This window comes from Crassostrea angulata, chromosome 2 (assembly GCF_025612915.1).
Source record: "Crassostrea angulata isolate pt1a10 chromosome 2, ASM2561291v2, whole genome shotgun sequence".
Lineage (NCBI taxonomy): Eukaryota > Metazoa > Mollusca > Bivalvia > Ostreida > Ostreidae > Magallana > Magallana angulata.
Window position 1 is genome coordinate 12945684 of NC_069112.1, and position 72089 is coordinate 13017772.

General features: G+C 33.8%; 3 protein-coding genes across 4 annotated transcripts; 1 reads left to right on the forward strand and 2 right to left on the reverse strand.

Moving 5' to 3' along the window:
• The first annotated feature begins 203 nt into the window (after positions 1-203).
• LOC128173913 (uncharacterized) lies at positions 204-2927 on the forward strand. The gene is made up of 3 exons (XM_052839580.1): positions 204-419; positions 2581-2791; positions 2885-2927. The coding sequence occupies exons 1-3, from the start codon at positions 251-253 to the stop codon at positions 2925-2927; spliced, it is 423 nt and encodes a 140-aa protein (XP_052695540.1). The 5' UTR covers positions 204-250.
• A 525-nt stretch (positions 2928-3452) lies between these two features.
• LOC128173914 (putative nuclease HARBI1) lies at positions 3453-4699 on the reverse strand. The gene is made up of 4 exons (XM_052839581.1): positions 4687-4699; positions 4269-4448; positions 3746-4069; positions 3453-3610 (listed from the first exon to the last, which is right to left on the reverse strand). The coding sequence occupies exons 1-4, from the start codon at positions 4697-4699 to the stop codon at positions 3453-3455; spliced, it is 675 nt and encodes a 224-aa protein (XP_052695541.1).
• A 9126-nt stretch (positions 4700-13825) lies between these two features.
• LOC128170781 (chitin synthase chs-2-like) lies at positions 13826-41277 on the reverse strand. 2 transcript variants are annotated; one of them, XM_052836551.1, is made up of 23 exons: positions 41010-41277; positions 38371-38820; positions 26996-27985; positions 26457-26609; positions 26197-26368; positions 25863-25981; positions 25690-25786; positions 25099-25295; positions 24573-24740; positions 23702-23957; positions 23447-23562; positions 21740-21902; positions 21244-21441; positions 20851-20938; positions 20211-20353; positions 19988-20056; positions 19303-19397; positions 16740-16907; positions 15998-16148; positions 15406-15459; positions 15141-15299; positions 14885-15010; positions 13826-14739 (listed from the first exon to the last, which is right to left on the reverse strand). In XM_052836551.1, the coding sequence occupies exons 1-23, from the start codon at positions 41028-41030 to the stop codon at positions 14345-14347; spliced, it is 4548 nt and encodes a 1515-aa protein (XP_052692511.1). In that variant the 5' UTR covers positions 41031-41277; the 3' UTR covers positions 13826-14344. The 2 variants fall into 2 exon arrangements, with proteins under 2 accessions (XP_052692511.1, XP_052692512.1); XM_052836552.1 differs by lacking the exon at positions 41010-41277 and having other exon boundaries at positions 26996-27405; positions 38371-38511.
• Positions 41278-72089: the final 30812 nt, after the last annotated feature.

Sequence of the window (72089 nt, forward strand, 5' to 3'; positions counted from 1 at the left end):
TCTAGCAAGATGACAGACGCCGACGTCCAAACAAACTTAAGTAGAAACATGGGGGGGGGGGGGATTTTGACACTAGCGAAATACAGCTACTGACTTGGTTGAAAAAAATATCGACACAATTAACAGCAAGTTTACGAATACGAACACTAACGAAAAGAAGAAGAAAGTATGGGAAAATATCACGTCACAGGTTAATGCTTTAGGAATTTCAAATCGATCGATTAAAGAAATAAAAACAAAGTGGACAAATATGCACCAGACTGCAAAAAAAGAATTCAGTAGCCACAAACTGTCCCAGAGAAAGACGGGTGGTGGCCCTTGCGCCAAACCACTATCGGTAGTGAGTGAGAAGATCGTTGATCTCTACAAAGACTCGCCTACATTTAATGGGTTGTCTGGGTTTGAAACGCAGTCCACTGGTAAGTAAAACCAGACTCATTATTGAAATAAAATTTAAATGAATATTGTTTTTCTTTTTCCAAGCGCATTAACAAAGTCGTAACTACCACTATATAGATAACGTTATTGTATTTTGTGTATATATATGTGTATCTCATTAAAGCAGTAAAATTAAGCAGCTATGGATGGTATTTTCATCACTAACAATACAGTACATGTAACTGCGTAAACACATACATTCTTAATTACTATAAATGAAAATGACTCAAATATCATACATCAGATTTTTGTTTGATATCATTGAATTCAAATGAAAAACGAGTTTTCTCCCTTTGTTTAAAATTTGTTTACAGCAGTAGACGCCACAATGATATAGTTCCATGTCACCTGTATGTTGAATGATAATCACTTACCCCGTCAAAATCATTTAAGTATCCTCCACAAGTCACTGTGTATCCTTATTCAACCATTAATATCCATTCATTCAATAATCAATCCACATCCGATCCGAACATGTTGAACTACATTCATTCATGCAATCACAAAATGACGTCACGTATGACAGTGCCACCTTGTGTTTAAAAGTAATTGTGGTGGATATCAAGGAGCGGATTTTAACAAGATTTTAATGAAATATAAACATATGAAAGAAGGTGTTGCAAAACAATGGGACTATTCCCTAACGTGATAAGCGCCTTTAAATATCCGTATCGCTTGAGAGTCGCATCTAAATATAGACACATTACGTAGACGACTATATTTGCATAGCGGGTATGTTCCCTACGGAGGCAAAATAAACAAACATTTTACGCGCATTTCTATCGAACACGGCAGCCACCAAATACAGTTAGAAAGATAACCATATACATGTTTTCTGTATTCAAATGTTAACATATCTCAATTTGATATCTACTGTCCAGAGTGTTTAAAATAGCATTCTTGAGATACATGAATAAATCTTATTCTGGCTCTTCAAAACCGTCAAAGTTGTAATTATAATCATCCTACATGTATGTTTTTATAGCATCTAAATAAACGCTAAGTCTAGTAAAAAAAAAGTACAAATTTTCCAAACAAATTTTCAGTAATCTATTGCTTCATCGCCGATTCAAACTTTCTAAACTGATGATTTTGTTTGCTTTAAACAACCTGTGAATGTATAACTTTGAAATCAGCATATCCGTTTATTTCATAAAAAGGGTGAAAAATCAACTTTCTACATTGATGCATACTAAGTACAAATGCACATTGTTTTAAAATCTTTTGTTCAGAAGAAAATGTTTTTCAAGTTTATAACGCGGAAGATAAGCAGGCATGCAAAATATTACATTAACAAGAGTTTAAATAACTTAATTCTGACATTCTTAAATTATCTCTACACATTACCTTTCCATGCGATTAAAAGAAATAAAATTTAAAAATAAATTCCAACTTTTTCGGGATTCGAACCCAGTCAAAAATATAAGACACAGTTTTAATCTATCCTAACTGCGTTACCACTCGACTATCCTAGATATGACTGAAGTAGGGAAAATTTAATACGTAGTTTTTAGATTTCAAAGGTATTCATGATTTTTTCCAAAAGTCAGATTAATTAAAAATATGCCTCGTTGAAACAAAAATCGGAAATGGCAGTTTTCAAGAAATTGTCTTACTCCAAACGTTTAGATTAAATTAACTTTGTTTCAAGGAGGCATTTTTTCACAATAATGAGGATTCCCCTTTCATATAGCGTGAAATCTGCCACATTTGTCTGTGTAACCATTTTCAAATTTATTTCATGGTCTTAAATAAGTTAGTTCAAACTTTCCAAATAAAATTCTACACTGCTTTATGTACAACGTTGCATGAAAAAAAGATTTACATCGAATTCTGTAACTTTGATTTTTCTATTTTGTCTGCAACTCCTTTAGGGAAAATTAGCATAGGAATTGCAACACATTCTTTAAGAGCAAATGGGTTAAATAACCCATGGCCGAAATTTTTGAAATGAGAAAAAAAAAATCATTTGATGCATTCAGGTTAAGTTAGTAAAAGTGCTTTTCTATTTAGTTTAAAAGACATTTTTAGCCTTAAATTTAGTTGTAGTTTTGAACCTCATTATGATGTATTTTTTTTTAAATATGCAAAAAACAACAACCATTTGAAAAAACAATAATAATAAATTCATTAACATTACAGACGAAAGCAACATAGAGGTGATTGACTCCCCCACTACTGTGTCAATTTTGACGGAATTGCTGATTCCAAGTGTTCAAGAAAGTGGAGACCAGGTCACCGAAGAAATTTGTGAGCAGGCGCAAAACGACGAGAGTCTTACCACTACCGAAGCAACAGAAAAACCTACTTCAAGTACAGTCACAACTGCGACGACTTGTATGGAGTCAAGCATGTAATTATAATAATTTTCGACATTATACTTTGTCTCCATCTACATGATTTTGTGTATACACTTTTCAAAAATAAACATTTATATGCATTATAGGTCAAGAAATGTAGGAAATAGTGGTCGGCGTAAGAGGATTTGACCTGAAGATGTGACACAAATGCAGTACGCCGTATTGGTAGAGCAACAACGGAAACTACGGGAACAAACGACGTTCTACATGCTTATGAACAAGAAGCTACGACAAGAGTTGTAAATGCCTTCCGAGGACTAGTAAACGAAATAAAAATGATCAACAATTAATAAACTAATATAAAAATAGAAAGTGTCTTTATATTTTTTTTCTTTTTGTTCATATTATTGTGATTAAAAAAAACCCTCTTGGTAATTGTTTAAAATTTTGATCAAAAAATAATTCTCTGATTGTTAGAAAAACACAACAATGTAAAAGATTATTCTGACATTTAATTTCATAAATAAGAACTTAGATCTGCTAACTGCTGTGCTCCATATAATTTTACCGACCGATGTAACCCGCATATTGACACAATTTCGATATTTATAAATCATATAAATACCCATACAATATACGAAAAAATCGGAATAACTTTGGGTAGCATTCAAACTTCACACACCCATCTACAGCAAAAGGGGAAAATGTGGTTTCTTAAAAATAATGCAATGTGATATAATTTCTGATGTTCTTCCCATCTTCGGGTCCATTGTACTGTCCTTGGATATCCCCATCGATGTCCACGTCTTGGCCGTCATCTACAACTGGTTCCCGAAATAGAATAGCCAGGTTATGAAGTACTGCGCACGCTCCTACAAGTACACAAAAGATACGTTCATTCTATCTATACTTAAAAACTTGAAAATGCAGATCAATTTGGGAAATACAAATTAACTTGTTCCCAAGTCCATCAATACATGTACATTGCCTTTAGAGTTGTACGGTACCTATGACTGTACAGACTCTCTCCGGTGTCATCCGAATTTCAGCATGGAGAACTTGAAATCGTCTCTTCCACCAACCAAAGGCACGTTCTATAGTTACCCTGGTTCTTGAGTGGGCCGAGTTAAACCGTTCATGGGCCGGAGTCGATGGTCTTAGATACGGAGTCATTAGGTAAGGTTTACACGCGTAGCCGCTGTCACCAAGAACAACCCCGTCGTTAATCGAGTGAAAATTCTCCTCAATTGTTTGTCGAATGCCTGACATACGAAATACATGACTGTCATGTGTACTTCCGGGCCATCTAGCAACAATGTTGGTGAATCTGCCTACAAAAGAAAATACACTTTCAAGAAAGTTAAATGTCATGCAAAGTAAAAATGATGAACGTAGATTTCAATATCTCTCTCTCTCTCTCTCTCTCTCTCTCTCTCTCTCTCTCTCTCTCTCTCTCTCTCTCACACACACACACACACACACACACACACACACACACACACACACACACACACACACACCCACACCCACCTGTATAATCACAGATGGCTTGTACATTTATTGAGTGGAAGCCTTTTCTGTTTACAAATGCAGGTTCATTTTGAGATGGCGCTTGAATTCGTACGTGGGTGCCATCTATGCACCCTATAACACCAGGGAAGCCAGCTAGTTTGTAGAATTCGCTTTTGATGATGGGAAGTTCGTCATCAGCTATATATTTCGAAAAAGGAGCATACCTCCGAATATCATAAAAATACCATGAAAGCAATCAGAGCCGCCATAAACAGGCATTTATCCGACATCGGTCGAAATATAGACATTATAAACGATAAAGCATTCAAAACTGCAAATAAAAGTTTGACCGGTCTCCTGAAGCATAGAGTGGTCACTGGAACTTCTCGCCCTACAACTCATTCACAAATCAGATTTACAGAAAATTTCTGCTTACCTGGAGAGTGCATATTCTTCTCCAGTCAATCTGCGACTTGCAATGTGGTACATCATCGCGATACATTTTGTGTCTCGTGGTCTTGAATTCCATCATCAGCTTCGGGTAGATTCCTTCGATTTCAAAGTTGACGAAGAAGGCTTCGGGCTTTATTTGATTTGACCACGCCCCGACCGAAATTATCACCTCATAATACTCAAAGAATGATTCCTTATTCCTTATATAAATAATAAGGAATCATTCTTTGAATATTATGAGGTGATAATTTCGGTCAGGGTGTGATTAAACTCTAATAATTCGGTGTCACTTTTTTTTGCAAAAAAAATCAAAGTGTAAACAAAATCAAAGCGTAAATTGATAAAGACAAGTAGGAATATTTGAAAAAAAATGCACAGTTCCACTTTTTGTGTGACAAGTTAAATCAATATTCTTCAGTATCAGCTAAAAAATTTCTAGGATCCGCCACCAAAATGACGACATATGTGACGTAATCAAGTTAAACAAATGGGAGCTAGCCCTTATTGTTGCTTGACAGAGGCCATTGACAAACAGTATATGCAGAGGCTTATGGTAAAGTAAGTCTTATTTGTCAGTGGTGTGCCTGTAACTCTGTAGAGAGAGCTTGTGATCTCTTCGTTTTGGGGCCGATGATTGGGTCAATCATATCCTCAATTTGCTTTATGGATTCCTTACTGAAGCGATATCTCCTCCGAATTTCCTCGTCACACATATTGTCAATAGAAAAACGTTCGCGAAAAATTCTGTCGGCTCTTCTTCGCCCTAATTGATGAAACATCACGTTGGCCGCCATTGTTACTTAGCGTTATTAAGCGTTAATGAAGCCCTATTGGCATCATTAAAATGTGAAAATTTAATGAAGTTTTAATGAACCGATTCGTTCATTAAAACTTTGATACAACGGAAATTAATGACTCAATAAATATATGGAGTTTAATAATGCTTTAATAAACAATTAAATATTGATACAACCGGATCATGTTTGCTAATAACCAATTTAATTCTATTAAAGCACAAATAAATCGAGTCCACATTTAAATTTTAAAAAAAAATCCTTCCCCGTGTCATTGGGCTCATATGGCCGGTGAATATCGCCCGTTTCTCTGGTTTTAAGCGGATAAGAGTCATTACCTCCAACTGGATGGGACGCCAGACCATCGTAGGTTAACTCCCAGTATAAGCCGTTAAACGGTTTCAGCTGGGTGGACTGAGACAATGTAGATAAAGTGCCTTGTTTAGGGGCACAACGCACAACATGAACGGACCACAGCGGGGTTTGAACCAGCTATCTTTCGGGAAATTTGCCTTACGCCTATGACCACTGAGCCTTGTGCTCCATATTATATGATAATATGCTGCAGAGTATTTCATTTATTATTATAAACAAACGTTACATCTCTATACATAGTTGTACATATGCAAACTCGGGTTTTCTTGTCATTTCTCCTAGATGCGTCGTTGTTGTATTTTTCTACTTCTATTTCTTATTAAGAAACATCCATTGTTCAAGCATCACACTATTATAGGTCGGATACCAGAAAAGCTGAAAGATGTAAAAATTTAAAACAAACAACAGCAACAAAAACAACAACAAAACTTACAAAGCTAGTCATACAGGTAGAGAAAATTGACAACAAAATAAAATTGGCGGAGGTTAATTTCATAAATTAGAGATTTAACGGGAAAAAAATCCAGAACTTTAATAGTGTAATGCAATTAGAACATTTCTATGGGGAAAATGATTGGTTATGAATTTGGCAATAAAATAAAAGTGATTTTTTCCTTAGTTTCTTTGAGTAAAACCTGTCTTTTCAGACACCAGAAAAGTCTTCCATTAACCAACGCTTAATAACGCTAAGTAACAATGGCGGCCAACGTGATGTTTCATCAATTAGGGCGAAGAAGAGCCGACAGAATTTTTCGCGAACGTTTTTCTATTGACAATATGTGTGACGAGGAAATTCGGAGGAGATATCGCTTCAGTAAGGAATCCATAAAGCAAATTGAGGATATGATTGACCCAATCGACAATGTGACAAACACCATTGACACACAAACACTGTACTCAACGTTTACGCTGTTTGCACAAAACATTGAAGGTTAGTTGAGAATAGTCTCAAGCCATTTACAAGAGCGGGATAACACCAGCAGAATATAGACCACAGGAGATGAGAATAGAAGGGGCATCAAAAACGCTCCTCGATCTATACATGTACGACACGCAAAGACAGCGGTGACGTATGCAACTAAACTCGTTGCAATGTGGGCAATGACTAAACGGCATGTTTTGTCACTAGTCCTCCATTCCACCCCAAGTCCCATGCATCTTGAAAATTCATCTTTTTCATCGCAAACAGTATAAAAATCGCGCTTATAATCATAACGATTTTGAAAAAAGCAGAACTCAGTACAACTTTCCAAGCACTGGCATTATCAGGGGGTGTATTGTTTCCGTCTGGTGTAATGTTCTTTATTCCAGTCATGTTACTACTAGAGCTTGAGTGAAAGGTATGATAGCTTATAGTCGACGACGAACCTTGCATCAAGGGTTCCGACGAATCAGAGCCGTCGTGATTGATTGATCCTGACTAAAATACAACAACAACGCCAACCAAAGCCCATGCTTCACTTCTCGATTCCTTAATGTAAATAAATATTATCAATCCTGAACCTGCGAGCATGATGATTATCGACAAAAATGATAAGGGTCGAAAAACTCTATTTCCTTTAATGGTGTAGAATATTATTGGAATGATGAACCCGAATTGCATTGCGCTTACACCTGCAAATGGCCCCATCCAGTTATGTTCCAGAGCGATCTCAAAAGAGAGATTATGTATGGTGTCAATAGTGGGACAAAACACATACAATACGTCTGGTAATTGAGAACTGTAGCATCCTTTTCAGCCTTCAAGCCGTTAACAAGACCAAACAGAGTAAGTTTGCTCATAACAAGGTTTGCTAAGAAGATCCCAGCAAATATTAAGGTAATGACCCATTTAAGAAAAACAGCTATCTTCGAAGGTCTCTGATTTGATGTACTCCGATCTTTAAATTCTTGCTTCACAGTCAAATAAGAGAGATCCTGCTGTTGATCCTCAGTTTAAGATTCCACCCCTGGCGTTGCCATTCTGTTCTTTTTTCATGCAACACAACCCGTTTACATACTGAAAAAATGAATTATCAAATTAAGGATAAAACAAATCATGGAATGGAATAAAAATATGAAACAATTGCGTTGTATTAGTTAGGCTTCTTCTGATATTGCTCATTTGTTAATATGCACTAAAAACCTCTTATGCTGTTTAAAAAAAATGATTTTGCCAATGGGAAATAGATTTAGCTCAAATGATATCAATTAAGATTTCCTCATGATCCCGTCACCACGTTAACTACCATCTTTGTAAACAAATGAATCTTTACTTAGAGGAAAATATATCTTTTAAAAAAAAATGACATTGCTCTATCATAAAAAAAAAGTTTATAAAAGTTCTTTTTGCGAGCGTTTATCTTATCAATTATTATGAATGTCTGAATAAAGGTTCAGCAGGTACAAATTGTTACATAACAGTTGTATCTATCACACATCTTATCTGTATATGTCTGGTTTTGTGAATTCCTGTTATCTTAAACTATATTTTAGCTTTGTCCAATGAAACTTAATGATTTATTAACAGACAACTGACTGGATTCTGACCAAGACCAATGTCCCACAAACACAGATGATTTCATATACGGAATTTTAAATCAAATCTGTGATTATTGATATTTGAACCATATAATCGATAAAATGGAAGTCAGATTGCGTCATTGATATGTTTTCCATTATTTTTATCATTTGACCACCACAATGGCTGCTGACGTAACCAATTGTTTTATGCAAACATGTATGTTTGCTTAAATACCGATAATGTAAGATAAATTTGAATGGTAACTATAAAATATTGTATACAATTTTCCTGGAATATCAGTTAATAAAAGATAGCTAGCTTTCTTTAAGCAAATTTTTTTCAAAGGGACTATCATCTTCAGACAATCCTTTAAAAATGTGTCTTCTGATATGGGTGTATTTTATTTTGAAGCGTATTTTGATTGTACGAAAGAAGGATACAGGATATAATGACATATGTGAAAAACGGGAAAAACTTAAAACCGCTACGCATTTGCTAAACATGTTTTCTTTTTTGTTTCAAATTCAATCAATGACAAAGCAAATATTGTTACCGGTAACGACACATTTATTCAGTATTTGAAACCAGAAAAAAATAAAAGTGCTAAAGTACTGACATGAAATAATTTTATCGATTAATATATATTCAAAAATAAACGATATGTACTTTCGCACGGTAAGTAGTTTCTCAGCTGAGTTTGAATAATTATGCACATTTTTTTCTTATATGAATTTTTGAGCTTTTCTGAGGATGATATCGAGCTATAGACGAAGTAATATTAATGATAAAAATGACGCCATCAAACTACGATGCAGTAAGTATCATTATTCGAAATATTTTTAAAAATTGAATTCAATTGTAGCCATTTTTTACAAACACATATTAATAATGTTTATTTTGCCTTTGATTCCAAACGCTATGGCTGTTGAAATGGCACTTTAATAATACATCTTATTGAACTCTTGCGTAAAAAAACATGCAAACACAAAAATACCTTAATTAATCGTGCCGTTTAAAATCTGACTATTTTCAAAGCATTTATAAATAAGTTTCCTTGCAAAGCAATGCTTCTAGATACATTACATTGAATTTATCGACAATTTTCAAAAACTGAGTCTTGTCAGCAGTAATGATTTGTGCTTGGGTCCAAACACTATTTCACTTTCGTTTTGCCAGAGTAACTGCAAGGTGAGATAATTATAATCAACTACTAAAAACTGTAAACAAAGTTTGGTTATCAGAACACGGCAAAAGGCCTGTAGTTGCCAAATAAACAAACACAAGAACAAAGAAATTTTATTTAAGGCGTCGCCGATCGGTTTTACCAGAAAAGCTCAAGAAATTATATAAACGACACCCAGTGTCAGGATTTTGGCATGTTCTCATACTTCATAGTAATCCGCCAACACATGAACCCAAGCTTGTGAAGTACTTTTTGAAGTCGGAGAAGGTTACCGTTTTGCCACAACCTCTCCAGATCTAGCCACCTGCGACTTTTTTTTCTTTTTTGCAGTTGTATCTGGTCTCGACAATCCCTTGGCTCGGTCATCATTCAGTTCATCAGCGGTCAACATATATCAACGTCCCGTGAAGCATTTCAGAAATGGATTCAAAGATTGAAATCATGAATATCAAACCGCGGAGAAAACTTTGAAGGGATGTAATGTTTATTTGATTTGAATGCTTTTTGAGATATCTTACAATACACATTACAAATCAAACAACCCTTGTATCCATATATTCATCCTAAATGATACATTGATGATATATATAACGGTTGCTTGAATATATAGTACATGGCCCCAAAAAAATAAGCATTAATAAATCCTACATTTACCTTATGTGCGTCAGTATGGATATACGCCTATAAATATATGTATTTATTTCTTAGACGTGTAGTTTTATACTTTAACATATGTTATCCACTTCTAACGATAAGATGTATCTATGACCAATGAAATTAATTATATTTTTTAAAGATACCCAACAACTGATAACAACGAGGAAGTGAATTGAAACTATTGAGCTTTTCAATACCTCCAAAGTACATTTTTTTGGCGGCAAATTGCTGTTATAATGAATAAATGAAAATAGCATTCACATCCACATCACGCTCTTTTGTTTAACAACACCAACAGAATGATATAAATATTTTTTATTCAGCTTGTTAGTATTTTTATTGAAAATCATTATAACTTTCATCTGGTTCGCGTAGATTTCATTACCCCCGCAGGGGCGGATACAGGATTTGTAGTTGGGGGGGGGGGGCGTGGATAAAACTATTGAGACAGGGGGTCTGGGGCCCGCCTTGAGGCCCCCCGTGGGTCCAGGGCAAAGCCCTGGTGGGGGCGAAGATCCCGGAAGCTCCTGGGTTTTCGTGTATTTTGAAGGTAAAACCAGGTTCAAAATAGTGGTATTTTTTTAGTTATGTACGCTTAACACAAAAGCCTATAGCATGTATATAACAATTTAACACATATTGTTACTTATACCTAATACATGTATTAGATTAAAAACAAAATATTTTAGGCATTTATGAACTCCCAAAATTAACCAGGTTATCAAAGTTACAACATTCTAATAACGTTACGGTAACCCCCTATTAGCTGTTAGAAATATCTGATGCATCAAATCTTCAATATTCTTATATTGAAATAATCTATTTACCTAGAAGAAATTTCAAAAAATATACAGTTATTCGGAAACTTCTGCTTGCATCGCATTAGGGAAATAACAGCGCAGTCGCCCCAAGTTCAGGGTCCTTGTGAATTTGATGCAGCCACCATAATGGAAAGACCAACACTGCTTGTCTTAAACACAGTTTAATTGGTTTGTAATCAGAACCTGTGAACATGCATTAGGATCAGATGTTTATAGATGTTTATAGAGCAGCAGAATTACAGTCAGCATAACACAGCTAGTGTATCAATGAGGTGTAACATTGAGTCAGACATAATTATAAATAAAGTGAAACACAAAATGCTAACTTTTCTATGTAAAATTTATCAAATCATCTAGAGTAATGCATACTTTGAAAATTTTAGGGGGGGGGGGGCGTGCGCACTCCACGCCCCCCCCCCTCTTAAATCCGCCAGTGCCCCGGTTCTTTTATGTGCAATAATATGTTCACTATAAAAGGACATTTAACAACGAACTCGATAAAGTGCTTATCGCAAAAACTTACTGGCTATAAAACATAAAAAAATGTTATACATTTTAAAACTGTCCCAGGCAACCAATTCGTGTTTCATGCCCTATACGTGTTATGGTAATACAAGTATATATAGGATCTCTCATTATTTGCGATTGTATATGATTTTTATCCAACATGTTGTGTGATTGCTATCCTCGAGCCTTGGCGAGGGGATATAAATCATATACCATCGCAAAGCATTAGAAATTCTTGTTAGAAGTTTTTCAACATATTTTGTTATCTCAATTTTTTTTTTGAAAAAAAAAAGTAATTGTGAGCCGCACAACACATTACTGCAAGACACCAACGACTTTACGCAAGGAAAAGAAGTGTCTTGAAGTTTTACACATGAACATTTCATATCGAACAATTTTTTATGAATTCATGAAATATAAACAAAACAAATCAACATTTTTAAAGCCATATACGCTGTTATTTATTTGATTTTTTAAGAAATACTGAATAAGTGCTAGAATGGTATAATTCTACAAAATATACAACTTGTTATACTGTTTTAAAAGATTTTTAAGGCCTGTGTACAAAGACAAACTTTTCTAATTAGCGTGGAGATATGCAGGTGACCTGGGTTCAACAAATCGGAGATTGAATAGCGCATGCTCAGTGGAGACAAATATGTTGGAAAAGCGAGGCAGAAAATCGGATATGCTAACGGACTCTGCACGAAAGCGGCACAAAAAAGAGGCAAACGCTAAATTGAATAAAAACAAATTCTACATTGGTGACCAATTTGACAGAGGAACGGACTTCCGAAAAAAAAAATTGACGATAAAATCCAACATCGAACTGGCCAAGATTCTGTTAGAAGGTAAGTCCAAGTGCTGTGCATTTCTAAATATCGTGATTTTGGAAGATCTTTAGACTAATACTTAATTATTTACTTTTTCATTCTACGTTAATCAACCTCCTAAACCTACTTAATGTTTAATTATGACGTCACGTGGCGTAAGAACACACAGTGTAATATTAAAAATTTAACCTATGAGTGATATCCACCGTTTATTCAGATAAACATGTGATAAATTATATTTATAAATACAAATATCAATTCCGTCAACAAATTGTCTTATATATATATATATATATATATATATATATATATATATATATATATATATATATATATATATGTTTTCCCTTGGACTGAAATGTCACATTTTCATTGATTTAAACATAGCATGTGATTGCCTCATATATCCCTATATTTATTCTGTGAGAAATAATATTAGGCAATATGGCCGTCATTGGTCGACGCTTCGCTCACTCATTTCGACATTTCATAGTATTTCATACATAAACTGCATGCCGTAAGTTCTTAAAGTATTTGAAGTAGTTGCCCTTTGAAATTCTTTAAAATTAGAGTAGTTGCCCTTAGAATATTGACGTCACATTGTTTTGTCTGGAGTAGAACAAAATGGCAGCGTCGAAATTTGCTCAAATCTCTGCAGAGGAAGGGAGAAAACATTTAAAATTGAATACCAACAAAACATTGTAAGTAAACATGGGTGAAGCAAAGATTTTGAAAGAGTATTTGCAAGGTGAGATTGAACATTTTGAAGAGTTTAAATGAGTTAAATTGGACGAGATGTAAGGCATCTTATACATGGGTTTGCGTAGATCACCGCTATTTGTGAATAAATATGTCGCTTGATAGTCCTGGAGAAAACAAAACACTTATCAGGTTAGTTACTGACTCACTACGGAAATATATTGGGTTGATCAATCTCATAGACAGCTCAGCTTCGCCTCGCCATCTATGAGATTGATCAACACACATATTTCCGTAGTGAGTCAGTAACTAACCTAATAAGTAATATATATATATATATATATATATATATATATATATATATATATATATATATATATATATATATATATATATATATAATATATATGCATTGCTACTTTAATATAAGACAACATTTAATCAAATGTTTCCTTTTTACTTGACTACGATGTTCCAACCAAAAATTAAAAAATAACCAACACCAAAGATTTAAAATAAAATTAAATAAGCGTAAAATTGTCTCTGTGTACTGTTTCTGTTCTCTATAACATCACTTTTTTTTATTAATTTGGGAAAAAAATACATATACAGCTTTGTCTAATGTTTTTACCAACATCATTCTAGGAAACTTCATTCCATTTTTAAGAGACGTCGACCATCGTTGTATTTCTATTTGATTAAACACAAAACAGTTTAAAATATCCCAACAATTAATATCTGAAAAAAAAATTGTTTCAAAATGCCCCTTATTGATAATTTTTTATCAAAATCTTTTTTGCACAAAAAAGTTTGTTCATAAAAGCATATGAGATTAATTTCGCCAAAAATGTAAACAAGTCCTCAATCAGAAAGGATACTGTTTTGATTAGTATTAACCATGACATCCCATATTAAGCCTTAAAACTAAAAAAAATATCGCTCGAGTGAATGACCTGTTCTTGAGTTCCTGACCATGTTTTCTTATTAAATTAGCATATTTTCATTTCAATCAATTTACTTTATAGTGTCTGAGGATTCTCTATTCCGACATCAGATATATTGATAACAATGCTACGTGCTCTTCGACAACAAAGTCATATCCATATCAATATTTCTATACTGCGCTAATGATAATTGAGATAGAGTTCCGAGTTTGTATAAAAGCATACAATAAAACAAAGTTACGTAACTAATTAACATTTAAACACATACATTTGGTTTTAAATAGTGACTGTCACCAAAACAAAAGTTCATTAAAATTGGCACAAATTAAACTTTTCTGATATATTGTCCTCTTTCAGCCAGCATATTTTCTTCATAAGTCTCCTTGACTGGAGGTCCCGTATAAATGTCGTTACCATTGTAATTAGCAATCAGCGGTGCTGTTTCTGAGGATTTACTATTGCTTTTCTTTCGTTTGCCTTGTTTTTGTTGGTTCCTGATTCTTTTGAGAAATTGAGGCTCTAAATTTCTAACCTCCCTTGTTAAGAGTTCTTCCTCTGAGTCAACATCACGTGACAAGAAAGAAACAGAACTACGGTAATTTTGTCCAAATTTGTACGGCGCACGCGCGATAAAATGCGATAAAGTTGTGAATCTGTGGACAAGCATGCAAGAGAACTGTAGAACGAAAAGGAATCCAAAGACGATCAGAAATAGTAAACCTTCAACGAAAAAAGGTCAAATGTTAGATCAATGTTATTTTGTATCAATATTTCGTAAGTTAAACATATTTTGAAAATTATGTATCCTTGTAATTTTGCAATGAAAGCATTATTGTATAAATAAAACGTAGATAATGTGACGTACTAAGTGGGTTGGTCCCTGCAATTTGCAGATCTATACTGCTGCTAAGAGTCATGATAATGACGATCCAGAGACAGTTGACAATTCCAGAGACCATCAGCCACTCGTTCCTAAGGTTCTGGAGTTTACCTGGAAAGAGGTTTTTAGTAAGTGTTTATTGGGTGTGTTTTTAAAGAACAGCAAATAACGCCCCAAATTCCAACCAAAATTTTAGCAAATAAAACATTAGCTTTGAGAAAGTGTATAAGTATATTGGTACCTTTTAAGATCTCCTCAAATCCGAATGCGTCAGAAGCTGGTTCCAGACATGCCCGGATGAGGTCCTTCCAGAATTTGTTCTCCTCCTGGTTAACACTCCTAAGATCATGTAAGAAAGCCTGACTGATTTCTTCCTTAAATTTGGTGATCACTCTCTCGTCTGAAAAGTAAAATATTCAAAACATGTAATAAAATTCAAATCAAGAAAGAAACATGTACTATAATATGTGTCATTCTTTTTTTTATTTACACCATTTTTGTTTTACCGTGTGTAGGATTTCGGAGTCGTTTGATGGCGTCCTGAAGTCTTCGAACATGACCTAAAAAGTCATTAACAATATGCTTAACTTTGTAAAAAAAATCTGTCATTTTATACAATATTTTTGAACATATATTGGCTCTCCTCAGTCAAATGTGTTTGTACAGATACGGTTGCAATTTGAATGTAATGAAGACAACTTATTTTCAAACTTTAGCATCAAAATAGAGGGCTAATTTCCCATACTAAAACACGTTAAAATTACTTTCATTGTAAATGTTTGACTATTGTACATTTTACTTTTGCAGTATTGATACTTGTTGCAATGATGTCGGGCTGACTATACGAATTAAAGTAAATACTACTTGCGTTTCTTTTTTCAATTATTCAACAAACTAATCAAGCCAATTTCAATCGTTTTGTAATATATGTTTACATTAATTCAGCCAAATATCTTTTTTCATAAAGTTTATCAACATTAAAAATAAACAATACAGTTTTATAAGTAGACATTTGCCGTTTAATTTATATTTTAAGATTGTTCTACCATCTTACTGTTGACATACATATTACCGCCGTAGCCTGTAAGTGATATTTACCCGGTTTTGTTATGTTGAGGTCCTCATTGATCTCCTTTATAGTAAACGACTTCAGGGCCTCCATGTCCCGCACGGTCTTAACTTGATTTCTCCGGAAGTTTGGTTTGTACTCCTCTAGTCCGATCTGATGTAACCAAGAACTAAGGTCTTTCTACAAAAAGCAAAAGGTTTATAAACATCAAAGTTGACGAAGAACATATTTTGTTGGATTCACCCTTAAAGTTAATAGGAGTCATACATTGATATACACGTGATTGTACTTTAGAGGAATTCTTATTTTTTTATTTTTCAGAACTAATTATTTTAAAGGTGGTATGGGACACTTCCATATTGTGACGTATTTCCGATCGAAATCAATAATTAACGTACAATTTTATAAATGTTTTTACCCCCGAAATTATTAACTAACAATGTCGCGCAATTGGTTAGAGCGTTAACCACGAATCTGTAACTTCTGAGTGCTAATCCCGCTGGGACTTTTACAATTTTTACCTTTCAAACTATTTTTAAAACAAATTTTTTGTCAAATTTTGTAAAATTTTAAAATTCTATACCGTTCAGAGTATTTTGATTTAATGTACTTTTATCCACGTTAATATCGACATGTGTTCCATGTCACCTAAGTGTAAAAGGTTACTTTTTTATAAATCTAGTCTCTGTTTTATAGGATATTTTGGGCGATTTAAGTTGAAATTATATACATTGCAAACTTTAGAAAAAAAACCAACAAAATGCTACTAACCGGAACATCTACGGGTATCGTGAATTCCGGTATGTTTTGTATTTTACGATACAAGTTTCGCCTCTGTGCTACCTTCTTTATTCCAAGTCTCTTTAAATCGACGTCAGTCAGCATGCTTAGAAAATTTGTGTTTTCATAGCCGTTGTCTTTAAAAAGTTTAGCATACTCCTGGAAAAGAGTTAAAAAGAGTAAAATAAAAAATATATGCTTTGTATTAACTTATGTGGAAGAAATGTTTACATATATATCATTTTTAAACTCACTAGGATGAGTTTATTCTCAAATGGGCATTATTTTTTCTATTTATTGAAAAATCATTCCTATATTTTATTAATAGATTTTTTTCATTATATATGTAATGAGTATTTTTCATTGTATATTCTCTCTATATTCTTCTATTTTCTCTGTCTGTCTGTCTGTCTGTCTCTCTCTCTCTCACTCTCTCTCTCTCTCTCTCTGTGCAAGCTAAAACGTACAGTTCAGTTCTTTATTAACTTTAAGCTATACAGCTCATCAGTACAATAAATATAAACAATATACACGTACAGGTAGGTTAACAGGAGAATGTGGCAGAAGTGTACATACTATGATATCAACATCTAATTTGCATTAAGTACTAGTAAATCTTTTCTTAATTTCAAACCAAAGTGAATAAATTTACCCAGATTACATAGTTCCTTTACATTTTCAACATTAAAAAGTTGCAGAAGTTTACACATTGAAGGTTTTTTCCAGTAATAAGGCTTAATGTATTTTTGCGATAGCCTTCGTATATGGGACATATTAAAATAAAATGAAATTCATCTTCAATAGAATTTGAACATAAAAAACAGTTTCTATTGTGTCTTTCAATATTATAAAATCGACCTGTTTCTATCGACAATTGATGTGAAAACAACCTGAATCTGGAAATACACTTTTGATATTTGTTTGGAATAGGTTTCCCTAAATAAAATTGTAATTATAGGTTGCAATTAGGTATTTGAAAAAAGAGCATTTACTAGAAATATCTAGTTGGGAAAAAAAATGCTGTGTAGCTTGGTCAAAAATACGTTACTTAACAACAAAGAGATCTGCAGCTGTTATTTTTTGTTTTTCCCACAAATCAAACATACCCAGATTGCATAAAAATCTTTAACATGATACAACCAGTTTTTTTGCATTATGTTTTTTGACACAGTCATATAGTGTATAATAGCAATGTTGAATAATACAATTATTATGGTACAGTATTTTTTCCAGAACTTAACTATGTTGAACATTCTTTGGTGCAGCAGAGGACAGCGTCCTAATTCAGAATAAACTGCTACATTACAAGTTGACCTTTTAACTCCCAAGATATGTTTACAAAAATCAAGATGAAGTTTCTCAATATTAGGTGCTTTGAGTGAACCCCATACCTCAGAAGCATAGTTAATGACACTGCCAACAAAGCATTCAAACAATGATAGCAAAGTATTATGATTAAAAAACATTGTTCTAATATTTTTTTTCAATACAAATAATGCCTTCCTGCCTTGCTCAGCAAGTTGTTTCTCAGCTTTAGAAAATTTATTATTGTAGTAAAAAATAATGCCAAGATAAGCAAACTGATCTACAATGTCAAGTGGTTTACCATAAATATACCATTTTTCGTTTTCTTTGACCCTTCCACCTTTTCTAAAAACACCAATCTTTGACTTATCAACATTAATGTGTAATTTCCATGTGCTACAATAATATGTTAATTCATCCAAAAGTGATTGAAGACCAGCAATTGTTTCTGAAAAAATCACCATGTCATCAGCATTCATAAGAAGGAAAAGATTCAGTGATGAAATTTCAAATGGTACACATTTAGAATTTAAAAAATTGATTTCAAAATCATTTACATACAAATTAAATAAAATGGGTGAAAGTACTTCACCTTGCATTAAACCAAGATTGCTGTTAAAGAAATCACTCAAGTGTCCATTAGAAGTCACACATGCTTTGACATTTTTATATAACCCTTTTATAACACGTAGAAGTTTTCCTTGGATACCAATTTTTGACAATTTCATACAAAGTTTAGACCTTTCAACAGAGTCAAATGCTTTTTTGAAATCAATAAAGGCACAGTAAAGTTTTTTATTATTAGCCAACGATGAAGTAATTAAAGTATGTAGAGCAAAGATTGCATAACTTGTACCACATTTAGATTTAAAACCAAATTGTGCATCAGTTATGACATTATTTTCATCTGACCATGTTATAAGTCTGTTGTTCAATACGGAAGTAAAAAGTTTACACATGTTGCTAACAAGGCTGATTCCTCTATAATTATTGGGATAAGATTTATCTCCCTTTTTAAAAATAGGCACAATAATAGAAGAAGACCATTATTCAGGAAAGAAACCTGTTTGTAGTATACAATTAAAAAGTCTATGTAGGATAGGCAACAAATATTCTTCAAATTCAATAAAAATAGTCATTAAGTAAACAGTAGTCACCATGTGATTTACCTTTTTTTAATTTCTTAATAACTACGTACAGACATACTAACCTACACTGTCTCACTCACTTACATCTATCCTTTACATACCTTCATGTCTTTGGGAAGCCAATCCTCTACAGCAGTTGGATCTAGCTCATCGTATAACTCCTCTTCCTCATCACTGTAGGACTCCTCTTCAACATCTACAAGTGATGTTATGCACCTATCAGCATTGTTAATACTAATTTGAAGTTTGATTAATCAATAAACTTTTTCTCAGATTAATGACTGACAATGCGTATATATTGATGAAACATAGGAAAAGTGTTAGGCATACATCTTAAAATGTGAAAAAGCAGAGGGGAGGTCCAGATAGTTTATTCATTAAATGTATAGGACTAATGGGACCAAAGCTATGCAGAACATACGAATGTAATAACTGTATGTGTTTCGTTTTGCAAAATATAATAAGAAAGATAAATAAAACTCGACAGAACCTTTTTTATTATGAACATTTGGTTTAAATTTGAAAACAAGGTTTATGTTAAGACTCGTACACAACTTTAGCATACTTCCTACATCTTAGACAGTCTTTTTGTTAAGCCAGTTTTTTAATTACTTGTATAAAACTACTACTTGACCTCTTTGATTACTACACTGAGGCATTAAGCACCATATTCTTACCTCCTAGACCTACTTAATATATAGGTTTTTACCCTTCTGGAGTATAATATACGATACATTTGGTGACTAACTGATAATTACGTAACTTTAAGTACATTAAGATGTTTACCTTCGTCCTTCTCTTCGTTTACCTGTTCCATCCGCTGCTCAACACTTTGAGATCTAGACAAACTTTTACCTGTTACAATAATTAAACAAGATATTCTAACTAAATTAAACATTACATATGACCAAGACCAGGAACAAATTTATTCTAATAAAACGTTCGTAGAATTTTTTGTTTATTTTTTTTAAATATAACATGAAGCGATAGATCATGAGCAGCTATTTACCGCCAAATTTTAACCCAGGGCCCAGGCTTTTGGAGAGGTTTTGTGGTTGACCTGAATCGGATTCTGATCTTCTCCGCTTTGACTTTTCATCTTGCATGTCCACATTTGACGGGTTCCCTTGTGTTTCCTTTTTATCAAAGCAGCTACAAATATTGGCCATTAAATAATAATAAATAAGGTGCGATGTAAAAACACGCCATCACAGAAAAACAAAATAAGGTGTCGGTAAGGGCAAAAATGCTGTTAGGTGCTACATGATATTTCTCAAAACAAATGTTGATCGTATTATTCCCATTTTTTTTTATACATATGAGGTCATTCAAGACAATTAACAAATAATTTAAAATTATGATTTTTAACAATATATGATTTATATAAGATTGATCAAATTCAAAGGCGTCACTTACAATAATAAATGTAACACAGAAGAAAAAAATTATGCGTCGGTAATGGCAGTATGGGAGTTACTTGTGTAAAGAAATGCAATCAATAAATCAAGATCAAGAACAAATGTTAAATGTATCATTTTATTTTCTTTATCTCGTTGATGTCATTCAGGACAACCAACTGGTAAAGCTTACAACATACATGTATCTTAGGGTATTTTTTAAATATTATCAAATTGGAAGGCGTCACTTACAAGAATATTTTCCTCATCACTGTTTCCAGACCATCGTACCAGGGCTTCGTCTTCTTGACACTGTTGTGATCCTTCTCTTCTCGTGTCCCTATATTGATTAAGAAGATTATCAATTTTCTGATTAAATGCCAATGAAGAAGACAGACATTAAAATTATCATTAAGCCATGTGCATTTGAATATGAAATTCATTGTCCAACTTAAAGCAGACAACCAAAGGCGCTAACGTTTGTAATGTGCCATAATATTTCGTTTTACAGTTTTCTGTTTGGATACCAATGAATAAGACAAACATTTAAACATTATCATTTAGCCATTAACATAAGAATAAGACACTCATTTTCTTATCAAATTAAAAATACTGATCAAAGAGGATACTTTAAGGTAGACTTACCCCAGGATCTATCGGTTATATTGACCACGCTGTATATATTGAGCACTAGGTACCCGGATGGCAGACAGAGGAGGTAGGTTATGCCGTTGAGCAGACAGCTAAACTCTGACGGGTGAAGCATCCCTGTGAGGAGGAACACGGCGATCAGGAGACCGAGGTACAGCGTGACGAACGACACGGGGAAATCGTCGCTAATGGCTGGAATACATTAAAAAGGGTATAAAGTAATTCAGACTAATTCATGTTTAAAGATACATTTAGATTAAAGATTTAAGAAGTCTCGAGGAAATGACTAAAACACTAAGTTTTGAACGGGAAATCTTAGCATCTTTCTTTTTTTAGAAATCTTATATACAAAGCAAATGCGACATTGCGCAAAAAATCCATATATATATTTGGAATTTGATATTATCATAACATCGCAAGTAGAAAATATGGGAAAGAAGGTATACTTTGTGACAGAAGAAATATAGTTCATTGGTCAGAAAAGAATTACCTCCCGCTGGTAATTCGGTTGTTATAGTAACAGTAATGTTATTCTTTGTTTCTGTCTTAATGTCTGGACTAAAAGCAATCAGATCCTCCGCTACCTGTTCAGCAATTCCAACCACGACTGCTGTCATCACAATGGCGTACAGGAACGTGATGATTTTGCCGGACTAGTAAAAAAAAAAAGGCATGGTTGACCAAAAAATTGACCGATTTTTTGGGGGGCGCATATTATTTAGTGTTTTTGTTTGAATTAAAATTATAGCCTGATTTTTCTACAAGTACAACGGTACATTTAATGTTATCGTGCCCAAGATAAACCGCCGATGGCATGGAATTCACACACAAGGAGGTGTATATGATAAACGTACATAAGAACAAGATACATACAGGATACAGTAAGATTGATACATGATAGGAGAGGATTAATGATACGTCAATAAAAATATTTGACCGATGTCCACGAAATATCTGGTAAAAGTAAGTTATGATGATCAAAACCCTCAAAACAGTTGCATAATGAACAGTATCATTACATTAATATTACACGTCTTCGAACGATTTGATGTATCCGACATTCAAGTTAAATTATAAGTTACTCCCATTGATTTCATTTTTATGCATATAGCTTGCACCCCCATTCCTTCACATTGCTCTGAAAAATTCAAATTTAGTATATTTGTTACATTAAAAGTTTAAAATTTATCAATTTAAACTTAACTATAAAGGGGGGTAAACTGTTATAGTTAAGTTTAAATTGATAAATTTTAAACTTTTAATGTAACAGTTATAAGTAACATGAATCAGCAATTCATGATATTTCACTGTTCAATTAATTGAAAAATGTTGTTATTTGAAATAGAAATTCGTGCATTTATGACCTTTAATTACGTATCAAAATTTAATAATTGAAATTAGTTTAACTAATTTATTTTGTTTAGTGCGATGAAATATCTTATACATTCTTTTAACCTAAAATGGTATTCTTACATAAATCTTATTTAGACTAATTTTCACTCCCAAGGTTTACTAGCACATCTTATGTAACACATAGAATGTCATTTTACATTAAAGAATTTTTGACAGGCTGTTAGGTAGTAATGTAAACATTTCGTTTTTCGGTTTCTTTGGAAATAAATTCTTTGGCGCATTAGCTTGACACTTCGAAATTCCACGTAGATAAACTTATTTATTTTGTTTCGGCTTCAAGTTAATCCTGTCTTTGTTACAGGTCTTCTTTGCAGAAATGCGAGTAATTGTTGTAACACCTTTTTGGCTTAGTTAACAGTGTCAAGCATCAAAGAAATTTTGCCGAAATTGGGCGTTAACCTTTTTAAAATGAGTTACCTGATTGGTCAATTTCAAGTCCGTAGAGTGACCGCGTTGGTAAGTGATTTTTACGAAATCACTTTCCAATTGCGGCTCATCGAAATAAACATCTTTTAATTAATTTCTACGGATTTTGATTTTGATTCCTCAGGTATTGTGAACGTGAGTTCCTCACATAGCCACAAATCTGCTGAGCTATTCCCCAAACATCACGACGGTGAAAACCAGAGTGTGATATATTTACATTTTGTAAAATTAGAACCCCCCCCCCCCAAAAAAAATCATTGCGTATGAATGAACCATTATAACTTTCAAGATAAGTTTGGTTCGTATTTGTTCTACAACTCATTATTCAAGATGTACAGGGGTATAACAAATATGTCACCTGCATTTGCCATGTTTCGTTCATGAAGAGACATATTCCGGCATAGATCACACAGACAATGATCTGTAGAACTACCGCCCACACAACGTTTATATCCCAGGCATAATTCAGACCACCTACAAAAATAGATACATAAAAAATAATTAAAAATCAAAATAACTAAAGTGAATAAAGAAGCTTCTATCGAAAGCGATCATGATAATGATGCATTTTATGGCGACGAAAAAAGGGTTTAACAGAGAAAACAGTACTTGCCTGCGACAATGATGATGACCGTACTGGGGCCTATAAAAGTAGAGGTCAGGAGAAATATCTGATAGATACAGAACAGGTAGGACACCCGGTGGTTCAGGGTACGAATCAAGCTCCACTCCTTGATCAGAGATATAATGTTAGCCAGAGTGGAGGCGATCCAGCGGCGTCTTTGTTTGTAGAATTCCTCAAATTCCTCGGGGCAGTATGTCTCGTTTTCGGAGGCGGCACAGTACTCAATTCGCCACCCGCTCTGTACCTGTAAGAAATAAACAATTGCAACATGCCATAAAATCATGTATAATTATGCAAGAATTAAAAAAAGAGATAAGAAGAGTACGATCCGCTGCCCGTCCCAGACCTGTAAATTTAAAACAGCATGCTGTCAAAATCATCAAAAATAACCAAGAATTAAACAATTTGATCTGCATCTCACTCTGTGCATGGTTTAAAACAAAAAGACGCTAAGATATCCTGATAAAAAGAAAGAATAAAAAATTAATCAAGAAGTCGCAAAAGTCAATATGATATACAAATCGAACAGAATGAAAAAACAACTCGATCAGCTTCACCGTGTTTGTGTGTATTACATGTACAACAAGCCGCCTGAATCTTTGAAATATAACTATTTTTTATTAACAAAGCGCTTAGTACCTGTAAGTTACAGAAAACTTGCCACTATATTAGTTATAGCTGAAATGAAATTAAATCTCGATTTGTCACACCTTATTTTCCTGTAAGCGTGAACGAAAACTCAAAATCGTGCCGCTGGAAAGGACAAAAATATTAGGACTGATCACTAAATAAATTGAAGTTATAAAAAAGGTAAGTCTTATATGTTATTGATAGTAATCATTGCTGGCCAAATACTGACCATGAGTGTGCAGAGCCATCTGTCCTCGCCCATATCTTTGATTAGAAATTCAAACGCCCTTTCAACACTGGAAGCGTACGTTGGTATGATATCTTTCAGGGCTGAACACCTGTACACACTAAAACATCCAGGGGCGCACAAAACCGACCCCAGGACGTGTTCCGCAGCCTGGAATACACCATTTTAAAAATTAACATGCATCATTTCCATCATCATTTTAAAAACCGTCGTCGCCATTGTAATATCTAACCAGTATTCTCGTTTTAATAGCTAGCTGCAGAACTGTAGCTTCACAGGAGGTTCGGGTTGACGGACCATGGAGCTAGAGGTCCAATCATATAAAAACGGTATGTTTTAGGCACAAGTATTTGCGCTTAGTTCTGGAGTAATTAACCTAAATAAGGTTAATAAGTCCACGGTCTTTCAATCCGAATTTCTAGTAGAGCTACATTTCAGCAGCTATTGTAAAGGTAGATACATTTCTTGAAATGCAAAAAAGAAAATGCAAGATAACTAATGTCCAAACCTTTTGAAACCAATGTCCGATCGCGTATTCGAATTTCTGATACCACACAAGTGGGCCTTCTCCGAGTGGATAGGTGCGTGCGCATACAGCTCCAACGGAGGTGTCTCTCTTCATCAGATCAAGCAGAGCCTCTACTGACTCGGGGGTGAATTTAACGTCGGCATCCGTCGTCAAGATGAAACAGTCGGAGTCTTTTACTGTTTAAACATTCACTATTCTCTTTTAAATCCTCATTTCATGTAATGACCAGTTAAATATCATTTTGAAACTCTTTAACCTTTTTTTTTGTTTTACACTACTTACAAATTAAAATTGAAGTAAGTACATGATATATATACTGTAAACATGACAATAATAGCTCCCGTTTTATTTTCGTCCTTTTTACCCTTGTTATCAGCGGACAAATTTAAGACGTAGCGAATTCCAACGTCCTCATTAAATTAAATCTCTTTAAAATCAACTGCGTGACTTGGCGAGACTGTTTTCAAAAATAACACAGGGCGAAAATAACCCTGAATACAATACATAATTTAGTTAGCTTGCGCCATCAGTGGTAGCATCTAGTTATTTTTTAAATAGATCTTTACTTACCAATTGGATTCCCATCCCGGTCCACGTGTTGCTTGCTCAGGAAATCAAGAACATACGACATATACATAATCTGACTCCATCTCTTCTTTTTCTTAACCTGGAATTAGAACTATACGTAAACTCAGTAGTTACAATGGCCCTAAATTCTAGTTTTCAATATTGTGTGTCTGTACCTTTTTAGGATCTTTCATGTGTATAGTAAATGTCATTCCACAGGGACCCGGAAGTTTCCATCCTAGTCGTAGCCCGTAAGGTGTCGTTGTTTTCGTGCAAGTCAAGATGTCATCAATATCTGGTACAATAAAACAAACTTGGCTTAAGACATGTGCAGCAATAGATATCAAATAATTGATCAACTAGGTTTTGATTTTGATATCTAAAGATTTGTTTTTATAAAAAGAACCCTTTTTTATACTTATTTCCTAAACATTTTATTCTCTCTCTCTCTCTCTCTCTCTCTCTCTCTCTCTCTCTCTCTCTCTCTTTTTTTTTTCTTTCTCTACTCACTTAGAGCATCTTTCAGCAGACTAATTAACTGTAGAGCGAATTCGGTCAACTCGTCGCCTCGGACAGCTCCATCTAAGAAAACATGAGACTCAAAATGGATTTTGGCTTTGTCTGACGTGGCTTGACTGATCTTTCCGATAGATTCCAACAACTGTTGCATCTCCTTTCTACTCTGTAATAGATCAGTACAAACTGAAGCGATAATTTCCTGCCATTGTTTTGTTTAGCAAAGTGATCTTCCTATTGCTTAAACACGCTACCTCACGGTACATTGTTGTGCAAATATACACTCGGGTTTTCTCGTCTGACCTCGTTAAGGTCTCGTCGTCATCTTCCGTTTCTTGGCTTAACTTCCTGTTTAAGTACATCCACTGTTCCAGCATGACGCTGTTGTAGGTAGGTAACCAAAACAACTAGATATACCGGTAATAGAATAACAGTATAGTAGGGAATCAATTCATTACAAAGGCACATAAACTTAAATGCTCACTGTATCAGGCATTGGATAAACAAGAGTAACCTAAATAGACAGATGGATTTCGTGCTTAATATAATAATTACTCCACAAGAGTTGAAGAAAAATATGATAAATATTAAAATTTGAAACGACATGATTATAGTTTTGATCTGAAAGACAATTGTAATTTCAAAGGAAAAATACGCGGATCAGAATTGCTAAGAGAGGATATTGTAATTAATTGTTTTTTAAAGCAAGAAAGTTTATTAATATTTAACACAAATTATAAATTTAAACTCATCTTGTTTCTGCTGATTAGTTTGTTTTGGGTTTTTTACTCACCTGTATTTCTTTCAGTAGCACCAGTCTTTTGACGCTCCAGAAGAGTCTGCCATAAACCAACCAGATTGACAAAGTAGTAAGTACCATCGCGCCAACACTGAACACTATGTATGTACTACTCTCACAGTAATCACTAGTCCCGTCCGATGCGTTACGAATATAAGTACACGAAACCGAGACAACAAGCAAAACACAGGAGACGGGTGACGAAAATATAAGAGGCATCACGAAGGCTCCGCGATCCATGCACGTGTGACACGCGAACACTGCAATGACGTAGGCAAGAACACTTGTGGTTATGTGTACAATAAAGAACCAAAATAGTCCATCAGTGTCCCACTCCAAATGAAAGTTCCAGGCGTCTATGAAATTCATGTTTCCCATTCCATATTGTACAAGAAGCGAGCTCACTGCAAAGATGAACACAATTTTGAACAAAGACGAAATGAGAAGTATTTTCCAGACCACTGCATTGTCGGATGTTATATTGTTAATTGGGTCGGGTTCAGTATGTGTACTCGCCATAGATATACCGCTTGACATTGAATTGAAAGAATTGTAGTCCGAACCCGATGAAGGACCTTGAGAAAAATGTCCGGAAGAATTACTTCTGTTAATTGACCCTGTTGGTATTGGTTGGTTCACAGTTGTGACAGGGGTTCTTGTGAGACCGTATATTTTCTTATTAAGGTACGGAAGCATTGACAAAAACACGATAACAACACCAACAAGACTCCATGCGTCCTCATTGGATTTCTTCACGTAAATATATATAACAAGTCCAACCCCTGCAATGGCCAACATCATTGAAAGGAGCGAAAACGTGCGGAAAAATGAAATGTCACGATTTCCCTTTTTGATGTGGAACAGTATGGGAAGGACAAACCCGATCTGCATCGCACTGACTCCCGAGGCTGGTGAACCCGAGGCCAGGGTTTTGAATATAACAATACAGAGGCCCGTCGATTCTAACGCTGCTGTCAAAGCAATCTAAAACGAAATGGGGAAATTGATATACTTTGACACCCCGAAATATAAATTACGTTACTTAAATAAAAATATCATTGATATACATATATTTATAATATGTTTTACGGTGTAACCGTTTGGAGGGCGAAGCCAATATAAATGGGGCTATATCAGTAGATGCCCTTTCATCATCTCTGGCATGTCATTTCATAAATTGTTTTGTTTGGACTCAAACTTATTGCTTGTTAAATTTGTTCAAGCCCGGCCCTGATATGCTATAGACTATAGCCTGCTCCATGTTACTGTTTTCATAACATTTTGACTATGTTATAGAAACGTACACAGCTAATTATTAAAACATCAACTTTTTTTTACTCAGGATTTTTCACAGGAAAGAAAAACAGATTTCTTATGGAAATTTATCTTTTTTCCTTTCCGAAGTCTCTTGAAACACCTCACACAATTTTCAAATGTGATCATCCAGATCTTATTTTATATCATTTTAACAGTCGCTTTTTCAGCCGAACAAGAGAGAGAGAGAGAGAGAGAGAGAGAGAGAGAGAGAGCAAGGAAATTGAAATAAAAAAAATATAAACAAATTTTCAATCTGGTATGTAAATAAATATTGTTTGAACCCTGAAATATTTTATCTTCGCAAGCCAATGGTTTCTGATCCGCGCCGCTCCTGGAGATCACAAACCCTTGGATAGCAAAGGTAGGTATATTTTTGAATAACTAATAATGAAGCAAAAAATCTTGGGACAGTTAAAAATCAATATACATGTGTATTTTTTTGATGTCTTATTGTCTAGTCTGAAGTAATTTATACATATATTGGATAATACCTGACTGCAGCTACATGTAGTATCTACATCGCAGATCTCTGGATAATTTCTGAGCATGAACTATTTTAACTTTTTACTCCCTTATTTTAAACATGTTAAATGTATGCATAAAACATGAATTAAAGAGTAATGACGTATATTTTTTTAAAATAAGAGAATCAATTTATCTGGCGAATATTTCACTTGTATGAACAGATATTAAGATTATTTTTGGTCCCTAACATCACTAAAATTTGTCATCCAAACACTGAATTATGAAACATTCACTGATTGATTTGTGCATTAAAACTAGAGAATTGAGATAGTACCCTAGCTAATTCACATCATAAGGTGCAAATGTATATTGTACATACCGTGGTGTATAATTTAATCTGAGTTTGTCTGACAAATGTCTACCATTTAGTGTGCAATGCATATTTATGATTGTGAATGCAGATCAGTACTTCCTATTATACATAATTTTTAAGTACTTAAAATGCATATTGCTCCAAATAATCTCCCTATTTGCCTTTATTTTTATGGCATATTGGGGGTAATTTGAACATTTATTGTATTTTTAAATCATATACGAATGGTTTACACAGTTTTATTTTTTTAGGGGGGGGGGGGAGGATTAGAATGGGGAAATATTTTACAATGTGTCTGTCAAAGATTAGGATGTCTACAAAATTAAGTTTTGATTATCTTTTGTTTTATATTGAATTAGTTATTGGTGGTAACTGAATTTTTTTTCTGATAATTGATTTGGATTCTGGGAACGAAATGACCTGGGTATGAGTATGTTAGGCTACGATTTGAAATGAAACCTTCAAAAGAGGCCCATGGGCCACATCGCTCACCTGGGTATCATAAAATCAGCTTAATGGAGTCATAATACAAACTATCTGGACAATGTACAATAATACATGTAGATCCTGTATTAATAAAATCCATTTTCCCCTGGATATTCTTATGTTTATAATCATTAGTCCCTTTTCTAAGAGGATGATTTTATAGTCATCATATGTTGAGTATTGCAGTCCTCAAAATGATCCTTAACAATAGTTTATATATGGGATATAAACGTACATCAAACTCTGAACCTTCTCGTGAGGCCAAATAATTGTCTTGGGGCCAAAGTCTTAACAATTATAAAGAGTCATCTGGCTGATTAGTTTCTGTGAAGATTTTTAAAGATTTACCCTATATATTCCTTTGTTAAACTTTGACCCCCCCATTGTGGCCCCACCCTACCACTGAGGATCATGATTTTCACAACCTTGAATCTACACTACCTGAGGATGCTTTCACACAAGTTTCAGCTTTCCTGGCTAATTAGTTTCTGAGAAGAAGGTTTTTAAAGATTTACTCTATATAATCATATGTTAAACTTCGACCCCCCATTGTGGCCCCAACCTACCCTCAGGGGTTATTATTTTCACAACTTTGAATCTACACTACCTGAGGATGCTTCCACACAAGTTTCAGTTTTGCCGGCTGATTAGTTTCTGAGAAGAAGATTTTAAAAGATTTACTCTATATAATCATATGTTAAACTTCGATCCCCCATTGTGGCCCAACCCTACCCCCGGGGGTCATGATTTTCATTATTTTGAATTTACACTACCTGAAGATGCATCCACACAAGTGTCAGCTTTCCTGGCTGATTAGTTTCTGAGAAGAAGATTTTTAAAGGTTTACTTTATATATTCCTATGTAAAACTTCGATCCCCCATTGTGGCCCTACTCTATCCCCGGGGGTCATGATTCTCAAAACTATGAATCTACACTACCTGAGGATGCTTTCACACAAGTTTCAGCTTTCCTGGTTGATTAGTTTCTGAGAAGAAGATTTTTAAAGATTTACTCTATATATTCTAATGTAAAACTTCGACCCACCATTGTGGCCCCACCCTACCCCGGGGGTCATGATTTTCACAAATTTGAATCTACATTACCTGAGGTTGCTTCCACACAAGTGTCAGCTTTCCTGGCCGATTAGTTTCTGAGAAGAAGATTTTTAAACATTTACTGTATATATTTATTTGTTAAACTTCGACCCCCCCATTGTGGCCCCACCCTCAGGTGAGCTAAAAAGATTAAGTTTACAATACAATAAGTTATTAAAGTTGGTTTCTGGAAGAACAGACTTTGAAAAATTTTGTTCATAAATATTGACAATTTTTTTTACTTTTTAAATCTTTAGTTTTTAAGATCTGTGTACAAACATAGAATTGTGAGCAAATCTTGCTTATAATTCGAAGCTTAACACTCAAATATGGTTAGTAAATAGAAATTGTAAACAATTAAACACAAGAAACATGCACTACATGTATAACAAATAAAGAACACAATTTATTTTTTCGAAATGAATCATATATATACATGTATATACCTACATATTTCCGTCAGCGATATCAAACTCTATTTAAACTGAATAAACTCGAGAAGATGCCGAGCATCTCAACAAAACCTATTGCATTAATTTAATTTACGCAAAAAATAATGCCGAATTACCGACAGAATGATTTGTATTTCAGTACCCCTACATCAGATTTTGCTTAATTTGCGCAGGTAAACAGTTAACTGTTTGATTTACCGAAGTCTCTGTTTGATTTGATACGTAAAAATCACGAAATACAGACGATAGTTTCCAGGTTACAAAGCGTAAATAATGAAAACGAAACGAAAATCAGAACAAGCTAACACCAACGTCATGTGTGAAAACTGTCAACACATTGAAATATTTAGCCTCAATTTACTTCACAAAATCGGCACCAATATATTTTGCATGTTTCAAAATTTCCCTTCATACGCGAACTGTTGCACAACAAGCAAATTCATCATAGTCAGATCGACCCTTTTTCGTATAATGTCATGGCTGCTTTAAACAAAGAACCTCGTTTTAGAAGTATGGAATACGAGTCTTGGTAAAATAGGTATGCAAACCCGGGCCGTGGCAAAATTAAAGGCGGGGCAGATCGGCAATCGTCAATTCCAAATACGCATTATTTTGCACCAATATTTACAGCGAATACAAATATACTTGTCCATCAAATATCCTGAAATCTTAATGAGACTGGCAGATTAATAACTGCCAATCTTTTGTTTTGCCCAGGCCAAGTCTTGCCTACCCATTTTACCGGATGCCGATCCCGAAGCTATTAAACTGATTGAAACACGCCTTTCCTTTATTATTATTTTCGTAATAACTCAGATTTGAAACAGAATTACCCCTTAATTTTTGCAATTTATATTTTCCTTCCAATAAGGATAATTTATGCTAAACTACGTTGAATTTGCCTCGGTAGTTCTTGAGAAGAAGATTTTTAAAAATGCACCCCCCCTTTATCTACAGTATCAAGGTTTTCTCCGCTTTGAATATAGATCGGACTTTTATTTCTGCAATTGATATTTGCATATATATCCATAAGGATTCTTTGTGCCAAATTTGGTTGAAATTGGATAAGCGGTTTTAGAGTAGAAGTTCAAAATGTAAAAAGTTTACAGACGGACGGACGGACGGACGGACAGACGGACGAAAGACAAAATGTGATCAGAATAGCTCACTTGAGCTTTCAGCTCAGGTGAGCTAAAAACGAATCAAATTGAAAGTATGAGAAAAATCGTCTTTGGTGTTTTCAAATGCCCCAGTCACACATTCACGGATTAAATGCCGGATTAGCTACGGAAGCGATCCGGAATCATTCGTGGCGATATGAATTGACCCGTGGCGTTTCCGTCTGTTATCGTATCCAAACGTAGCAATACTTGTATAGCTGCGACAATTTTTGAACATGTTCAAAATTCCACTACGGATGAAACCACCCTAGTACTTCCTTAGAAAAACTTACTAAACCGTTATAGAACGTAGAAGTCCGTTTTAACTCCGTATAAATCCGTAGTAATTCGTATGTATCAATTTGTATCCATTCCGTAGTGCATCCGTACTAACTCCGTATCATTAGATTTTCCGGTGTCAACCGTGGAAAATATTCCGTAGTAGAACCTAGGAGTTGATCCGTGAATGTGTGACTGGGGCATTAACGATTATTTGATTTTCCGGTGTCAACCGTGGAAAATATTCCGTAGTAGAACCGTGGAGTTGATCCGTGAATGTGTGACTGGGGCAAAAAAGTTATCAGAAAGCAAAATTAATTTAATTACATGCTGTTATTTTAATAACAATGGATTAAAACTGCTTCGCTGTTGAAGCACGTTGTTTGCCTAATCAGTTGTCCTGAAATCCATTTGATCGGATCTAATGCAACTGTTGAAAGTTGTAGGAAACGAAAATTTGTTTTCTTAATAAGGAATTAATTTTTCAAGAACACACTAGGTAAATTTGAATGTATTTATCACTTATTAAACAAAGCTGATAAATTATCACCAAACGTGAAGTTAGTGCGAGATTCAAATTCAACATGGATGCCGGTGATGTCTCTGCGCGTGAAGTTATTCTTTTTTCCACCATCTTGGAAAAGTTTTTCAACTTCATAGGTGTAAAGTGTAATTTCTATTTTTAGACATACATGTATATACACGTGTTGTCTATGGGGAGAGCTTCGCTCTCACGGGCCCTTCTATTAAAAGTTTGACTTTGTATAGTGTCAAACTCAACAATTTACGTCGTATGTATATGCAAAGATATCTACGGAAGCCTATTTAGGACCTATCAAAAAATATTTTTGAATTTGATATAACGAATTCTTGAATTTGTTAAAACGAATTTAAATCGTTATAACGAATCGTTGAATCCGTTATAACGAATTAAATTTGTAATAACAAATTTTAGGAATTCGTTATAACGAATTTAAACCGTTATAACAAATTCGCTGAATTCGTTATTTCAAATTTTAAAATCTGTTTTAACAAATTAAATTTGAAATAACGAATTCTTGAATTCGTTATTTCAAAGTTTTAATTCGTAATTTCGTTTTTTTCAAATCAGTTATAACATATTTTCACCCAATTTGTAATAACAAATTTCATGTTTTCGGGAACAAATTAAACGGGGCGGACTTCATTTGTCCCATATCGGCATTTTTCATGCACAGCACATGTTTAAATTATTACAGCAAATACCGTTTTTCGGTTATGCTGTAGGACACGCTTATTTTGTGCCGCTCATATTTTATGAAATAATTGGGCCATAGGCTTCAAAATTGATTTGTAATGTTATTACAGTAAAGGACACTTGAAAAATATAAATATGATATTTTATATGACATAGCCAGGCATTATAACCAGGATGTGCGCATGCGTGAACCAACTTTCCATCGGGATTGGTAAACGTTTGGGAGGAAATTCGATTGCTTCTTGGAGAAACTTCGAACTGATGATAGGTGCCAAAAAAACCCGCGACTTTTATATCATATAGTCATTAAAAGTGATAGGAATGTAATGTACCTTTGGTTTACACTAAAAAAAGATAATTAAATATTTGCGAGGACAATAAAGGCAATGTTACAGGAAAACAATAGCCACGTAGCTTAAAACGAGTGGGTTGGTGGGGGTGACAGGGAGAGGCCTGTCCCCATGCAATTGCTCCCCCCTTTCCTAGCATTTTCGGAGCATGTAAAAAATTGAAAGTGACTGGGAGGAAATAAACAGTGAAATTTAAGTTTGAGGTAAACTTAGCATTTCTATGGCTACCCCCACGGTGTACGATTTTCGAATTTTTTAAAGACTTTTTTTTTTGCATGTCAAGAATTGTTTGGCGATTCTCCCATCCCACCCCCCTCTTTTCACTTGTTTACGATGCCACCTGCCTGAACAAAATATCACGGTTTCCTTACATATACCAGTAAAAAAGAATTGGGTTTATACATAAACCAATATTACTGTATCTCATACAATATACCATTCACCAGGTTCTATAAACACCTACGCTTAAATTCAATATAAAAACAATCAAGGTTAGGAGGAAAGGGATAATTTATTTTGTTTTTCTTTTTTTCAGGGGGGTGGGGGGGGGGGGGGTTGGGGAGGGGTAAGGGTGGTCAGAACACCGACCCCATGTAGCTCTATCCATAACCCCTCACCAAGGTCTGTGTGTCCATCACCAGGGTCTGTATACCCATCACCAGGGTTAGAGTACGTATTACCAGGGTCAGAGTAAGTACTACCAGAGTCGGTGAACGTATCAACAGGGTCTGTATACGCATAACTAGATTCAGTATACCAATCACCAGGACACCAGGGTCTCAATACTTATCCCGAGGGTCAATGTGTCTTTGTGCTCATCACCAGGGTCTGTTTACCCATAGCCAGAAATCCACGTACCATCACCAGGGTCTCAATGCCTATCACCAGTGTCAGTGTACGTTTCACCAGGGTCTATATGCCTATCACCGGGTCTGTATATTAGTATTAATAGGGCCAGAGTGCACATCACTAGCGTCTGTATTTCCATATCCAGAATCAGTAAACCCATCACCAGGGTAAGTTTACCTATAACCAAGGTTAGTGTACCCAATTACAAGAGTGTGTACATGTATACGCATAACCAGAGCCAGTATACCCATCACCTGGGTCTCAATACCTATAACAATATAGGTTTTGAGACCTTGGTAATGGGCAGACCCTGGTGATACGAACACTGACCTTGGTGATATGCATTAAGACCCTGATGATGTGTTCTAATGACTTGGTGATCGGCACACAGACCCTGGTGGTACGTACACTGACCCTGGTAATAGATATAGACATCCTGATAATCGTAATATTGACCCAGTTGATGGGTATACAGACCCTGGTGACACGAACACTGACCCTAGTGATACATACACTGACCCTGATGATACGTACACTGACCCAGGCTTTTTGTATGCAGACCCAGATGATGGGCACACAGACCCTGGTGATACGTACACTGACCCTGGTAATAGATATAGACATCCTGATAATCGTAATACTGACCCAGGTTATGGGTATACAGACCCTGGTGATACGAACACTGACCCTAGTGATACATACAATATGCTATTAAAACATTTAAAAATCCAAATCCGTGGGGGCATGGGGAAAGGCGTACCTTAAACTTCAATTCTACAGTTTATTTCCTCCCTTTCATTTCAGTTTTAACCTGGTCCCAAAAACATTAGGGGGGCTCCTTGTTAATTCACCTTTTATATGTAAAAGAAAATTGTTTGCTGCGAGAAAGCGTGTGCTGAAGGGGGTAGTCTAGCTCGTCCCCCTGCCCCTGCTCCACTCCACACCCCCTCCCCCTCCGATGCTAAGTGCCTGTTGTTTTCCTGTAACATTGCTCTTTTTTGTTCTCTCAAATACTAATATTTATACAACATTTTGGTGTAAATCTAATGAACACAACATTCCTACCTCTTTTAATGAACATTTATAATGTAAATTTCGAATTTTCCTAATTGCGCGAATATCAGTTCGAAATTCCTCCAAACAGCTTTCAAATTTCCTCCCAAACGTTTACCGAAAAGTCCTGGTTATAGTGCCTGGTTGTACTTTATAAAATCAATGTATTGAAGAACTGATGGGAGTTGATTTTTTCGATTATTATTTATTTTAAAATCAATGATATGTAATTTTGCATGAATTACGCACATTTTTAATAATATGAATTCTTTCACAGGAATTTCGTGAAAACCCAATATGAATCATGTTGTATAATATTCAAAGATCTATTCTATCAAACTACGTATCAGTAATCGGAATAGTTATGAGAAATTGTATGGATCCAAGCAAAATTGAACTCTAGTCTCGTTCAACCAGACTCTCAGCTGTATCCGTTAATCACCAACAAGCAAGAGAGACTCTCTGCTTGTCGGAGATTTACGGAGACAGCCGAGCGTCTGGTTGAACGAGCTCTGGCGTAAGAATATATAAAATGTACGACTTCAAAAATTATCTAAATTGTTCGTACCATTTAAAATCTAACCATTTTCAAGGTATCTTTAAATAAGTTTCCTTGAAAAACAAAGCTTAAGAACTCATTACATCGAATTTATTGATTAGAAGTAAATGTTTTCAGCAATGTTGATTTGTACTTAGGTCCAAACACTGTTTCACATTCGGTTTGCCTGAGTAACTGCATACATGTAGGAGAGTTTATTAAAATCAACTCCCAAAAATAGCCTATTCTATACATCGTTCTGATGGTAAGTTGGTTCACGCATGTGCACATTCTGGTTATAATGCCTAGCTACATCATATAAAATATTATATTTATATTTTTAAGTGCCCTTTACTGTGATTACCCAGCCCAATAATTTTATAAAAAATGAGCGACACAAAATGGGCGTGTCGTACAGCATAACCGAAAAACAGTATTGGCTGCGCTGCGTAATAATACATAGCATGTGTTATTCATTAAAAAACAGTGGTTTTAGAATGTTGTTTTGAAGTGTGGAAATTGGAAAGAATATAAATATAAGTATTAAAGTAATAAGGAATCATTCTTTGAATATTATGAGTTGATAATTTCGGTCAGCGCGTGGTCATATCTATCATAAATCCCGTCGAGCTTTATTTGATTTGAACACGTCCCGGCCAAAATCACCTGAGACTAGTAATACTCAAAGAATGATTCCTTATTCTTAAATCAATTTTATTCCAGACCAGTATTTTATTTTAAGTAAGGCGTAATCTCACGGTTTGGTGATGTAATGAGATAAAAAAAAAATGCAGATATGTTAATAAATCAGCATGATCATTGATTGATAGCATTAATTAAACAATTTTTTGGAATTTTGCACACTCAGAAACCCGTCGATAATTAAACAATTTTATTGAATTTTGCACACTCAGAAACCCGTCGAAACAAATCTGTATATATTGTATTTTTGGTGAAACTGCATTGTTACATATAGTTCTTAAATATTTTGTTTCTATCTATGTAGGAATTCTAGCAAAGCTGATAAAGTAAGGTGTCTTTTGGAATTGTTACATCTGTTATCATGGTTACATTTACTTCATTTAATACCACTTCGCCGTTTTAACGCCGATCAATTGATCGGCGCATTTTGTCGTACGCCGATATGGGACAAATGAAGTCCGCCCCGTTTAATTTCTTCCCCAAAACATGAAATTTGTTACCACAAATTGGGTGAAAATATGTTATAACCGAGTTTAAAAAACCGAAATTACGAATTAAAACTTTGAAATAACGTATTCAAGAATTCGTTATTTCAAATTTAATTTGTTATAACGAATTTAAGAATTCGTTATTTCAAATTTAATTTGTTAAAACAGATTTTGAAATTTGAAATAACGAATTCATTGAATTTGTTAAAACAGATTAAATTCGTTCTAACGAATTCCTAAAATTTGTTATAACAAATTTAATTCGTGATAACGGATTCAACAATTCGTTATAACGATTTAAATTCGTTTTAACAAATTCAAGAATTCGTTATATCAAATTCAAAAATATTTTTTGAGAGGTCCTAAATGGGCTTCCGTAGATATCCGATTAATGGGTATTAACAAATGGTACAACACCTATCTATAAAACAGCAGTGACATACATTTCTTTTGGCGTTGAAACGTCGTATATAAATTATCTATGTACATTATTGTGTAAATTAATGCTACATGTACAAAGCTTACCAGTCCTACTGCCTTCTTGTTTGGCCAGGGTATATCACTCCGTCCAATAATGTTCCAAATAGACCTCAGTAGAGATATCACGTTCGGCGCCACAAGTGTAATAAGACACATGAAGAACGCCTGATAGTTCCGACTGGTCACTTCTTTCTCAATTTTCAGACCCTGCACAAGACCGAACAGAGTAATTTTACTCAAAACGAGGCTCGCTAATAATACAGCAGCGAATATCAAGGTAGTGGCCCATTTGAGAATCACGATGAGTTTGGTGGGTCCCTGATGTGGGGTACTCTTGTTTGTACATCGCTCTATCTTGGATTGTTTCTTCACACTCAGATAAGACACGTCCACTTCCTCCTCTTTTCGTTTCACTTTTACTTCCGGTGACGCCATCGTGTATTGCCCGGTAAGTTCAGCCCGCTCATCAACGGTTGGCAGTGGACTGGATGCAATCTACAAAATATTCTTTTTTTATTTTTAACTTTTTGAGTGGAATCTAACTGTTCTAACGTATGTGTTACATTTATCGCTAATGACCAGGCTCCGGGGCCATCAAACTTAGATGCGCTTACTTTCGTTCTCAGTCTTTTTTTTTCGATCACTATTTATTTCTTTTAAAAACAGCGAGATCAAAGCTAAGCTCATCTGAGTTTTATTGTCCCTGGTCGTGCTCTAGTTCGCAGTATGTGTTAACAAATATGAAATGAAAGTTCACATATTTCACACATACATTTCACACATATATTAAATATTTACATCCACTAAGTATGATTCCCTCTATTTTCTACTGAAATTGATGGTAATTCACGGGTCTGTAGATTCAGTTCTACCAAGTATATCGATCAGTCGAAACTTTCAGCAACTTTAGAAAACCGGTGACTGCATAAAATGCATGTAATCATGATGATGTCAGACTCAAATTCTTATATAAGACGACTTCGCTACTATTTATCTAACGTACTGATGTATATTAACAATGATTTAGTTGTGTTAACTTACTTTAAACAATCAATTTTCTAGTATTCATCTGGTGGAATAAAGATGTAAAAAGGAACAATAACATGCTCTCTTCAATGCGCATTATGAAAGTAGCGATCATTGCAGAAAAAAAATACCCGCGTAAGCGAATTATGTTTTTTTTTTTCTGTAATTTTGCAACTTTTATATCCTGCATAAATCACCACAACAAGCATTTTATTGTTAAAAAATACTAGGCACATATTGATTTTAGATAGATTAAATTTCTCTTTTACTTAAATAGTGGTGTATAGTACATACAGTTGTAATATTTCCTTATGTACATTCTGTATGTATCATACACCTGAATATCAACTCAGTGTACATAATAACATCCTTACATAAATCCTCCCCATTTACTCTGATCTTTGATCTTTATACTTATGCATGTATATTTTCAATCCTCTTGACGCTCTGCTATTTTTTTTCATCATTTACAATGTGTTTAAAGTAGCGTATAGGCCTGAAGGGCCGGCTGTTTAAAATATACTTATTATTACTAATATCACACTTGAAAATGTATGTACATGTCACTATTAATAAATTATTTACTGTATGTGATTGAAGTCGTTTTAATAACCAAATTGTTCAAGTGAATTTGAATTTATTCTCTCGAATTGCATGGACGTCGGAAACGTTTTCTAATCATGAATCACAGAATCACATCATTATGACTGAGTCTTTCACACATATTATCTTTCAATTAATTTTTTTTTTTTATTTTGCGAGTTACATTCATTAACGAGCATTTTGAGAGTATTCCTTGAACAATACATAACCCCCTTTTGGCACCCCAAATGTCGGTGGGTTTTTTTTTAAGACAAACCCGACTGGATATGAAAAAACGATCATTTAAGATTACATTCTTCATCTTTTTAGAGTTCATTAGGTAAAACCACACGACGGCTTAGCACCTGTAACCCGATCAAAAATAAGAGAGATTTTCCAAAAAAAAAAAATAAATAAATAAATAAAACCAGCAACCTGAAAGTAACGCATTCAAACTCGATGAATGATGATTGTATTGTTGATGGAATGGTTTAGATAGATTGGAACGGAAAAGTCCGGTCTTCTCTTTTCTAACATTCACAGTATTACAACTTCAACTCAACCCGATCGTAAACAAAAGTCACATTTAAATACTTAGAAGCTACTCAGACAGTTTGAGATTGATAAACAATAATAACAAATATGGAAAACGAAGTGAGGACAGAATGACAAACAAACACACTACGATAAAGACCCCCCCCCCCCCACCCCACCCTTCCGACTTCTATAAGTAGGGAAAATTAGTCAAATTTACTCATTATATAAAATTACAACAAAATATTTTTTTTATCCCTTAAACGGATCATTAAATGATCAGAAATAGTAATGTTTGTATTTAAAAAATCGAGTGTGTACAAAATGCAGTGTAGATTTAAATGTACTTATCAGCGTAAAAATGTTTACCTGTAAACTTTACCTAGTGCACGTCAGCGAGTGTATGTAATTTTTAAACCGTACATCACTAGTTTTATATACTTACCCGATTCCTTTTATCTAAAACAATAGTTAAACTTTATCTGTTTATCGATCTTCTAATCAAACTTGACCGGCATATTAAAACAATACTTAATACTTACCGACCGACTACTCGGGTCCATGGTCAACTTCACGTTTTAAAATGAATGTTGATTCGATGGATTTAAACACGGAAGTGAAATTAGAAATTGAACTTTAAATGAACGCTCGGCTGATCCCTCTACATTACAGAGTCAGGGCGAGTCGTTGTTGTCGGCCGCCATCTTTCTCCCTTATCTTCTAATATCCCCCTCTACAACTCGAGCTAATACATCACATGAATATATCTTCCATACTTCCGGATCCGCCATTAATTGTTTAATTTTTAATTCATTGCTGTATCGTCTATCAGTCACATGGGCAGGGGAAGGGGGGGGGGGGGTCTACCTTGTCGGGTTCATTTGTACTTATATCGATGTCACGAGCATGCACAGGTATTCACACCGCTCGGGCGCGCGGTTATCTATCTTTTTATTTACACATTGTTCGATCTTTATCAAGCTTTATCAAGAATATGAGGTAGCTAGACATTACAATTAAACAATTTTGACAGGGACACATATATGTTTTCGTTATGGTTGCCTCATCTGCTGCGTACCACTCTAAAAAAAGTTTTACTTAGTAATCATTTTTTACTTAAAATCATATTAATAAGTAATAGGTAATTACTTAACATTTACTTACAAATTTAAAACAATTACTGAACTTCATATCAATTACTAAATAAAAATATTTTACTTACATTTACTTAATGTGTAGAAATGTTTTACTATTATGAAAAAAAGGACAATCATTTACTAAAAACAAAACATGATTTACTAAGTAATTAAGGTTTTCCGCTGAGAGCGGAAAACCTTATTATTATTCTGAAAATTTTTCAAATTTCTAATTATTTTTTTTTCTTCTAGACGCCAACTTTGATCCTTAATATCTCGCTCGCTTGTTAAACGATTGTTTTGAAATTTTCAGGACTGATAACATGCCGCGTGATGTTGTCGTTGCATATTTTAGTTGAGGAAAATCCATATCCGGTTTTGAGTTATTCCCCTTCTAGTAAAATTTAACGACTTCTTTTGTCCAGGGGGTTTTGCTTTAACGATGACTGGCAAATTCTTAAAGATGGGCTGGTTTGAAAGCTAATACATTGAATTTGTGCGAGATATATTTTATTTATTATTTAAATGCAAATGAAAGGGGTGGTATAGATGTTGAAACAAAAGTAAGAAAAACTAGAGCAAAGCTCGTTGCAAAGCAACGAGTGGGTCTTCCGTTAATGTCAAGAGAAAAGCTTGATGTTCCTGCAAGAAGCAGAGTGTTTAAATCAATAACAAGAGCAACTTAAACTAAAAGATAAAAATAAATACGAATGATACTATGTACGAATTAACAAAAACCTTAACGATTCTAAGAACGACTTAACAAAAAAATAATTCCGAAGGTGTCAAAGTACTTAACAAAAATCGAGTTATTTTTGGTACGAGTTTGAACTTTACGCTATTTTTGAAACCAAAAACGCAGAATCAAAATTTCCGAAAAATCAATTTTTAAACCCCGATATCTGGTATGCATCGTCCGATTTAAAAACAGATTTTAGTTTTGTACTCATCATGAAAATTACCGTAGGTTACATATGTTTAATTTTTAACATTGAAAAACAATGAAAAACTAAAACAAGAGGCAACTGGGCCAGATCGCTCACCTGAGGAACAATACGTATGATAAAATCAGCTTAATGGGGTCACAATGCAAACTATCTGGACAATGTACAATAATACATGTAGATCTTGTATAAATAAAATCCATTTTCCCCCCTAAATATTCTTATGTTTATAATCATTAGTTCCTTTTCTAAAAGGATGATTTTATATTGATTTTATAGTTATATCGCATGTTGAGTACTGCAGTTCTCAAAAAGATCCTTAACAATAGTTTATATATATGGGATATAAACCTACATCAAACTCTGAACCTTCTTGTGAGGCCAAAGAACTGTCCTGGGGCCAAAGTCTTAACAATTATAAAGAATCATCTGGCTGAATAGTTTCTGAGAAGAAGATTTTTAAATATTTACTCTATATATTCCTATGTTAAACTTTGACCCCCTCCCACCCATTGTGGCCCAAACCTGACCCCGGGGTCATGACTTTCACACCTTTGTATCTACACTCCCTGAGGATACTTCCACATAAGTTTCAGCTTTCCTGGCTGATTAGTTTCTAAGAAAAAGATTTTCTCTATATATTCCTATGTAAAAATCCATTCCCCCATTATGACACCACCATACCACCTAGGACTATGATTTGAACAAACTTGAATCTACACTACCTGAGGATGTTTCCACTATAATTTGAGCTTTTCTGGCCTAATAGTTTTTGAGAAGAAGATTTTAAAAGATTTTCTCTATATATTCCTATGTTAAACTTGATCCCCCTCTTGTGGCCCCTCCCTACCCTCGGGGACCATGATTTGAACAAACTTGAATCTACATTACCTGAGGATGCCTCCACACAAGTTTAAGCCTTTCAGGCCGAATAGTTTTTGAGGAGAAGGTTTTTGAAAAATACCAACAAATTTTCAACAATTCTCAATTATCTCCCCTTTAAAGAGGGCGTGGCCCTTCATTTGAACAAACTTGAATCCCCTTCACCTAGTGGTGCTTAGTGCCAAATTTGGTTGAAATCTGCCCAGTGGTTCTTGAGAAGAAGATGTAAATATGAAAAGTTTACAACAACGACAACGACAAATTGTGATCAGAAAAGCTCACTTGAGCTTTTGGCTCTGGTGAGCTAAAAACAAAATAAAGGAAACATAATTGCATACTTTTATTGAAAAACAAATTTTCACAGCTAACAATTCTAAATTACTTTAAACATCCATAATTTTCTTTGTTATAATTTCTTATCAAACACAAACTACAACAAGGCATGATGCTTTCTTAAAGTTCCATTACAGTAACTGTTCATGAATTATCCGATTTAATTTGAATTACTGGTAAATAGTCTGTAGAACACATTAAGGAATATGCATGTGGGTAGAGGTGACAGGTTAACCTCAAGAGCTGAAAAGAATGAACAGGTTAAAAACCATGTGGCCACCAATAGCTGAAATTAAAAAAATCAATAAGCTGTGTTAATACATGTACCGGTACTTATAATAGCTGTGTTTACATTAACATATGCATAGTATTTCTGAGAAAAAAAAATACACTGACCATGCAGTGTAATTAGTATGACATATCCCAATACGTGACATTAGATGGCACAGGACAGTTTTTTTGATATATTTCATTGTAGCCTGGGGACGTGTGTCTTTGGAACCCTGTAACTAGAATTTCCTCAGTTCCCATTCAGCACAAATACCTTTAATTCACTCTTTATAAGGCTAATCACCAATTTCTGAAGAAAATTACTAGTCAAAACCTGTAAAATTTTCTACATACTGGTTTTTATGAGACTTTGACCCTTCCATATTTTGTTAATTTTTCATGATTTTTCAGCTTTTTAGACCTACCCCAGCCAATTCCCTGCAAAGGGTTGACCTTCCGTACCATGTGCATGTTGCACCATCATATGTCAGAAACTTACCGGTGTATAGTTTATAATGCCCCATCCACCTACTTTTCGTGTTATTTACCCTCCCGTCTGTAACTTGCATTTTCACTGTCTAAAGTCAACACAACAGTCATAGCCGCAGGTTTCGCATTTTACTTCTGAATCTCATGTACCTAACATATGGGGCCTACATATTGAATATCAATTTCAACAAGAGACATCCCTCTAACTAATGATAATCATTAAAAATCATTTCATGAATTTTAGCAACACTCATAAGCCTTCAAGTACAGCAACTCTCAATTTTACAAAAATATTGATGGGTACTTTATCCAAAACTGTCCCTTGCTACCTTTAACTTACACTAACATTCTCTGAAAAGTCATCTTGTCTTAAACTTACAAAGCGTATGCTATTCTGAGAAAAAGTATACCTCATTTTGCCAATTCCATTAAGGATTAAGAAAAATATGGCCAGTTAAGTGAACCCAGCATTTCCACTTTCCTCTATTTAACACCGATTCATAGGGCTCTCCATAAATAAAGCATCTATACCTAATCTTATAGTGGTCAACTGTTGTTCAACCTCCCTAAATAAGAAACCTTATTCAAAACTACATACATATACATGATATTATCATGACAAAAGCATCACATCACTTAGAAATACCCTTACATGTGTAACCCTCCCCCTATTTTTTGATTTCCTAAGAAGCATTAGTTTGAACACTTTCACCTCATATTATGAAACTTGTGGCAATTCCCTTGAGTCAACCATCACTGATATTGAAAATTAATCTTTTTCTTCATAAATGGATGAAATCAGGGCTCGACATTAACGCTTGTCCGCTTGTCCGGTACCAGTTAAAAAAATATGCGGACAAGTGAATATTGCTGGCCACTTGTCCGACTGGACAAGTGCATTTTTTATAGTAAGAAGTCTCCAACATTTAAAAAAGAAAAGAAAGTTTTGTGATAAGTTTATCTGTAGTCTCGTTATAAGTTTATCGATTAGTTATTTTGAATTTCGATCCCGACATCAAATTGCAATGCAATTGAGTTACTCTTGATCGGGATTGAAGTTCACTAATTTCAAACAACTTTCAAGGTGTGGATCTTAGTTCTTACAAAGTACCAAACACATATGTTAAGAAAAAGAAAGGAAGAAAAGGTAGCAAAGATAAAGGATTATGGAAAGAAATGTAACTTATTTTAGGTTTCATTCATCATTGATAGACTATGATGACATTCCATGTTTAGTTTAAAAAACAGCTGAGAAATCAATATAACAGTTACATGTATTTTTAAACCTGATGCTAAATTTAAGATGTCTTGTAATTTGCCATGACAAAGCTACAGCTGACAAATCATGTTTAATGTTATATAGAACAAATACATGTACATAATTATAGGAAAGACACTTTAAGTTTCCATTTAAAAAGTCAGGTTATTAATTATAGCTAGAGTATTAATCAATAAATGATTTTATTTTAGTAATAGAGTACTGTAGTTCTCAAGTTGACAATATTTGATCTTTAATATTGAAAATTTTTCGGACAAGTGAAGTTGAAGTTCGGACAAGTAAATGTTTTGGTCACTTGTCCGAATGGACAAGTAGGAAAAAAAGTTAATGTAGAGCCCTGGAAATGTAACATTTTTTCCACAAAAAGACATGCCGCAATACATGTGATTTCTTGTTTTCATGAAACAGTAAGCTTATAATCATATTTAGTGAATTTCTTATTTATTCTGGTTTCTAGTCTCCTTTTAACTTTGCTAAAATAGTAAGACCTACAAGTTTGATGTCTGCTCTTAATTAAAATGAAATTCAAACACAACCGGGTACCTGGGGACGGATGAGAATTCCATGATAAATGTTCAAATTTTACATGTTTTCCTACATTTTTGATGCATATATACAAAAAAAGGGTAAAAATATGTTGTTTCTTGATCGTTTCGAGAGTAATTATTATAGCAGATGTTATTTCAAGGTCAAATGTACATTTACATATCCAACATGTAATGGAGACAATTGGAAAGAGGGGGTGGCTTTTTGAATTCTGTAAATATATCTAAAATATCACTTTTGGATAGGAAGGAGCAAAAACTTGAGGTTTTTTTTACATATTGTATACTTTGATAACTGCATTTGTCTACATGTGAATTTTATTTCAAAGAAAAATATGCTGTTCAAAAAAAAATTGAGTTATATAAGTCAGGTTGCTTAATGTTATTTCATGAAATCAGACAGCAAAATTGCTGCAAATTTATAATTTAAATAATTCAATTGATCAAAACTCTTTTACAGTATTAATTCTTATCTCGGTAATTAACTTAAGCCTATTACTTGTCATCAGAATAGAAAATACCTACTTTCTAAGCCAATTTACTCTAGTGGTGGTCATTCTACACATTTAAAAGGGATTTACTTCCCTTGTATATAGCTAATAAATCATGTAATGACATATATAACCAACAAAATCATCCATTTTCCCAATTTTGGTACAAAATCCACTCAAAATTACAGTTAAATGAGAAATCTGAAAATACCATGTAGTCTTGAAACTTACACTAACATTCTCTGAAAAGTCATCTTGTCTTAAGCTTACAAAGCTTATGCTATTCTGAGAAAAAGTATACCTCATTTTGCCAATTCCATAAAGGATCAAGAAAAATATGGCCAGTTAAGTGAACCCAGCATTTCCACTTTCTTCTATTTAACACAGATTTATAGGGCTCTCCATAAATAAAGCATCTTTACCTAATCTTATAGAGGTCAACTGTTGTTCAACCTCCCTAAATAAGAAACCTTATTCAAAACTACATACATATACATGATATTATCATGAAAAAAGCATCACATCACTTAGAAATACCCTTACATGTATACCATCCCCCTATTTGTTGATTTTCCTAAGAAGCATTAGTTTGAACACTTTAACCAAATATTATGAAATTTAAATGCTTCTATTCTGATCAATTGAATTTTTAAGCAGCGTGAAATTAAAACCATCGCAATTGATACTTTAGTAAAAATCATGAAATTTTAACACGGTGGAATTTAAAGGACTTACAGTATTTCATCCGAACAGCCTCAAAGTATAATTTTCTGCTATACCATTTTTTATTAAATGCATTCTACTGCGGTTTTTTTTGCAAATTTTAGCTTTTCTTATTAATGACAGGTTTTAAAAACAATATTATGTTTAGTATGTATAAAATTCCATAAACAATTTTACAAAGCTTTGGATTTTAGTTGCACAATGAAAAAATGACGGATTGCACGATAATACATGCTCATTTTGAAATTTAAAGCATTGTTGATTTCTTTTCCTAGATAGAGATATGCACAAAATGATGTTGCTCTGTGATGCTTTGCCAAGATTAAATGCATGAGAGAGAGAGAGAGAGAGAGAGAGAGAGAGAGAGAGAGAGAGAGAGAGAGAGAGCGAGAGAGAGAGAGAGAGAGAGAGAGATCTGATCGAGGCACATGTAGTAAAAATTATTACATACATTTGTCTTACTGTAAAAATTGTTTACAATGTAGATGTGTTCTGCATGTAAAGTTTACCTAAAATGAATCAATAAAATTCAATATACATAAAAGATAAACTAATCTCAAAGAATTTACAATGGTTCTGTGAAATAATCAAATCTTGAGAAGAATGTTTTAAAGATATCAGGGAACATTAACCTAAAATCTGAACTTAAAGTTTTTTTCATCTTGCACTCTGTTTTACATGCTCTTTCACAGGCGATAATCATATATAACAGCGAGCCAGACAAAAATTCTAATTTTAATTAGACTGAATATTTACCATGTCAAATATATTTATTTAATTAAGCACAAGCCTGTCTGAGTTCTTTAATTCATTAATTGAGTGGAGGTGATATGGTAAAGATCTGCTATATTCAAATATTTAGGGTAAAGTTATCATCATGCAAACATGCACTCTAATTACAACATTCTACTCTTGTGTGCCTTTGGACCCCCACCCCTTTAAATTGCACTGTTTTACAGTGTGTGGTGTGTTGTTCATTACAAAATAAGACATACATATACATAATAATAAATAGAAATTTAAAAGAGTAGTGAGCAAAACATACACGTGAAAATACATTGAACAGATAATATCCCGAGATTTCTCTGACTCAAATGCCCGCTTTTATATTGTTACGCAATACGCGGAGTTTAGAGTCAGAGGAATGTCGGATTAGATTGAAAAGTGCACAAACACTTTGAAAAGAAAAAGTCAATACGACATGTTCTGTATTGAAACATACCTTTATAATCTGTCATACGTTAGTTAAGCTGAAATTTCCACTATCGCCGTCTTGCAGGCGATTCTTCCGACACACCGCTATCAGCTGTTGTTCGCAGTCAAAACATGGCGAGTTGACATGGTGAATCGTACGATAATAATTTCGATTAAAACTAATAAGACTAATAAAAGCTAACAACCTAATTATCGACCGAATTAACGAAATTATTTCAATAAACACTCTGATTAACTATATAAAAAAGGAGTTCGGTTTTATGACCTGTACGAAATCTTTTCAGCAGGAGTTACTTATGTGGGGTGTGAATTTTGCACTATTTTTTAAACCAATAACGAGGAATCAACATTTCCGGAAAAATCAATATTTAAACCCCGATATATCTGCAATGCAGTATCCGATTTTAAAACGAATTTCAGTTTTGTATTGAGCTTTACAAACCATATAATATGCATATAATTTTATGTTTTTAATAAAGTTTTATGATCAGTACGAATTGTTACAGTAGAAGTTACTTTCAGTGTGAATTTTGCACTATTTTTGAAACCAAGAACGCGGCATCAAAATTTCCGGAAAAATCAGTTTTTTAACCCCGATATCTCTGTAATGCATTCTCTGAATTTTAAACGGTTTTCAGCTTTAGATTCAGCTTAAAAAGCTCTACAAAATACGTATACGTTTTTTGTTTGATCAAAAAATTCAATTTTTCGAAAAATTTGATTCGCTTCCAGTTTCAACCGAAAGTGACGGATTTTTATTATATAGCTTCATTACAGAGGTAAATCGACCAAATCATAACCATTGAAAATATCAAGCCTCTATCTTAAAGCATTTTTGAGAAAAGTCCCGGACAAAATGACTTTTTTAAAATTTTAAAAATGATGTAACGTCAAAACGGAAGTGCCGTTGTCATCAAAACTTTAACATCTTTGAGGGACGATTACTTGCTAAAATCTCTAAAGGTTTCATTGAATTCGATTGGAAACTTTTTGAGTTATGAAGCAAAAAAGGAGTCAGAAAAAAAAGAAGAAGTATAATAACTAGAGCAAAGCTCGTTGCAAAGCAACGAGTGGGTCTTCCGTTAATGTCGGAAGTAAAGCTGGAAGTTCCTGTAAGAAGCAGAGCTCTTAAACCAATAACAAGAGTAACTGAAATAAAAATATGAAAAAAATCGAATATTCCTGGTAGGACTTAACAAAATACGAATGATTTTAAGTATGACTTAACAAAAACCTTTCCGATTTTAAAACGACTGAACAAAAAAAAAAATCCGAATGTGTTCAGGTACGACTTAGCAATTATTTTTGGTACGAGTTAATTTTATGAACATTACGCTATTTTTAAACCAAGGCCGCGGAATCAAATTTTCCGGAAAAATCAATTTTTAAACCCTGATATCTCTGTAATGCATCGTCCGATTTGAAAACGGCTTTCAGTGTTAGATTCAGCTTAATAAGCTCTACAAAACACATATTCTTTTTCGATTTGATCAGAAAATTCATTTTTTCGAAAAATTTGTTACACTTCCGGTTTCGAACGGAAGTGACAAAATACATTTTTTTGGTCAAATGCCATAAGTAAATATGCAGATTTACAATCACAGAAAATTTCAAGTCTTTACAAACAACCGTTTACTAGAAAAGTCCTGGACAAAATCACTTTTTGAAAATTTTTAAAATGACGTTACTAGAAAACGGAAGTGATTTATTGACTGAAACTGTAAAAGCTTCAAGGGACAAGAATTTAACATAGTCTCTGAAAATTTCTTGCAAATTGGTTGAATAGTTTTTGAGATATAAAGCAAAAAAGAAGTCAGAAGGAAAAACAAGAAGATTAATAATAATAAACTAGAGCAAAGCTCGTTGCAAAGCAACGAGTGGGTTTTCCGCTAATGTCGAAAGCAACGCTAGAAGTACGTCTAAGAAGCAGAGTTCTTAATCTAGTAACAAAGAAACGTAAGTACAAAAAGATAAAAAAAATCGAATGATTCTTGGTACAACTTAACATGATCCGAATGTTTTTAAGTACGACTTAACCAAAAACCCTTAACCATTTCAAGAACGACTTAACAAAAAAAATGTGTTTAAGTACGACTAACAAATTTGACTTCATTTTAAGTACAAGTTTACTTTACCTTGAACTAACATCTTTTTTCTTAACCCAGAGTGCAAAATTAAAATTTATGTAAAAATCAATTTTGTTTAAAACATAGTTCTGAGCAATTTTTCCTCTTCACTGCTTTTCAAAAGGTTGACCTTTCGTACTGTGTGCTCGTTGCGTCATTAATTGTCAGAAACTTATCGATGTAAAGTTTACTTTACTGTACTTCTGTGAATATTTTCTATGTAAAATTACTATGAACCAGACAACATTGAAATGGTGAACATTTAAAAGGGCCCCACTTATGTTATTTCAGAGAATTCTGCTTTGACCTTGACCTATAACTTGAAATTTTTCCAGCTGGCATAGAACTTTTAATTCAATTTCATTCCCCCTAACATACATGCATTTTTGTTCAATCTGACCAAGATTAAGAATATTTGAAAAAGAATCTACTATCTAAAACTAATTTTAAAAAGATCTGATATGAGCTTCACATTAACAGACTTGGATCAAGGTCACTGCACGCCATTAACCATTAAACTCTGTAAAGGTAAAATATTAGCCAAATAGGGGCTAAAAGGAGAGTATATCTATGCTCTTAAAATATGGATTTTTGTGTGATCTGATATGAACTTGACTCTTCATCTACAAATATCATTCGAGGTCATTGCATATATTTTAAACAAAGGCATCATATGGGTGAAGTATGAGGCTGAATGGAGCAAAGGGAGAGAAGATATACTTTGGACAAGGATTTTTAAAAATATAATTCTGGTATGACCTTCACAGTTTCTTTTCACTGAAAATAGGTTCAAGGTCACTACACACCCTTTCACCCTTTACTCAAAAGCTCTGCTTATGTGAAGTCTGAGCCAAATAGGGGTTAGTAGAAATTATATATGCTCTCAAAAAAGGATTTTTGCACGATCCGATATGATCTTCACCCGTTACCTAGAAATTTCATGCAAGGTCACTGCACATCGTTTAACCATAGAGACACTCTGCGAGTATTAGCCAGATTGGACCAAAGGGAAAAACGATATGCCCCAGACAAGGATTTTATATATATAATTCTGCTATGACCTTAACCTTATACCTAAAAACATGGTTCAAGGTCACTGCACATCCTTCAACCAAAGCAACCCTGTGGATGAGGTATGAGCCAGATTGGGCCAAGGGGAGAGAAGCTATGATCCTGTCAAGCCATCTCGGATGGACAGACGGACAAATTGATCACTAGAAGGCGCCCGCATAAACATGCCTTTTTATCTAATAACAGAGTATTATTTTAATTCGGAATTATTTTAATTCTTGGAATTTAGAGAAACAGTGAAAAGTAGCCTTAGTCACAACTAATTCATCAACTAACCGTGGATTTTAAACAGTCAGTGTAATACAGGGCATTACTTCAAATGATTTGATTTCCCTCCTTTTTAAGGTGGTATGGGACATCTGTCGATATTAATGTGGATTAAAGTACTATATAATTGAAAACTTTTCACCGGTTTAGAATTTTCAAATTTTACAATATTTAACCAAAAAATAGCTTTAAAAAATATTTGAAAAGGTAAAAATTGTAAAAACCCCAGCGGGATTCGAACTCATGACTTACAGGTTCCTAGTAAACCCTCTAACCCACTGTGCTAAGGAGTTAGGTGACCATTTTTGAAAAGAAACTACATGTACTTATATAATTACACTTTATTTTATTGTTTATTTCGATAAACAATACCTCACAACATGGAAGTGTCCCATATCACCTTAAACTCGGAACACCTCTGACCTAATAAGATCGCCGCATTAAATACAAAGTTTGATTTAACTCTAATTTGTTTATCATCAAGAAATTGATTTAACTCTAATTTGTTTATCATCAAGAAATTCTGCATCGCTGACAAATAAAGTTTTCTTCTGTATAATGAAATACCAATTAACTGACTATTCGGACAATAGCAAGTTTATTGTCCCATTCCACAGCAACTATTTCCCTTGGCTTTGCCTCATTAAATATTTGCTGTCTTGGGGGACAATAAACTTGCTATTGTCCTCATACCCAGTAAATACTAAATAGGCATATAATATCCCATCCACCTACATTTCATGTTATATAACCTCCCGTTTGTAACCTTCAATTTCACTGTAAAGTCAACATATCTGTCATAGCCGCAAGTTTCACAATTTATTTCTGCTTCTCATGTACTTAAAATTAGGGGCCTTAATATTGCTTACCAATTCCAACAAGAGACATCCCTCTAACTATTGATAATCATTAAAATTCATTTCATGAATCTACGCAACAATGATAAACCTTCAAGTACAGTCACTCTCAATTTTACAAAAATTTTGACGGTACTTTATCCGAAACTGTTCCTTGTACCTTTAACTTAGTACACTAACATTTTTATGAAAAGACGGTTTGTCTTAGAATAAGAAAGCTAATGCAATTCTGAGAAAAAGAATACCACATATTGCCAATTCCATTGAGGTTTAATGAAAATATGGCCATTTAAGTGAACCCACCATTTCCAATTTCCTTTAGTAAACACAGATTTACAGGGTTCTCCATAGTAAAACATCTTTACCTGACCTTTTAGAGGTCAACTTTTGTTAACCCACCTTTAAAAAGAAACCTTAATCAATACAACATATGCCTACATGATATAATCATGATAAAAGCTTCACATCACTTAGAAATACCCTTACATGTATACCCCCCACCCCCAAATCTTTTGATTTTCATAAAAAGTCATGGGTTGAAATGTTTTACCTAATTTTATGAAACGTGTGACAATTTCCTTGAGTAATTTCTCACACATATTTGAAAACAATCATCAATGATTCTAAAATTTGATCTTTATTTGTTTATTGTATGATTTGTACCATTTTAATTAACAAATAGACAGCTGTCCTGCTTGTGATTTCTTGTTTTCATGAAAAAAGTAAGCTAACAATCATATTTAGTGAATATCTAATCTATTCTGATTTCTAGTCTCCTTCTAACCATGCTAAAAGAGTAAGTTACAACATACAAGTTAGACATCTGCCTTAAATTAGAATTAAATTCAAACACACCCAGGTAGCTGGAGACAGAGTTGATTTCAATGAAAAATGTTCAAATTTGACATGTGTTTCTACTTTTTTATGCATATATACCTTAGAAAGGTAGAAATAGGTTGTTTCTTGTTCATTTCAAAAGGTATTATCATAGCAGATGTTATTTCAAAGTCAAATGTACATTTACATATCCTACATGTAATCTTAATGCAGACAATTAAATAGAGGGGGGGGGGTGTTCAATTATGTAAACACATCTAAATATCTTTATGAAATAAAAAATAAAGGAAACATAATTGTATACTTTTATTGAAAAACAAATTTTCACAGCAATTATGAATTTCTTTAAACAGCCTTAATTTTGTTTTCATATTTTCTTATCAAACACAAACCACAACATGGCATGATGCTTTCTTCAAGTTCCATTATTGTTCATGCATTATCGGATTTAATTTGAATTACCGGTAAATAGTCTGTAGAACACAAGGAATATGCATGTGGATAGAGGTGACAGGTTAATCTCAGGAGCTGACCCCCAAGAATCAACAGGTACCGGTAAAAGCCATGTGGTAACAAGAGTCCGTTTTGAGCTGAAATAAATAAAAAAAATAATTAGCTGTGTTTACATACATGTACTAGTGGGAGCTGTGTTTACATTAACATATGCATAGTATTTCTGGAAAAAATACACTGACCATGCAGTGTAATAAGTATGACATATCCCAATACATGACATAACATTTAGGCAGTACAAGATCAAAAATTTGCATATCAAGTCATAATATAATGTTAAAAAATTTTCATAGGTATAAACACTTATCAAATTGAGAAAGAGAGAGAGTTTGAGAGAGAGAGAGAGAGAGAGAGAGAGAGAGTTTATTACCATACTTGTAGTGCAACAGTAAATATTTCAATTCGTAAATTACAAACGAATACATGTATTACCCACCGAACAGCGTCAAAGTACATGTACTGGTATTAGCTTCTGGTATACCATTTTTTATCAATTCTACTGTGTTTTTTTTTTTTTTTTGCAAATAAATTTAGCGAGGGTTTTTGTTTATTTTCTTATAAATTACATGTTTTAAAAACAATACTACGTGTAATAAGCATAAAACATGTATGAGTAAACTTAATGAAGAATTTTTAATAGATTATTTTTCACAGAATGTGGTACATTACATGTATGTCAATCTTTGTAAAACTAGCGTATATTTCGTGCGCCATAAATTGCAAGTTTTTTGTAAATATCATTTACTTGCATGATAGGTATATATGGTCTAACCAAAATTTTCTTCATAAAGCTACAGCTGTATGTACCACATATATGTTTTGTCACAAGTATACATTTAAAAAAAAATACCCAAATTCCAACAGTTTAAATAAACTCAACTCATTCTCTGATAAGTTCATTGTGTTTTGTGCGTGCATATCTTATTTGTCTGCTGCAACAGCAGCCAATCAGCGGTAAGCTGAATCCACAAAAAGAAAGTTTGTGTTTTAGGAGCGGGTAAATTGTTTATGCGACACTGTCAAGAAAACCAAACCAAATAATAACAAGGAGCATAAATATTCACTTAAATGTATTCTGTTGTAAAGTTAAGGTTTTTAACACTTATTGCATCTTGCAAAACATGTGATGACTCTTAATCATCTGTCATATATCTGATATACATGTTTATGTAAAAGATGGGAGAAATAACGACGGAACAAAGTGGGATTCGAACCTGGCCCTCTGAATCTCTAGTCAAGTGCTCTACCAACTGAGCTACAAGCATCTGGCACCGGTATTCAAACCAGTCTGACCGTCACATTCCTCCCCCTCAAATGATCTTCACCCTCAAAGATCATCCCTGGCAGGATCGAGTTAACCTGTTAGTTCCAGGGGTTGGTCACAACACCAATATTGTAACAGGATGGGAGAAATAATGAATGACCAAACCGGGATTTGAACCTGGGCTCCCTGAATCTCTAGTCAGGTGCTCTACCAACTGAGATATCTGGCACTGGTATTCAAACCGGTCTGATCGTCACATATAAAGAATTATTTTAAACAATGTTGTTCAATAAAAAATAACACTCGCAACCTTCAGTTTTTGTCTGTAATTAATCAATATTGGCGTGCAATCAGTTCTCGCCGAGTACCATTTCTCACCAGTGCATTGTTGCGTCATTTTATCAACACATAAAATTATATACAAAAATATGATGTAACAGGGCACCAGCGAGAAATGGTCCTCGGCGAGAACTGCTCCCACGCCAGTACTGCCAGTAGTCAGATTAAAAAAAGAATAAAAAATTACATTTAAAACATTAACAAGGACAATTTAAGTACACATCATATCTGCTAAACAAGAAAAATTATGTGAACTGGTAGAATGGTAGGCATAGTTCTAACTTGTAACCTACATGTACAAGTACATGTACCGGGTACCCGTTGGTCTGCTAAACCTCTTTAATGATACAATGATCGGCATCATAAAGATATTAAAGTCATGTTTTAACTCTGAAGTCTGAAGTATACAATTTTATTTACTTGAAGTTATGTCTACAGGGTATTCATGACTACATTTGGAGTCTTCTGCACAAGAATATATGATATGTTTCTAATTAGACCCTGCTTTGAATTTTGAGTTGAAAATTCACAATCTGTTATTTTTTTAAATAGATAAATTCAGTTACCCTTTCCAGTCCCCCATGAACCTCGAGCGAGTCTAAACATCCATGAAACATGTAAAAATTACACGTTAGTAAACAAACACCCACACCATAACAAAAACATCTAACAGCTAGTGTGCACGTACTTACATGTACATCTATACTATATACTAAATTTTAACCAGTTAACAAGAAACTTTAAAAGGAGAAAAAGCCTCACCTTCTTCAGTAACATCCACATAAATCACACACTTTAATGTCCATCTTTTCTCCTTTATTACTCGTAGCTTATCAACGGCTGATCGTCGACAGAAGTGTGGCTGTCAGAATTTCCTCGTAAACGATTCACACGAGAACAATATCCTCCTTAAACAAATATGTAGTATTGTTCCCTGTGCTCGTTCATATGTTTCACAGTAAATTGAAAATGCATGTGTACACCGAAAGAATACACAACTTCTCTTCTACATTACCGATTACGGCTCTCTTTTCTACAATGCCGTTCGTTACTGTTTACATTCGGCGCGCGCGCGGGGGTTACAAACAGGGGCGCCCCGACAAATAGTTGCACATAGAACGTTTAAATAATGTGTGTTCATTGAATTCATAAATGATATAGATGAAAAAAAAATGAAATTGAATCACAACAATTCATCTAAGACGCAACACAACGTAATGCAGTAAATGTCTGGGCCTTAATGTGGCATTTGTTCGCTTGTGTGTTTATGTAGACATATTAACTCGTTCATGTACGATTCTCACATATTTGTTTTATGAAATTTGAAAAAAAAATATAGCACAGAACTTGTTTAATTTGATACCAAATGACATTATTTAATATATTAACAATAACTGAATTAATTTTTTTTCATAAAATGATAACGATTTTTGCTATCAGAAAAATACGTGTATGAGCTGCTGACCCCTAATTATAGGGGCCAGCCCTTTTTTCTTAATTTTAAATGAAAGCTCTCGTTATTTTAAACAATTTTTGTTCTATATGTATAAACAAAATATTTTTAGTTTAAAGGTTATAATACAAAAAGCAACAAAATTTCAGCACCGAGAAAATCTTAAACTTTGGCGACAAATACCTCAAAAACTAACAAAGAAATTACCAAAATTTTCATGCCAGCAAAACTATAAAATGTTACCGACAATTTCGCCAAATTTCATGAATCTATCATCTGTAGTTCCCGAGATCAACTCTGGACAAAAGACCCCCCAATTTTCAATTAAAGGGCAATAACTCATAACCGGAAGTGAATTTTAAAAATTTGAAAAAAACGTCTAGAGATATTAATATCATCTACATACCCTGAAAGTTTCATAGCAATCAGACAAAAAATGTTCGAGAAATCTCGTGCACAAAATTTGCGGGAAAAAAAATAATAATAAGAAACAGTAGAATAACAGAAGGGTTTTCCGTTGAAAAACGGAAAACCCTAAAAAAAACAATAGAATAACAAGAGGGTCTTCCGTTGAAAACGGAAGACCCTAATAATAAAAAGAAACCGAAGAAAAACAAAAGGGTCTTCCGTTGGAAAACGGAAGACCCTAAAAATCAGAAAAATTCGCGTATTTTCCGTGTTAGTATTCTACCTGATAAAAATTTGTTATAACATGTATCCTAAAAGTTCTTGGTCTTACCCAGACCTTTCATTCGGTATACAGAAAAAGGGGCTGGCCCCTATAATTAGGGAGTTAGAGGCGTCCAAAGTTTCTTGTCAATAACTTAAAAAGGAATAAAAATTACAAATGCATTATTGAAGCAAAGATGTAAAGAAATTAATTTTGAATCCTTCCATAGTATTCAATTAAATGTTTTCGTAATTTTTAGTCAGTATTTGAAGAAACAATTGTTGTCAGTTCGGTCCATTTTTGTGGGGGTGTGCACGTTTATGAGGTTATGAAAGGGCTTCTTGTAATGCACTAACTGATACATGTAGCGCGCAAAAATAATTCCACATAAAATTCCCAAATGTTTTTATTCATATGTACATTTTCATTTCATAAAGATGAACCTCTTTGACCTTATTTTTGTTGCTTGTTTCATAACTGTGCCCCTGTCTATATTTAGATGCATTGCGATACTCAGGTAACCGATCGATAGGAGAGTCGCTAGCTGTATTCAGGCCGTCGCCTAAACGACAGTGCATGTGACGTACACGTTTAACGCGTCGCCCCACTGTGTTACTGTAACAGAGACATTTTGAATTGTTTCAGTATTGGGAGATGTGTTAATAAAATGGTTCCAATTAATGCGTGGTAATTAAACTCAACTTTTGTACAATACGTATACACGGCCGTCTTATAAAGCACAATGTGTATTACTGACATGACAAATGTACGCTGGCAATTTAAACGAACGCGGGATTGCTCCCGATAGAACATTTTTGTTAAAGCAAAAAAAAAAAATAAAATAATACTGATTTGCGATGGATATAATATAATTATTATCGTGGAGATGATTTTTAAAAGTGAACTTAATATTCGTATACGATAATATTTGAATCCAAAGCCGCTAGTTTTAAGTTACGGTTATTATGGATATTAATTATTACTTGCCCCGCGTTTCACGTTTTTTACTTGCAAAACATCTACAAACGAAAATACCAACAACCTTCAGCAGCAACGTATAATTTATTTATTCCATACACAATTCTAAAGAGGTAACTAAATAAATTTTATAAATGCTTTATACTTGTACTCGCTATCTTCCATGGAAAAAGTGGCATGGAAAAAATGTTGTTCAATGTTCATCAAATACGCTGTAGCCTTAGCAATCGAAAATAATTAACAAACTGTATATTGATAGATTGACATATTAACAAACATTCAGACCCGCAATGTGTTTTTTACAAGTTCTATAAAATGTAGACTCAATGACTGAATTCTTTACCGTTTTCCGTCTGGGTTATTTTGAATCACGTGTGTACGTTATGTGTAGCCATATAGATGAACACTTCAAGTGTTTAATTTTTAAAAGAAATTGTGTACATGCAGAGCAATGCAATGCTAGGACAATTAAATTCCAACAATGTATATGGTGAGGCCGGTCGGACTGATACTGGTTCTGCTTGTTCTAGAAATAGCGAATGTAAGACGAAGTATTGGGGTGTTATATTTTAAACAAATATAAGTATTGCTTTCTTAAAAGCTTGCATTACTCAACTTATTGGAAGCATTCTTAGTTACCTTAGCTGCATATATGTACCGCTCGGTCTGTATCCCGGAAAAATTGACTACCATCCGAAATTTTTCATACAATGTCTACAGACTTGCAACTAACATTACCTTTAAAAATACATTTTAGAATTTGCCGCTGTTTATAAATTCATTAAAAAGACGCGCAGAATCAAGTGGTAATATGTCGTTTGATATGGGATTTATGACGTCTATTTATATTGTTTTCGTTAAAATTATTTCATTATTTAGAATTCAAGCTTCTGGAATGAAATCAGTTTCACATGTTATATTACATAAAGAAGTCCTCTCCCCACTTTTTCTCGCAGCAACTATTTTTTTTTAAATTTACATAAAAAAATCGAATTATCATGGAGTTGCCCCCCCCCCCCCATTTTGGTAGCATGTAAAAAATATGGCATGAAAATCATAAAATTATTAGTGAAATTTTGAAAATTTTGGAAAATTCAAAATTCTTTTTTTTTTCTTTTTTTGCTTGTCAAGATTTGTTGGGTGAGTTTGCCCCCCCCTTTCAAAAACGATGCTACGAGCCTGGAAATTACTCATTTCTTTATTCCCCTCTTTAATAAACAAAACAAACCAACAAACATAACTGATCCAGATAAATATAATTACATGTATCAAAACTAAACTTAAAAAACAAACTTCACATTCATCCTTCACCCACAATATTGCATTTTCGATATTTGTCATCGTTGTAGACCTGTGTAACAATCTATTAAGTAGGTGCTTGCACGAAAAAGAACCCCTTGCTGATCTACATGTATTTATTAAAGGTCCAAATAACACGTGTTCGTGTTTATTTACACTTGTAATCTATTGGTTAGTTGTTGGTCACCTTGTCAGGTGACATTTAAATATTCATTGCACGGGTTTTAACTGACCGATGTTAGCGCGGAAAGTTATATAGCCATTCGAAGGCTCTTTTCAGTGCAGATAACTTAATTCCCACCCACCCGCCCTTGCTTTCGATGTTTATTGGAATATTATGTTAAAATATTGTTCTATTTTGTAGAAATGAAGATAAAGAAGAAAACCATGTATTTAGATTTGTGTAATAAGTAAACTGCACTTAAGAGCGCTTCACATCCTAATATACGTGTTTGTGTTTTATTTTATAAATTATTTATGTTCGTTTGAGTGGAACGAATAAGAACATAAATTTTCATTAACGCATACAAAGAAAAAATATATTTTGATTTTTTTTTATGTAAAAAAAGAGAAGAAATTGGTTCTCAGTCTCTCTTTCTGCCTGTTTGTTAGCGGTTAATCCAAGTTCATTTTGAATATCCTTTTGCAATTTAAAAAATGCGATGTAAATTTTTTTTCATGCAATTTTTCGGATTAAGCAATGAAGAGTTGTTTCTTGAAATTTTATTAGACCAGAAAATTGTAAAATGCTAGCATTGAAAATTGTGCCCGATTTTATTCTTTTTTTTAAGGTAAAACTTTATTGATTTAAAAAAATGATTCTTTGAGACAAACAAATTGACATAATCAATAAGAGTTTGATAATCTCTAACTGCAGGTCTGTAGCTTTTAGTCTGAAAAAGAATCGGATGGACGACCTACATGTAGGACACAGATCGTCCATCCGAATTTCTTGAAAATCGTCATTTCTTTCGTACGCGGACGCAGTTCTCACCGAGACTAAATGGTTCGTATCTTAAGTTTTAAGTTTTAACTGCTTTGAAAGGTAATATTGGTTTTCTGATAATTATGAACTTGAATAATTAAATAAAAATGGTTAAAATTACAGTAAAATTACCGGCATCTGTCTTCTCCATGCGCGGATCTAGAATAGGAAGGGTTCCAGCGCCGCCCGCCCCCAAGCGAAATTTCTTTCAATTACGTGTACATTATAAACTTACCAAATATGCCTCGGACATCCCTTGGCAAACTCAAATAACCGTCTGACTTTTCAACCCCCACTCCGGAAAAATTTTCTGATCCGCGCATGTTCCCCCTCCTCGAAATACAAAATTATTCTTCAAAACCCCCTGTAAAATTTCCAGGATCACCGCATGTATACTAAGGGATTCATTGGCGCTTGCGTTCGATAAAAATGCGTGTAAAACGTTTGCAAATGGTCTTTTTACCTTCGTACCGGGCATAACCACAGTCCCACTCTGCGAATCAAATTAGAGACAACGTGTTAAGATCTGAATGTGCTTATAAACATGTAGTATCATTGTGCAAAATGCACTGTTCAATTATAATTTTTTTTTTTTGACTTTACTTGTAAAATTCAACATCTGTTTCGTAATTTTTTCTCACAGTTTATTTCTTACAAAGTTACTCTTTTATTTAGTGATTGACACTTTTCAGACTTTATATGTGATTTCAAAGAGACATAGTGTCATGTATCAAGGACTGTTAATCTCTTAAAACAACATTGTGCAATTATCAGATTTTCATTTCTTGGACATCAAAGACTCATTGAGTTTATTTAAGGTAGTCCTATACTCGGCACTAAATGGGCTCAATCGTTAAAAGCTTAGCTTTAAATGATAAATATACATTCTAGCAATACATATACAAAAGAAAATATGCATGTTTACATGCTAGTTTGTTTGTTATGACATCTCAGACGGGTGTACCCCCTTGCGAAAATTATTGACAATTATGAAATTTGCCAGACGTCGTTTTTCTTAAAAATAATTACCAATTTTGGGAAAATTAGAACTGAACATACAAAATAGAGTATAAATATTTATTTAAACCATATCTCATCAATAATTTTGCGCAAATTGTTGTAAGTAAGTACGCTTTATGGACCTGATGTATCAAAATAGAATACAAAAATGCAATGCAAGTATCGCGTTTGGTAATTTTTTTTTACTATTTTATGGACTCAAACTTAAACTAATGGTGTTTATTCTATAGATTGTCATCTTAGAAAAAAAGATTTGGTAAAATAAATTATATGTTGACGGATTACTTTTCACGCTATAAGCTCTAATTCAAGTAGACCCTGACGAAAAAATCCGTAAAAATCACATTTTGCTACAGTTTTCTGCCTAGATCTGTCAACAATGTTAGATATCATTTAAACATTAATTAATTGACGATTGAATAAATTCGAAATAGCTTCTGTCTCTAAATTTAAACCGGTTTTAGTAAAAGAAAAATAAATTTTCGGGGGGGGGGGGGGGGGGCATCAAAACAAAGAAGATATAAGTATACCTGAGATCCTGGTTAATCAGACACTTCGTTTTTCATTTTACTTTAACAGAATCGAGTTTCTCAACATTAATCATTTCTATCTGTATACTGGTGGACCTTCGGGAATACGGCAAACCTACCCTTCGTTTTAGCTTACGGCCCACAGCGCGCCACAACCTCATACACTTTACGCCAACATTCCCTCACCCGGTTCGTACTGCACACGACCGATGCAGATCCAGACAAATTCTCTAGCACCGTAAAACCTACGCGGTCACAGAAATATAATAATTTGTTTCTCAGTGTTTATACATCTGATATGGTACTATGGACAGCTATCAATTCTTTGTAATACGTCACAAGTATGACGCAGCTACGACGGAAAACCTAATCGTTGCTTGCAACGAGCTCGTCTCTAAATCCTTTATTGATATTTGTTATGATAAGGAACTATCATATACTTAACATGATTTACTAAGTAATTCCTTTACTGATATTTGTTATGATAAAGAACTATCATATACTTAAAGCAAAAAAAGACTTACTATATAAGTATATTATGAGAGAGAGAGAGAGAGAAAGAGAGAGAGAGAGAGAGAGAGAGAGAGAGAGAGAGAGAGAGAGAGAGAGAGAGAGAGAGAGAGAGAGAGAGAGAGAGAGAGAGAGTTTGCATACAGACAGGTTGGGCAATACAATATGAAATTTGAAAGTGACTAGCTTTTCAGAAATGGCATAAATCTCCTTTGCTTTCAAAAAGGTTTAATTGTCCTTTTTTATCAGAATTATATACTTGTCCATGCAAGGTTGTCTTATTGTCTCCACCTTTAAGAATCTTGATTCGCCATTACCAGCAGAGTCATGATCGAGAAGAACTAGATAAATATCGCATCCCGCACCTCAGATCTCCAGATTTCCGCATGATTCCGCATATTTTCCTCATTTGAAATACGGAAAAAATGCAGAGAAAATACGAAGAAAATTAAATGATACGGAAATGCAGAAAAAATCCGTAAATGATCATGAAAATATAAGGAAATAATATGGAGAATTGGACTTAAAAATATTTTTCATCTGGAAAAAATACGGAGCTCTGAACTTTTTGTTTTGTTTTTGTTTTGTTTACTTCCTGAGCTTGCCAAAGCTTTACCAGAAATAAGACTTATACAATTTTATACACATTCAGCACAACTTTATAATGAATTGCTGTTAAAATTTTGTATATTTGTATAGAGAAAAAATAAATCCAATTAATATTTTCGGATTTCAGTTTAATTCTAAGATAGTGTCAATAAAAATTTCTATTATTACGAAAATACGATCAACTTTAATCGCATGTTGTTTCATTACATAAAAGGCAAAATGACCCCCCCCCCCCCTCCAGACCCCACGTATTACGTGAACACCAACCTGTCTGTTCTTTTGTTATGCTATATTCTTTTTTCCTACGTTCAAATATCAGTTAACTTATATTGGAGTGTCTAAACTGCTTGATGTTGAATCATGAAGATTGAAGAATTTTTTCGTATGCTGTTCAGTGTTTGTTTCTACTTTTACTTTTGTTTCAATGTTAAGCTACGCGCGCGCTGATTGGTCGATCAATAGCTGGCCGCCAATTTTCACATATTCGATGCTGCCATGTTGTCTGCCATCACCGATATGGTAAAATGAATGAAAATAAGGGAATAAGGCTGTTCACAAGGTAAAAGAATGATTGTCAATGGAGTGTTTACTTTTGGAATATCCACGGCTAAACAGAGGACGAATATAAGTGAATGAATCGAGTCTCAACACCCAAGGCCACTGCATGCACCATCTCGTGCATGATCATGAGCACGTTTTTGAAAAAGTAAGTGAAGTAATGAAAATATATTCGTTGAATGGCAGTTAAAACAGTTATTGGAATATAAAACGAAAGACTGTGATCTTTTATAATGAGTTAACACTGGCGTCAGAAGCAAATTGAAAGTGTGTGTGTGTGTGTGGGGGGGGGGGGGGGGGGGGCGGGGGGGGGGGGGGACTAGACAAATCCTCAGTAATATTGAGGAAAAAAAAATAATTCCCAAAATCATGGAAATCCTAATCCGTGCGCGGGTGGGGGGGGGGGGGGGGTATACCTATACTTCCCAAAAAAAAAAAATCTGACCTACCAATTTTTTTTTACCCAAAACATGAAATTCCTAATCCGTGGAGGGGGATGGGGAGGGGGGGGGGGGGGCTAGTATGCCTATGACTCCAACTTCTTAATCTTTCAAGGTAAATTTAGAAACAATTATCATTGCTGCGAGAAAAAGTGGGGGAGCTGAACCCTCTATGATGCTATGTCCCTAATGATTAGGTCTAACTTTGCAAAAAAAGTGGGGGAGGGCTATGCCCCCCCCCCAGCCCCCCTTGGTTCCGACGCCTATAGTTGAACAGTTTAAGGCCGTCCCTATGACAATGCCGTGTGTTAAAACAAGCAAAACGCTCCTTATTGACATCGTTGTGATGCATGAACAAATAATTTAAATTCAAAATTTATTTAAACAACGCCAAATTTAGTGAATTATCATTACATAGTATATAAGTACATTTTATATAACTTACATTTTTATTACTTAAATAAAAGAATTCATGTTCTACTCACATAGTCAGAGTTAGTAGTGCAAATTTGTAGCTATATTGTAGCTATATTGATTAATAGATCAGTAGATAGAGTAATACATGATAAACTAATTTGTTTTTCTTAGAAAATGCTTTAAATTTGAAAAATATTGTGCTTATATGAAATCCATTTATCTTCCCAATAGGTGTCTGCCCTGGTGACCGGGTTACACAGACCTAAAGAAAACCTTGCATGAACAACTAACTCACTGATTTTATGATCAAATGATGCAAAAAAAGTGAAGACATAATTTGTGTAAGACTACGTAGAAAAGCATATAAACAACAGTGCTGAAGTCTGACCATTCCATTGTGGACATTATTGTGATATTCGGCTATTTGTGTGATATTGTTTATGTGTGAAATTAAATCGGAGAGCACATACAGGAGCTAGACTGTCATAAAAGACATCAAGAATGCCTTAAAGATTGCCGTGATTAATTGTAATATGACCAGTGACCTTGCATTCAAGTTTATCAATCTGCAGCAACAAATCATCGCTGATTGGTTGAGTACTATTTGTCAAATTTCATTAGGGTTTGTTCATCAATTTTGTGTTTATTTTTTAAATTTATAAAATGTGCAAAATTTAAAGTTTGCGGCAACTGTTTGTCGCAAATTTGCAGCAAACTCTCTGCAAATTGACGTTGCATTAAAATTTTGTACAAATTAACTTCATTTTATTAATTAATGGACCTTATTTTCTGATTTAAGTTGTTAAATATAAAATTATCTGGAATTAATTTAATTTCTTCCTAGGTATATCTATTTTTTCCTTATTTTTATTGTTTTTATATGGTTACTTATATTTCTGTGCATGTTTGAATAGTTTGATTGTTTACAGTGTACATATAGTTGTGTGTCATTACGTATTTTGCCATGCATATCCTGCAAAATGTTTAAAAATGCAATGTTGAGGTATGTTATACAACTAATATTTTGGTTGTTGTGAAGGAAACGAGAGAATTTCCTTTCAAGTGTATATAAAAATGTGAAATACAATTTTTCTATCCATTATTTTTTTTCAGTAAAGCTTTAAATTGCAATTATTACCAACATATTTTCTACATACTGTAGCTTTTTTAAGGAACTTTCTTATCTGGAAAATTAATTGCAATGCTTGTGGTTGCTTGAAGTAATTACTGTTTTCTCTCAAGTGCACATTTGTTGTAAATCCAAGCTAGTCAAATTAGAAACCTTGTACACATAACATTTTGTTAGCCAGTTTATTTATATGTGTTATGGTATTTATTGATTTACACAGTTGTCTGGTGTTTTTTTTTTCCCCTAAAATTTTCTTAGTTCACAGTTATCAGCGAGTGCAAGGAAACAGAATTTTAGGCGTTCAATTTTTAAAAACAATGTTATATAATATTTGGAGAATAATATGTCTACAACAAGTAAAAAACAAATGGGTGAACCATATTGGTATGAAATAAGTAAATTATTTAGATAAGATAAGTATTGCTATTACTTAATTATAGAATTATAGAATATTTTAAAATAAACGAATTTGATTCCTTGAAATGAGAATTATATTGATTAATAAATAACAAGTATTTATATACATTTTAGTAATTGCAAAAAAAAAGTAAATAGTGAGTAATAAATCTGTCTACAAATAATTAAGTTATTAAATTACCTATAACAAACCATATTACATAAACTAATGAAAATAAATGAATTTGATTACTTGAAATGAGAATTATATTGAGTAAATAAAAAACATATTTATATATATTTTAGTAATTGCAAAAAGTAAATAGTCTACAACAAGTAATTAAATTACTTATAACAAAATGATTCTGATTACTTAAAATGAGTATTAAATTGAGTAAATAAATAACCAATCTGTATATTATACATTTAAGTAATTGCAGAAATGATGAGTAAAATAAATCATAAGTAATTGTATTAGTTGTATATACTAATTACGATTCCAATTACTAAACGAGATTGCCTTTTACTTGCTATTCTGACTAATTGTATTACTTAATAGTTATAGTTTTTCTTAATTCAAATTTTAAAAATGTATAGTAAAACTTTTTTTAGAGTAACTGCTTTAATCAAATAAATAATTTTAATTTAGTGTTTTTAATTTCCGAGAGAAATCTTTATTTTGGAGAGAGAGAGAGAGAGAGAGAGAGAGAGAGAGAGTCATACACTTAGGCAATAAGGTACACTGCAAATATTTTGCAATATTTTAGAAAACAAAATACTAGTAAATGAATTCATTAACACGTAGGAGAGTCAAGGTGGTTACCATTAATTATAATATAGATTTCAATACCCCCCCCCCCCCCAAAAAAAAAAGAAAAAAAAAAGAAGGAATGTTATTGAACAAAAAAGATAATTTCCTAATAATCATCATCTACTCTAATAATTAGATGACGATTATGAAATGTCTATCAACAATAATTATACATTAAGAATAACAGAAATTAAAAGTCTTCAAAACAATTCTTGATTACATGACTAGGTCGGTGTTGTCACGGACGGTTCGTGTTTTATTGGCTTAACTCGCTTCCGTCGGAAACTTTAATTTCTATACATGTACCAAAGTTTGTAATGAACACTCGCTGAATTAGTTTGAATATCAAATCAAAGAGTGGGACAAAAGGTTTATAAACCAGTTATTAAAATATGATTTATATAAATCAACTGTTTATATATAGTGTTTGAATAACTATTCATACCCCATATTTACTGGTCATAACATGTGTATCAGTGAGAAAGATGTTCAAATCATCATTTAATTCTAGTTGTAGGACATGCGTTGCGTTTTATGATCTTGTGTATATTGTTTGATTACCAATTCAATTTTAATCGACCCTTTCGAAAACGCATTCTCTCATGTGACCTATTGCAATAGCTTTTTGTCTGTCGTCATGAGTTAACAATTTGACATTTGTAGCTCAATTTTGAAAACTGCTAGTTCTATTCTGATCATTTTGTTTGAAGCATGGCAAGGATAGGAGGAATACAAATTTTGAAATTTATGATCATTATTACAGTCCCGGATTTTTTTGACGGGGGCAAAACAGGCGTAAGGGCAGCACCTGAGGTAAAACATGAAAACTGTTAAATATCCATGTAAATATTGAGTAGAGAAAATGTATCGGTATTTAATAATTAAATAAATTACTTGAGGAGGTTTAAAAATGCCTACACAAAACATACTTTATATTTAATTTGATCAAATTTTTATGAATATAATTATTCTTTTGTTTAGACAAAGAAAACAGATACATTTATCAAACGTGCAAATAAAAAAATACTTTTTTTATTTACTAATGCGTCCAGGTAAGAGCTAGTACGGTCTATCATTCCATTTTCCGTCTTTTAATATATCGATGCAGTCAATTAAACATGCATCGGGTCAAATAAGTTTGGTTTTTCAGGGTGCAAGTTGGTGAAGCCAAACAACGTGTCTGATTGGTCCCGACCGCATTGTCCCTCGGTGTCTCGATCCCATCGGCCCATGTCGTACAGATATCGTTGTAACCTTTTCAACAATTGTCTGAAACAAAAATATAGTTGCTGAAATCATTTCAAGTAAACAGACAGAAAACATTAATTTCCCCTTCATCCATGATTCACCTGAACAAATGATTATACTAGTAATATTATATTTTTCTTATTTTCACTGATCTAAAGATGATGAATAGCCATCCTCTTTTGTTCTGTAAAGCGGGGGTTAGGGGTGGGTAAACTTCACAAGGGAACCTTTCTTGGGGTTGATTTTAATCAACTCTCTTATGCAGTTACCCTGACAAAACGATATTGAAACACTGTTTTGACCTAAGCATAAATGATCACAGCTGACAAGATTAAGTGCATGAATATAATCTATAAATTCAATATTTGTTTTCAGAAGCATTTTTTTTCAAGAAAACTCAATTCAGCAAGACACTCTAAAAACCTTAAAGACATTGATATATTTTAATGCATCTTTAACACTAATCTCTGCGTTTTGGAGTTGCAACTACTAAATTGTATATGGTGTAATATTTTTTTTTCTGATGAAAGCAAAAATGAAATGATTACATAAAACATAAAAACCTCGGTTGTTATGATACTTCGTATTAATTATATGCGAGAATCTTGACTAATATTTTGTTGATTGTCAACTGCTTTTTAAACTGAGGCTACTGGAAATTTTGGACCTTTCCAGGGGCTGAAACTTTAATGTAGGTATTTATATATACGTTGATGAACAATTGTCTAAAATCTTTAGAACAACAATGCTCAATTTGTGATATGACTGCTGAATTATCCCGATACGAAATGTTTAACATCAGAATATCTTTGGAATAAATCTTATAGACATTATCTATTCTACTTCATTGTACATTGTCCAGACATATCGTATATGACTTCTCAAATCTGATTTTATTATGGCTTTCGATACTCAGGTGAGCGATGTGGCCCATAGTTTAATTAGTTTAATTTAATTTAATCATATTTTAACATACCTAATATGTGTGGGTTACTTATCATTTAATAAATTTTAATTGTTACTTTATCGTCTGTTTCGATATCCTCCGAGTTCTCTAAAATATGAAGTATGAGACTCGGAAGATGAAGAAACGCCAAAGTATATTCGAGCAATACTGGTGTCTGCTTCATCACGTCGACAGTGAGTGGAATTAATTCTCATGAAATTGGGAAAAATTTCTCAGAAACAACATGTGTGAGATATGATTATCGAGGAAAATTGAAAACTTGTTTTTAAAAAATCGGCTGAAATTAAAACGTACGAGGCAGTGCTAATGTCGGGGGAAAAAATTACGATTAAGTAAAACGGTTCATTAAGAATTTACGTACGTCCGGTAGTAGGTGTTATTAACGCAACACTCGTTGTTGTTGCTGCTAAGGAAAAGTCGGCACTAAGAACCGGGATTTTTTTTTTAAAGAAAGCTGTGGACACATAACTGTTAACTGTGTTTTCGCCCGTTCTTTAATGAGAGGAATAGATATCGTAAAAAAGAATAGGTACAAAACCGCTCGCAAAATGCTTGATGATTTTGCAAAAATAAAGATTTTCTAGATAAAAATTTCAAATGTATCAAAGAAAATAACATTGCACATGAACTCATAAATAACTAAATTATTACTAATAAAATTGAAAATGGTTCCAACTAGTTCGAGCACCTTCCTTCTATTACTTGTGAGCTCTTGCACTTAACAAATGACCTTATTAACGTAGCTCTCTTCATTATACCAATAAAGAGAGCTTTGAGAAAGGAACATTCCATGGAGAGAAAATACGGCTGTCAAGGACTTACGCAAGTGGTGACGATGTCAAGAACTTTGACCATTGTAAAGAACATTATCTTTAATAGATAGTTACATAGTGTCTGCAGCTCTGAAGTATTTTGGGATGGACAAGTTGAATTACGTGCCAACCAAAAATTGTATACTAAGTTCAGTTGAATCAAGTGATTATGAGAAGAAGATGTCTCTTGTGCATTCATTAGAAACATTTATTGATTCATACATTATACTTTAAAAATGTTTTTTTTATGCGTGGGGAAATTTACACTTGTTACGTGGAAAGCTTTAATTCGCGGAAAATACCCCCGCGCGTATGGTAAAAAAAATTAAAACATTTTAGCAGTAATTCATGCATCCGCGTAATTTACATCCTCACATATTGTTGTATTGCTTGACTACAGAAAACGCGTACTTAACCCCCAGCGTAAATATCCACTTTTACAGTAACGGATTCAAAAGTTCTACATGCACTTAAGGAACAAACATCGCCACACAAATACAAGTACAAATACCAAACGGAAGTTCACTGAATGTTTCGGTACCCTTTTCAACAACTTCTGAGAAAATGCAATCTTCATCAGATCATATCAGAATTCAGAAACCAATGACTTCGAATTTAAGAACTAAGACTTGCAGTTAATGCCCTGCAAAGCAATGTAAACATTCCAAATAGGGATAGGTTTATGCCAATTATGAAGTACTTGGTGTGTATTCTGAAGGGCCACAATATTAATTCCAAGTATGACATTTCGTGTTTCAAAGTCCATCAGCAATGCACAATGGATGAGAAAACAGCACACCAATCTTTTTACGGTTTCTTTGTCAACATTGAAGGAAAATTCCTCATTCTTATATTTCAGCAGATGTAACATTAAAGGTTACTTAACAGCTATTCATTTAAACAAAACTCGAAGAACACTGCCATAACAGAAGGGCTACCTTTACTGGCATGAAAAACATATCGGCATCTTTTAATGATACCTGAAGGGTTATTCTATTGTTATTATGCCCCCCCCCCCCCTTCGAAGAAGGGAGGGCATATTGCTTTGCTGCTGTCTGTCGGTCGGTCAGTCAGTCGGTCTGTCGGTCGGTCCACCAACAGTTTCCGTTCATTTTCTTCGCAGAGGATGAACATATTGAAATGAAATTTGGTATACAGGTTTATCATGATAATATCTATCTAGGTCAAGTTCGATATTGGGTAGGATCG

What these genes read in the sequence shown, in the direction of transcription:
- LOC128173913 (XM_052839580.1), top strand. Translation starts at nt 251, where the DNA reads ATGCACCAGACTGCAAAAAAAGAATTCAGTAGCCACAAACTGTCCCAG. An exon ending in GTTTGAAACGCAGTCCACTG is followed by an intron (nt 420 to 2,580) that starts GTAAGTAAAACC and finishes TTAACATTACAG; the next exon opens with ACGAAAGCAACATAGAGGTG. An exon ending in ACTTGTATGGAGTCAAGCAT is followed by an intron (nt 2,792 to 2,884) that starts GTAATTATAATA and finishes TATGCATTATAG; the next exon opens with GTCAAGAAATGTAGGAAATA.
- LOC128173914 (XM_052839581.1), bottom strand. An exon ending in AGCCATCTGTGATTATACAG is followed by an intron (nt 4,070 to 4,268) that starts GTGGGTGTGGGT and finishes TTTCTTTTGTAG; the next exon opens with GCAGATTCACCAACATTGTT. An exon ending in GAGAGTCTGTACAGTCATAG is followed by an intron (nt 3,611 to 3,745) that starts GTACCGTACAAC and finishes GTGTACTTGTAG; the next exon opens with GAGCGTGCGCAGTACTTCAT.
- LOC128170781 (XM_052836551.1), bottom strand. Translation starts at nt 41,030, where the DNA reads ATGGACCCGAGTAGTCGGTCG. An exon ending in TCTGCTGAAAGATGCTCTAA is followed by an intron (nt 25,982 to 26,196) that starts GTGAGTAGAGAA and finishes TTATTGTACCAG; the next exon opens with ATATTGATGACATCTTGACT. An exon ending in ATTTGAGGAGATCTTAAAAG is followed by an intron (nt 15,011 to 15,140) that starts GTACCAATATAC and finishes ACCTCTTTCCAG; the next exon opens with GTAAACTCCAGAACCTTAGG.